Here is a 72,089-nt window from a genome sequence, read left to right as displayed (position 1 = left end):
ACAGAAACAGATAGCAGAGTGGACTAAAAACCAGTATCCTACACTACCTTGTTTAAGAAAAACATATTTGAAACAGAAAGAGACACACACACACAGAGTAAATGTAAGAAGCTGGAGCAGAATCTCTTATGCTTCAGTTGAAGTAAAAAAAAAGTAGGGGTAGCAATTATGGCCTCAGACAAAAGAAAAGAAAAAGCAGATCTAATGAAAGAGATGAGCAAGGAAACTACATCTTGCTAAAAGTTACCATGTACAATGAAGTAATATTAATACTAAACATATAGGCACTAAAAGGTATAGCATCCAAATTTTTAAAAGGAAAAGTTAAGTAAGTTACAGGAGGAAAGAGACAATAAAACTATACTAGTAGGGAACCTCCAATTTCCCCTCTCAGAACTAGATAAATCTAACCAAAAATAAACAAGAAAGAAGTTAAGAAGATGAATAGAGTTTTAGAAAAGTTAAATATGATAGATGTTTGGTGAATACTGAATGGGGAAAAGGAAGGAATATACCTTTTTTCTCATCGATATATGACACCTATAAAACATTGACCATAGACTAAAGCATTTGGACATAAAGAGTGACACCATAAGAAAATCAGTAGAGTGTGGAATAGTTTACCTCTCAGATTTATAGATAACAGAAGATTTTATTACCAAATACATAATAGAAATCATTATTGGGGTGTAAAACGGATAATTTTGACTATATTAAATTATAAAGTATTATCACAAACAAAATCAATGCTGCCAAGATTAGAAGGAAAGCAGAAAACAGGGGAAAATTTTTTACATCAAATTTCTCTGATAAAAGCCTGATCTTTCAACAATAGAAAGAACTGAGTCAAATTAATAATGAGTCATTCCCCAATTGATAAAGGTATGAACAGACAGATTTTAAATGAAGAAATCAAAGGTCTCTCTAGTCTTATGGGAAAAAATTCTCTAAATTACTACTACTACTACTACTAAAGAAATGCAAATTAAAATAAACCTGGGGTAACATCTCATACCTATCAGATTGTCTAATATGATAGAAAAGGAAAATGATCAATGTTGTGGAGGGGATGTGGGAAAATCAGGACACTTGAATCTGTTATTAGTGGAATTGGGAATTGATCAAAACATTCTGGATAGCAATCTACAACTATGCCCAACAAGCTATAAAAAGATGTATACCCCTTTGACTTAGCAATACCACCACTAGGTTTATATTCCAAGGAGATCAAAGGAAAAAGGTAAAGGACCTACAAAAATATTTGTAGCAGTTCCTTTTGGGGGGCAAAAAAATGGAAAATATGTCAATGACCATCAATTGGGAATGGCTGAACCCAATGTGGTATATGATTAGGATGGAATTCTATTGTGTTGTAAGAAATGATGAGAAGGTGGACTTCAGAAAAACCTGGAAAGACTTATACGAACTGATGCTGAGTGAGGGGAGCAGAATCAGGAGAAAAATGTATACAGTTATAGCCACATCATGTGATGACTAACTTTAATAGACTTGGTCCTTCTAAGCATTACAAGGTTCTAAGACAACTACAAAAGGCTCTTGTTGGAAAATGCTATCCACATCCAGAGAAAGAATTACAGAGTCTGAATGCAGATTGATGCATACTATTTGTTCTCTCTCTTTTTGCTTTGTTTTGTTTATTTTTTCTTATGGTTCATTCCATTGGTTATAATTCTTCTTTACAACATGACTAATGTGGGCATATGTTTAATATGAATATCTACATAGAGCCTATATCTGTTTACACACTGTCTTTAGGAGGGGGGAAGGGAGGGGGAGGGAGAAAATTTAAAACTCAAAAGCTTATGGAACTGAATGTTGTAAACTAAGGATAAATAAATACATTTTTAAAAAGAGAAATGATGAGAAGAATGCTTTTTGAAAACCTGGAAAGACTTAAATGAACTGATGCAAAGAGAAGTGAGCAGAATCAGAAGAGCATATACAGTAAGAGCAATATTGTTCAGCATCCAACTGTGAATGACTTAGCTATTCCCAGTAATTGAAAAATCCAAGACAATTATGAAGGACCTATAATGAAAAATGCTATCCATCTGCAGAGAAAGTATTGGTGGAATCTAAAGGCAGAGCAAAGCACACTATCTTTTTCCCCCATCTTTATTTTTCATGAGCTGTCTTTTTGTCTATTTTTTCTCTCACAACTGGCTAATATAGAAATATGTTTTGCATGACTGCATATGTATAACCTTTATCAAATTACATGACTTCTCAATGATGCAGAAATGCAAGGAAGGTGGAAAAGATTTGGGACTGAAAACTGTAAAAAAAAATGAAGGTTAAATTTGGTTTTATATGTAACTGAGAAAAAATAAAATACTAAAATTCAAAAAGAAAACTACATCACAACTAATAATTTCTTTATGGGGAAAAATGCAGATGATTTAAATGGATCATTGTGAGTGGGATAAAAGTGATGACTTCTGAAAGATTTAATAATAGATTGCCTGGACCCCAGACTTAGGTTTCTATTAACTAGGTGTGTGTGAGGTGGAAACTTCTCAGGTAGTATTCAAAAATCTAGACAGATTTGTAGTGTTACCAAAGATTTAGCAGCCTGGTACCCTTGCCTTACTTCCCTGGTCATAAATTGAAGTTTTTTCTCAGCTAATCTAACGTGTAGGAGGGGAAAGGACAGACCCTTCGAAGTTAACCACAAGCCCAGATGTCCCAGACTTGTTTCCACTGACTACCATCTGACCTGCACAAATATAAGATTGGAAATCCTGTTACAAAACTCTGGACAGGTCACCATATCCTAAAATTCCCACGATTCATAAAATATTGTTTGCCTTCAAAGCTATATTGATACTGTTAGATATGTATCTTCTGCTTTCATATCTATTGACATTGCTGATATTTTACCTTCTATGTAAGCAGATTTTTTGTGGTTAAGATTGTGAGCCTATGTTCCTGACTAACAGGAACAAGGGACAGTGAGGAGAGGGGGGAAAGGGGTGTTTTTTTCTATATAACCAAGCTTTACATTCTGCATTTAGGGCCTCTTTCACAAAACTGCTTCTGGAGATGATGACTCCCCCTTCTCACAAGAGAAGTAATAACGATCTTTTTATTTCTCTGGAGAAACCTCTGAGTTATTGAATTTATTCTGGGCAAGGGTCTTTTGTCCCACACAAGCTATTTCATTCCATAAATACCAATAGCACGTTTTCCTTTTTATCTACTAAGACTATTTTTAAATCTTTCAGCTTATGACAATTCAAAGTTTTGAAATGAAGTCAGAGTAATTCACCAGTTCAACTTTTCCTTGTTTTAAACCAAATATTACAAAACATTATTGTTTCTTTTTTGTCATTACCACCTCAATTGAAGGTTCTCCCTTATCCCATGCTTCAAGGAGCTCCCTGCCAAAGTAGTTTTCTTTTGAATATTGCTTTTGTTTATTCTAGTGTTCTATCTCTCTTTCCTTCTTCCTCTCTCTCTATATGTAAATGTATATGTGTATATAAGTATATACAATTATTAAATATGACCAAGTAACATCTGTTACACACACACACAATGAATGTAAGATCTTACCACTAACTGTTAGCTTGAGGCGTCAATAGCAGCCTCTGGATTTTACTTCTCCTTATAAGGTAAATTGTCTCTTCTGGTTGGAGAAGTTTAAAAAGATTCTTTTTGCTGGCATAATTTACAATCTAGGGTGGATATTTGTGGAGAAGGTTTTCAAGAATGCCCCAGCTAGGGTTTTAATAATTTCTAGAAACTCCTGAGTGGCCACACAGCTTGGCTGAACACAGCCTTGCCACATGTTTCCTGTTCAGTTTATGAATCTAATCACAATTCAGAGGTCCCTGACAGGAATCCCTTTCTGACTGTTTTTCTAGAAACTCCTGAGTGGCCACACAGCTTGGCTGAACACAGCCTTGCCACATGTTTCCTGTTCAATTTATGAATCTAATCACAATTCAGAGGACCCTGACAGGAATCCCTTTCTGACTGTTTAAGATGTCAAAAAACTGGATGTCAGTTTTTTCATACCAGAACTGGGGGTCATTTAATGGTGAAGGAAAAACTTGGGGGTTATATCAATTTTTTTGGTACAAAATGAAAGCACCTGGAAGGATGAAAAATTCCCCACTGAGACTTACTTTCTACAGTTGGGTTCATAGTGCCATTTTTGCCAAGTATAGGTGTGGCTGCCAATAGGTTCAGTACTTTCCCAAGGGATCCAGTTTGTAAGCTAACAGCTGGCAATATCAGGGCTAAAACCTGCATACCATCCCTTCCTCTCTCTCCTACTACCTAAATAAACTCAAGAGGCATTGTTACTAAGTGCCACTGCTCAGAACAAAAAAAATAAGCATGTTGTTATTACCACACCACCCAGATTAATCAGACCAGGAGAAGGAAAAGTGACTTGCTCATACACATACACACACTCACTCATACACATAAAAAGAATAATCCCTTGGGGTGGCTACGTGGCACAGTGAATAGAGCATTGGACCTGGAGTCAGGAGGACCTGAGTTCAAATCTAACCTCAGACACTTAACTCTTACTAGCCATGTGACCTTGGGCAACTCACTGTAATAAGAATGTAAATTTTAAAGATCTTCCCTGCCCCTAGGCTAATGTGCACCTGAAGCCTGGGGTGGGAGGCTTGTTTTTCAGTAGATACTTCTTGATTGGCCAGTGAGTCAATAAGGTTGTTACATTCTCTGAGCCAGGAGAAGGCTATATAAGCCCTGATGTGTAGCTTTGTTTTGGGACTCACTTTGAGAAGTGTTCTGTGATTTGATCTGAATTCTGGGAAGCCATTGTTGAGAGTCCCCCGGCTTTGAAAAACCCAGATGTGGAAACCCAGATGTTGACTGGGTATGGATGTAATGATTGGACAGTTTGGAAAGCTGTCTACTTGATCTGTTAATGTCTTGATAATTCTGTCTGTATATTTTGAAGTTTGGGGTGCTGACCTTTTTCCCCTGAACAAGGTAAACGATATATGTCTGACTGATTAAAGTAAGCTTGTTAACCCATTTTGAGTTGCTTTCCTTTAACAAAGCAGATCCAAGAACCTGTGGTAGCTGCGAACCCTGAGGACGCTTGGGGTGCTTGCTGCTACACTCACTTAACTTCAATTGCCTTCCCAAAGCAAAAAAAAAGAAGAATCCCTTTCACGCCAACAGTAGGATAGAAATCAATTTCCTATCCATGTAGTTATTCCCCATCTCAGGTAGGGAAGCAGATGGTAATATTTCAGTAGGCCCCTTCAATTCTCTAAGTTTGGAAGGACAAAGATGGTGATACATGATGCCACATCTTGGATAGAAAAAGAACTTTTCTCAATCCTTCAGTCTTGTAAGAACAACAAAAATGGTTCTAATTACCGGTGAATTGTGGAGGAAGTGGGTTAAAAGTCATCTCCTACTGGTTACTTCCTTATTGGGAGACTGTAGTAATCCTCAACTGATAGGATTAGTCTGCAGCTGGGGATAATAGTTGGCCTTCAGGAGTCATGCTCCTCTCTTATAATTAAGGAATGATAATTTCATGAAGGTCATCAACTGCCTCTAGTAATCTAGCTAGAACAGGGGTGAGGAACCTGAGGCCTGAAGGCCTCATGTGGCCCTCTAGTTCCTCAGGTGCAGCGTTTTGACTGAGTCCAAGTTTTACAGAGCAAATCCTTTTATTAGAGGGATTTCTTCTGTGAAGTTTGGATTCAGTCAAAGAGCCACACTCGAGGACCCAGAGGGCTGCATGTGGCTGCAAGGCCAAAGGTATCCAACCCTGGTACAAAATCAGAACCACCCAAATCATGATCCCCCAACCCCAGATTAGTTCCCCTTCCCAGGAGGGACCCAGCCCAAGGTGGTTCTTGTTTGTCTTCGAATAAAAGCAAGGGTCCCAGGTTAGCAAATAAGTACCCCAGGGGCTAGGAGTGATTATTAAATTATACCTACAATTCAGACAGAGGTTTTGACAAAATTGGAACTAGGATGGATTACACAGTAATATTGTTTATTAAATAATACAGCATAATATTAATTTTCATCATACTTGAGGAAGCAGAATCTTCCCTGGGTCTAAACTTGGCTGAGCAAAGAGTAGAAAATGAAGAACAGGGAATTCTGAACCCTCTAAAAATGGAAGCTGTGAAATAGTTGGGTTTTTTTATTTGTTTGTTTGTTTTGCTCTAATTCTGATTAGCAAATGAGAAAGAAAGAGGCAATTTAGGGCATGTAAAAATTGTTAAGTACCTAAGGTGATGAAATCTCCAGAATGCTGAGATTTCTAGTCATGATTTTATCCTGGAAGAAGCATGATTTTACTGCAGTAGAAACTACTCCCAAGTTTGAGAGTCTAAGGCCACCACAACCAAGCCTTTTTGTATTTTAAAAAATACTTTATTTTAATAATATTTTATTTTTCCCCAATTACATGTAAAAATAATTCTTTATATAAGACCAGGTGTTATTTTGTAAAGGAAATGCAAATTTAAAGATCTTCCCTGAACCTAGGCTAAAGAGCACCTGGAACCTGGGGTGGGAGGCTTGTTTTTCAGTAGATACTTCTTGATTGGCCAGTGAGTCAATAAGGTTGTTACATTCTCTGAGCCAGGAGAAGGCTATATAAGCCCTGATGTGTAGCTTTGTTTTGGGGCTCACTTTGAGAAGTGTTCTGTGATTTGATCAGATGAAACTCTGGGAAGCCGTTGTCTAGGGCCCCCTGGCTTTGAAACCCAGATGTTGATTTGGTGTGGATGTAATGGTTGGACAGTTTGGAAAACTGTCTACTTGATCTGTTTCTCTGTCTTGATAATTCTGTCTGTATATTCTGAAGTTCGGGGTGCTGACCTTTTTTCCTCGGAACTAGGTAAACGATACATATTTGACTGATTAAAGTAAGCTTGTTAACCCATTTTGAGTTGCTTTCCTTTATCAAAGCAGATCCAAGAACCTGTGTTAGCAGCCACCCTGGGGAGGTTTGGGGTGCTTGCTGCTACATATTTATACTAGGAATGTAGAAGAAAAAAAAAACTTATACTTTTGGGTACAAAAAGGATAAAACAATATATAGATCAAATAATCAATATTAGAAAAACTATAAGCATAACTAACTACAACAATAACAAAAACACAAAAATCATATGATCCTTTCAGCAGGTACAGCAAAAGCTTTGGACAAAATAGAGCATCCTTTCTTATTAAAAACAGTAGAAAGTATAGAAATAAGTGTAGTCTTTATTAAAATGAATTATTTATCTAAAACTTAGAGCAAGCATTATATCTAATGGGGAAAAAAGTAGAACCTTTCCCAATAAGATCAGGGATGAAGGAAAGATATCCCATCACCACTATCATTCAATACTGTACTAGACATGATAGCTATAGCAATAAGACAAGAAAAATAAATTGGATAAGAAAAGGCAATGAGAAAACAAAATTATCACTCTTTGTAGAAGATATGATAGTATACTTAGAGAACCCTAGAGAATCAACTCAAAAACAAGTTGAAATGATGAACGACTTTAACAAGGTTTTAGAACATAAAATAAAACCAAATAGTTCATCAGCATTTCTATATTTTATCCCCCCCAACAAAAAAGGAGGAAGAGATATAAAGAGAACTTCCATTTAAAATAACAATTCAAGAGGGGCCTCGGGAGAGTGGATCACCAGCAGCTGTGGTGGTTTCCAGAATTATCAACCCATAAAGGTCAAAGGTGAAGTAAAAGGTTAGTGTGGACTTTGGGAAGAGGGGACTGAGTGTATGGTCAGGTCTCACCCCCTGGAGGAAGAAGCAGCTGAGGCGTGGCGGTCATGCAGCCACTACCACGTGGCTGCTTTGGAGCTCCTGGCCTGCAGATTGTAGGGGCTTAAGCAAACATTCAGAGGGGTAATTGCTCTTGCTTTAACCTGCTTGGATCTGGATCACTGTCTGGGGTGGAGATCCTGGGGTGCATAACCAGTGTGCCAGAGCCTGTGGAGGCTTGTGAAGAGGGCACCCAACTAATAGCTCCAGCAGCTGCAAAAACCCCAGCAATTTAGGACAAAGCTCTCCTCACTGGAAGCAGAATTCTACTGTGGCAAAAAGCTCAAAAGTCAAGTAATTGAGTGGCAACATGAGCAAGGAAAGGAAGCAAGGCAAGCACAGCAATCCAACTTTGGATTCTTTTTTGGGGTATAAAAAGGATCAAAGCATAAACCAGGAGGAAGAAAATGAAGTCAGAAAAATATGAACTGGTTATAGCCCATGGAGGAGCTAAAGAAGTATTTTGAAAACCAAACAAGAGAAGTGGAGGAAAAATTGGGAAGAGAAATAAGAATGTCACAAAAAAATCATGAAAAGAGAGTCAACAACCTGACTGAAGAAAATAACACCTTAAAAATAGATTAATGCAAATGGCAAAAGAGGCTCAAAAAGCCAATGAGGAGAATTCACCTTAAAAAGCTAAATTTGCCAGATGGAAAAAGAATCTCAAAAGCTCACTGAAGAGAATAATTCCTTCAGAATTAGATTGGAGCAAATGGAAGCTAATGATTTATGAGAAATCAAGATACTCTTAATCATATCCAAACAAACGAAAAAATAGAAGGCAATGTGAAATATCTCAGTGGAAAACGCCACTGACCTGGAAAATAGATCCAGGAGAGATAATTTAAAAATTATTGGATTACCTGAAAGCCACAATCAAAAAAGATCCTAGAAATCATCCTTCAAGAAATTCTCAAGGAAAACTGTCCTGATGTTTTAGAACCAGAGATCAAAATAGAGGTTGAAAGAATTCACTGATCAAGAGATCAAAATAGAGGTTGAAAGAATTCACTGATCACCTTTTAACCCCCCCCCAAAAAAAAAACCTCCTAGGAATATTATAGCCAGGTTCTGGAATTCCCAGATCAAGGAGCAACTATTAAAGGAAGCCAAGAAGAAACAATTTGAATATTGTGGGAACACAATGAGGATAACACAGGATCTGACAGCTTCTAATTGAGGGATCTAAGGACTTGGAATATGATGTTCTGACAGTCAAAGGAGCTGAGATTAAAACCAAGAATAACCTACCCAGCAAAACTGAATATCATTTTTTTCAGGGGAAAATATGATCATTCAATGAAATAGAGGACTTTCAAGCATTCTTGGTGAAAAAAAAAACCATAGTAGAATAGAAAATTTGACATTCAGATACAAGAAGCAAGAGAAACATGAGAAGGTAACCAGGGGAAAGAAATCATAAGGAACTTAAAAAAGTTGAACTATTTACATTCCTACATGGAAAAGCAATAATTGTAACTTATGAAACTTTTCTCCATATGAGGATAGGTGAAGGGAATATAAATATGTGTGTATACACATATACATACATACATACATACATATATGTCTATATAGGAGAGTGTGTGGGTATATTAATACATATGTGAGTGTGTGTATATATGTATACAAGTATACATAGAGGGCACAGGATCAATTGAATAGGAAGGGATGATACTTAAAAGGTGAAATTGAGAGGTGAAAGAGGAATATGAGAGGAGATGGGGAGAGTCAGAATGCGGTAAATTATCTCATATACAAGAGGCAAGGGAAAACTTACAATGGAGGAGAACAGGAAAGCAACAGGGAATGGGTCAACCTTACTCTCATTGAATTTGGCTTAGGGAGGGAATGACATGCATACTAAATAGGGTATCTCACCCTACAGGAGAGTAAGGGGGAAGTGGATAAGAGGGGCGATGATGTAGGGGAGGGCAGGTTGCAGGGGAGGGTAGCTACAAGCACACACCTTTGAAAATGGACAAGGTCAAAATAAAGAATAGAACACGTGGGAGGTGGCATAGGATGGAGGGAAATATAGTCAGTCTTTCACAATATATCCACTATGGAAATGTTTTGCATAGCTATAAATGTCCAACCTGTATTGAATTATTTATCTTCCCAGTAAGGTTGGGTGACAAGGGAGGAAGGGAAAGAATATGGATTTCAAAGTTTTAAAATCAAATGTTTAAAAATTTGTTATTATTTTCATTTTGTACATGTAACAGGGAAATAAGATATGCAGACACTGGGGATGGAGATCCATCTTGCCCTACCAGAAAGTTGGAGGGGGAATAGTGGAGGATATAGGAGAGAGCAGATTGGGGGTATTGGAGGTATACAGTGTGATTGCTGTTTTGGGGTGGTGGGTTGGGGAAAGATGTGGAGAAAATTTGTAACTGAAAATCTTGTGGAAATGAATGATGTAAATTAAAACTAAATATAAATTTTAATTTAAAAATCTATAAACACAAAAAAATAACAATTCAATATGAAATTTTTGTTAATCTGTCTGCAAGATAAACCTAGGAACCATATGACCACAATTACAAAACCTTTTTTATATAAATAAAGACATATCTAAACAACGGGAGAAATATTAAGTGCTCAATAGTAGACTGAGACAATATAAAGAAAATGACAATTCTACTTAAAATAATTGACTTATTGAGTATCATACCAAAACATTATTTTATAAAGGTTAAAAAATAACAAAATATGGACAAATGAGATGTCAACAACATCAAGGGAAAAAATGAAAAATTGTGATGGAAGGCTGCCTAGCAGTGCCAGATTTCAAACTGTGTTACTAAGCAGTAATCATCAAAACAATTTGGTACTGTCTAAGAAAGAGTGGTCAATCAGCAAAATAGATTAGGTACACAATGCACAGTAGTAAATGACCATAGTAATCTTGTGTTTGAGAAACCCAAATATCTAAACTTTTAAAGCAAAAACTCAGTATCTGAAAAAAAAATTCCTGAGAAACTTTCTAGAAATTAATTTGGCAGAAACTAGGCAGAGACCGCCAACTCACACTGCATACCAAGATAAGATCAAAATGGGTAAGAGATTTATCCAAATTAGGGGAGCATGGAATAATTTACCTGTCAGACCTATAGATAAGGAAACTTAAGCAAACTGATAAAAATAAAAAACTATTCCCCAATTGATATGAGCAAGTAGTATTCAGAAGAAATCAAAGCTATCAATAGTCACATAAAAATGCATTGAATCACTCTTGATCACTGAGAGAGGCGGGGAGGAAGGGAAAGAGAGAGCTGATCAATTCTGAGTACAGATTGAAGCACATTTTTTCATTTTCTTTATTTTTCTTGCTTCTTATTTTATTACATGGCTAATATGGAAATATGTATCATGGATATCATATTGTTTGCCTTATCAGTGAGTAGGGGAGGAAATGGAGGAAGCGAAAGTATGTAGAACTCAAAATGAAAAATGAATGTTAAATGTTTTTAATTCAGCAAAAAAAAAATCCTGAATACCCCAAATATTTAAACAACAATAAATTCCAATACTACATAAACTGTTTGAAAAAAAGAAGTAAAGATTAGATCCTGACATTCTTTCTATGTCCCAAATATGGTCTTGCTCACAAAACACAGGGAGTCAAATAAAGAAAGAAAACTATACACTGATTTTGGTAATGATTATTGATACAAAAACTTTCGATAATATATTAGCAAGGAGGCAACAATAATATATGCTATGATCAGGCTGCATTTATGCCAGGAATGGAGGTCTAGTTTAATATAAGGAAAGCTGGAAATATACTTGACCACATTAATAGCAAAACTCACAAAATCATATAATTATTCCAATAGATGCAGAAAATGATTTTGATGAAATACCAATTCCTGTTTTGAAAAAAAAACTGAAAAGCATAGGAATAATTGGAGATTTTCTTAAAATGATAAGAAGTATATCTAAAACTAAGAGCAAGCAGTATGTTTAATGGCGATTAGCTAGAAGACTTTCTAATATGATCAGGGTGAAACAAGGGTGTCCATCATCACCATTACATTCAAAGCAGAGAAATTAGACAACACAAAGATTTTGAAGAAACAAACATTGACAAAGAAAAACAATCACTTTATGTAGATGATAATCATGATGGCTTATTTTAAAAATCAACTAAAAAATTAATCAAAAAACTGAACAACTTCAGTAGTGTAGCACAGTTAATAAACCAGACAACTACTCAGAATTTCTGAATATTATCAATAATTCATCAAGCACACTGTCTTTCTGAGGAAGGTACAACTATCTTTTACCATTCTTTTTCAACTGTTCTATCTAAGAGCCTGAGGGTATTCTTGGGAATTATATCATTCACAAAATAAAAAGACAGAGGGTACAATAGAGGAATTCACTTCATGTAATTTCTACCAGGTTGCTGGATTCACTCTGTCCACTAGGTACAAATCTGAGTATACTACAATGAGTATAGTATCATGGGATGAATTTATGGCTTAGAACTCCCTAGAGATTCTGAGGTTGAGGTAAATGTCCTCATCTGTCTTTACAGGAATCTCAAGATTTTTAATCCTGGAACTGAGTGGGAAATGCCTTCTTTTTGTTGGCTATCAATAATTATATGCATTTCGTCCCACTAAATTGCAAACCTGTCCATGTGGCAACATCATTCACATTGTGTGACACTTTAAAAAGAGAGTCTGGGGTGTCATTTACTATGGCCAAGAGCACACATTATAAGTTATGGAGAAATTACAGGAACAAGGGAAAAATGACCTATCACATCTACAGAGAAGGGAAGAGGTTGTGAGCAAACAAGCTATACATATAATCACAGGGATAAAAACAATGTTGATTGTAAAAAATTGAAAAAGCTTTTGTACAAACAAATCTAATGCAATTAAAAATAGAAGGGAAACAGATTAATGGGGAAAATTTTGCAGCAAATTTCTCTTTTAAAGGTTTTATATATGTGCATACATACATATATAAACATGCATATATATGGAGTTCATTGAAATGTATAGATTAAAAGCCACGCACCAACAGATAAATGGTCAAAGGCTATGAAGAGGTAGGCTTCAAAGGAAGAAATCCCAGCACTCAACAACCACATTATAAAAACATTCTTAATTACTAATAATTAAAGAAATGCAAATTAAAGCAGCTGTGAGGTTCCACTTCTCACTCATCAGACTTTCTGGTATCACACACACAGAGAAGCTTTTGTGTGTGTGTTATCTTCTTCCATTAATGTAAATTCCTTGAGACAGGGGCTGTCTTTCTTTTTGGAATTTGTATCCCTGGTGTTTAGCACAGTGGCTGGCATATAGTAGGTGCTTAATAATTGTTTCGACTATTCATGAACAAAATGACAAGTGTGGCAGATGCTGCAGGAAAATAGGCACACAGAAATCATTGCTAGGAGAGATGCAAATTGTTCCAGACAGACTGGGGAGCAAGTGATAATTGTGCTCCAAAAGTTACTAAATTGTGTCCCATTTGTACCACCACTGGGCTTAGACCAATTTGGGAGAAAAGGGAAAGGAAAAGGAACCATACATATAAATATATATATAAAGCACTTTTTGAAGTAGCCCCAAGGGGTGGCCATCTATGGTGAAATAACTAAATAGTGGTCTTTGAATATAATGGCAGCATAATATTTTATTGTGCCATAAGAACGGTTTCAGAGGAAGCTGGGAAGAATTCTTAAGATCTAATACAGACTGAGGTGAGAAGGACAAAAACAACTTACAAAATTACAACATTATAGAGAGAAAACAAAACCCTTAAAAGCTTTTGGAGCCCTAATTAGTGCAGTCCAGAGGACTGTAGGTGAATCATGTTCCCCACCTCCTGCCACAGAGCTGTTGGCCTGAAAATCCAGAATGACACCTGCCTATTTGGACATGGACAAGATGGGAATTGGTTTTGCTCGAATATTTATTGTGAGGGTTTTGTGGTTGTTATTGTTGTTGTTGGGTGGGGGCACTGGGAGAAAATGATAATAAAGGCTTATAAAAAATAAATAAAAAGATTTAAAATAAAAGAATTGTTCGTCAAAGTCCAATTAAATTGGTTAGATATCCTATAGAGAAACCATCCTTTTGTGTATTGTTAACTATTTAAGATGGGGAGGTGTCCATACCTGCTGCCTCACAAAGCTCTATTAGTTCTGCATCTACCTCAGTGAGCCTAAAAGAGGTGGGGTTTTCCTTTGGGAAAGGCTTCCGAACTCTGATCAATGAAATGACTAATTAAGATTCTGGAAGACTGATTTAGAATCACTGCAGGTGAGGGAATATAGATGCAGAATAAGACATTTTCTGATGAAGATAAAGTAGGAATTTGTTTTGTTTGACTGCCTGTTAGGAAGGCTATCTTTGTCTTTCTTTTTTTTAATGAGATGGACTTTGGGAGTTATAGAAGACAGAGGTGAGGGAAAAGGAAAAACAAGAAAAAAAAAGTCACTAAGGCATCTAAAAACTAAAAACTGTACAGAAGAGAACAGAAGGAAGGCCAAAAAGAAGCACTGGCATCTTTGAAAAATAAGACTGAGTTGAATTTATACACGTACACACACATGTATGTAGATACAGCAACCAATCTATAAATGACAGCGATCAACAGGTGCATGGACAAACCCCTTTTTCTGTTGTATGATGTACAAGGAAATGTTTGTTTGATCGGGCTTTTGTGGAGTCGAGAATAATAATCAATGTCTGCGCCATGCTCAACAGAGGGTCAAGGAGGGTGGGGTGTGGGCGGACATTTTGAAGCAGCGGAGGGGCGGGGGCCGCGAAGGTGGGGGGTTGGAGGGGGCAGAATCACCCGATGGGCTCCCGGAGAACTTCCATCTTTTCCGATGCACACAGGCCTGGACACGTACAGCTGCAGAGCCATCCATGTGTGAAGTCCAAAAGACCCTGGACGGAGGTCTGGGGGTGCGAGTGGGGTGGGGGCACGCACACCTCTTAGGGGTTCTGAGGAGGGAAAGGAGGGAGTAATAGGGGCGCCCCGTGGAACATTACCTCCCACACACAGGCGACTCCCACGGGGGAGGCGGGAGGCGGGGGGCGATGGAGGCGGATGTTGTTTGCGGGGGTGACAGTGACTTTTCACAGAATGCGCAACTCCCAGCCCAAGTGAAAACCGCAGAAAGGAGGAGACATTACGTCACATTTCGAGGAGGAGCTTGATCGAGAGGTGGTCCCCCTCCCCCTCCCTCCTCCTAACCCAACAGAACAAATCAGTCAGGCAGTCAATCAAAATTTGGTAAGCTCCTACTGTGAGTCAGGCACTGTGCCAGAGCTGGAAATCAGAAAGGACACACAGAACTAACCAGAAAAAGAAGAGATCATCTCTTCAAATAAACTGATAGAATGACACAACATACCGAAATTTGAAGGATTCAGGCAAAGCAATACTTAGATACAATTTATCTTTCCAAATGCACTCATGAAGAAAGAAGAAAGGGGAAAGATCAAAAGAAAAAAAAAAACATGGGAAAGAAACAAACAAAAAAAAAAACCAACTGCACATAAAGAAAATTTCTGAATATAAAATACGAAATTACTAAAATTTGGCCAAAAAAAACCCAGCTAATCCATTGTTTTTTAAAGGACAAAACAAATTGCCAGGATTTTTTTAATGGAAAAAATGAATTAAGGTCAGGCAATTAACATGTAACAAGTTACTATGTGTCAGTTACTATGCTAAGCACTGGAGATAGAAAAAGAGGATCGGCTAGGTGGCACAATGAATAGAGCACCGGCCCTGAAGTCAAGAGGACCTGAGTTCAAATCCCGCCTCTGACACTTAACATAAAAAGCACCACAAAAAAGAGGGAAAAGATTGTCGCTGCCCTCAAGGAGCTCACCATCTAATGGGGGAAGAAAATAAGCAAACAAATATGTACAAAGGAAATACTGAACAACAGGGAAGGCATTAGAATTCAGTAGGGTTGAAAAAAGCTTCCTGTAAAAGATGGGATTTTAGGAGCGGCTAGGTGGCGCAGTGAGTAAGAGTGCTGTCCCTGGAGTCCAGAGGAGCCGGGGTCAATTCCAGCCTCAGATACTTAACACACACACACACACACACACACACACACACACACACACACACACACACACATACACACAATGGCCGTGTAACCTTGAGCAAGTTACTTAACCCCGATTGCTTAAAAAAAAAAAAAAGAAGATAGGATTTAGTTAGGACCTGAAGGGAGCCAGGGAAACCAAGAAGCAGAGATGAGGGGGGAGAGAATTCCAGGCAGGGAAGATTGTCAGAGAAAGTGCCCTAAGTCAGAGATGGATAGTCTTGGTGATGGAACAGCCAGGAGGCCATTGTCAGTGGATTGAAGAGTGTATGGAAAGGAGTAAGGTGTAAGAACACTGGCAAGGTAGGGCCAGGTTACTTTAGGAAGAACTTTAAATGCCAAATGGAGGATTTTGTGTTTGATCCTGGAGGCAAAAGGGAGCCATTGGAGTTTATTAATCTTTGTATGTGTATGTAAGTATGCATGTATGGGGGGGAGAGGGATAGTTAGACCTGTGCATTAGGATAATCACTTTGGTGGTTGTATGTAGGATAGATTGGAGTGTGGATAGCCCTAAGGTAGATGAAATAAAGGAAAGTATTAGTAGAAACTCTTTTGCCCAATTTTATGACAACAAAATTGACAAATGGATGAATATTTACAAAAACACAAAGTACCCAGATTAATAGAACAAAAAATAATTAAACAAACCACGAAGGAACTTACAAAGTTTGGGGGAGGGAGAGAAGAAATCCAAGGAGCAAATGGATTTATAAGTGAATTCCAGCAAAACTTGAAAGAAAAAACTAACTTCAATTTTACATAAATTTTCTCTTAAAATAGGAAAACTCTTATGAGAAAAAAATAATTTTAAATACCAAAAATCAATACTCAAAATATCAAAGAGAGAATATGATAGACTATTTTCTTTGATGGATGTCAGTACAAAAATATGAAATGGCAAAGATGCTACCAGACATGTTACAAAGATTTTAGGGTGGCTAGACTTAATTTATGCTAAGAATGCTGGTCTAGTTCAATATTTATAAAAATTACAAATATAATAAGCCACATTAATAACAAAAAGGAAAATACATAATTATATACTATATCTATCTTGATTTTAGATAAATCCCATTTTAATAGTATTTTATTTTTTCCAATTATGTGTAAAGACAACTTTTCAGTCGTTTTTTTATAAAATCATGAGCTCCAAATTTTCCCCCTCCTTCTTTCCCCTTTCCCTTCCCTAAGGCAGTAAGCAATTTGATATAGGTTATATATGTGTAGTCATGTAAATTGTATTTCTTTATTAATCATTAGGGAAAGAAGAAACAAGTGGGAAAAACACAGCAAAAAATGAAATGGAAAAACTATGTTTTAATCTGCATTCAGACTCCAGTTTTTCTCTGGAGGTGGATAACATTTTCCATCATGAGTCTTTTGGAATTGTCTTGGATCACTGTATTGCTGAGAAGAGTTAAGTCAATCATAACTGATCATTCCAAAATGTTGCTGTTACTATGTATGTTTTCCTGGTGCTTCTAACTTCACTTTGTATCAATTTATACAAGCTTTTATAAGTTTTTCTTAGAGCATCCTGCTTATCATTTCTTACAGCACAATAGTATTCCATTACATTCCTACACCATAAATTTGTTTAGGCATTCCCCAATTGATGGGCATCCTCTCAACTTTCAATTCTTTGTTACAACAAAAAGAATTGCTATGAATATTTTTGTATATGGAGGTCCTTTTGTCCTTTTTTAATCTCTTTGTGATAAAGACCTAGTAATGGTATTGCTGCATGAAAGACTTCACACAGTTTGGTTGCCCTTTGGACATTGTTCCAAATTGTTCTCCAAAATTCTTGGATCTGTTCACTATTCCACCGACAATGTGTTAGTGTCCAAATTTTCCCACATCTCTTCCAATATTTGTCATTTTTTCTGTCATATTAGTCAATATTATAAGTGTGAGGTGGTACCTCAGAGTTGTTTTAATTTGCATTTATCTAAACAATAGTAGTCAAGAACATTTTTTTCATGAGAATAGAGATAACTTCAATTTCTTCATCTGAAAATTGCCTGTGTTTATGAAGTATCTGTGTGTGTACATACATATCTCCTGTTATTTTGTAGCACCAAGTAATTAATGTCTGTGCCCACAGTTGTCCAGAACAAAAGAAACCCACCTTTACTCTTGGCCTAGAGATCATAACAAAAGCCTTGTAAAGAATTGCATAAGGGTCAGCAATTCAGGACTGAGAGTATCCTTGGAGACAGACCAGTCACCATGGCAACTAGTGATTGGCTCAGCCTCTAATGAGATTATATTGAAAGGGTTAGTCAACAAAAGCAGGCCAGCTACCTTGATCTGGACCAAGGGTAAGGAACATTTATCCTCAAGGCCACATGTGCCCCTCTAGGTCCTTAAGTGCAGCCCTTTGACTAAATCAAAACTTTGCAGAACAAATCTGCTTAGTAGCAGGATTTATTCTGTAAAACTTGAACTCAGCTAAAAGGCCACATCAGAGGACCTAGAAAGCCATAGTTGGCTTCAAAGTCAAAGTTTCCCCACCCCTCCTCTAGTCCCAGATAGAACTCAATAACTCATCATCAATTGTGAGTAAAAATTATACTGGCTTTTCTGTAGGTGTGTGTGATGGGGGAAGGGTGCAGGGTGGAGTTGTCCCCTACAATCTTTGTTTTCTTGACACTTCATAGTCCAAAAATTTCATAATTTCTGAAAAAGTATTTATACATATATATTTATATATGTACAAACACACACCTTTTTTCTATAAAGGTATTTTAATGGAGTAGAGAGTTATATTTTCCCCTTATCAAAATTAAGTAAAATGTTAAAGTTTCTTTCTAGTTATATATTTATGGTACTGCTCAATATTTCATAATATTTCATTTTTGTATCCTCCATGTACATTATGCTGAAATTGTAACATCATCTTGGGACATGTGATATATTTGGTGTTAATCTATTTTTGACGAATGTTTATGTTTATTAGATCATTTGCATCTGCATATCTTGTTTTTGCCCCAAAGGCATTAGAAAGAAGCTGAATTCTCTCTGCCAACTATGGTCTTTTTGGTATGAGGGACTTAAGTGACAAAAAGTGTAATATTCTATACCCAGGACATTTATTTGAATGGCTCCTACACTATAAAAATGCCTTTTTGTTCATTGTTTTAATATTAACAAAATGATTCTATTAAATATTTTCTCCTGCTATATAACTGAAACTCAATTTCAATGTCTATCTACAACAGTCTGTAGAATATTTTTTTTGAAAGAAACATCCCTATTTGGGGTTAAAATCTTTTTAATAAAAGCAACAAGTCATTCACACAGGCAAAATTTTACAGAGTTTGAATTGTAATGTGAATTATCCACTGAAGTTATTATTCAGTGTTTATATCTGTTCAGAAGGGATCCTGTGGGAAGTGAAATTCTGGAGGAGTGGTGGTTTGTGTGGTTGCTACAGGATGCATTGTTGTTGTTGCTGTTGTTGAATTGTGTCTGATGCTACATGACACAATGGCCTTTGTCCATGAGGTTTTCTTGGAAAAGATACTTGAGTGGTTTGCTATTTCCTTCTCCAGTGTGTGCCCATTGTACAGATGAGAAATGGAGACAAATAAGGGTTAAGTGACTTGCCCAGGTTCATATAGCTAGCAAGTGTCTAAGGCTGCATTTGAACTCAGGTCTCCCTGACTCCAGGCTGAGTGCTCTATCCACTGAATGGCCTAGCTGTTCCTAGAGGGGCCTAATAATAAGAGACCCAGAACTAACACCTGAAAAAGAACAGGACTTAGAACACGACTTGTATAGAATCTGTCTTTTCCTCCTGAGGTAGACTTCCACTAGTGTGTTTCCCAATTGTAATGGGAATGTAAATTTTAAAGATCTTCCCTGCCCCTAGGCTAAAGTGCACCTGGAGCCTGGGGTGGGAGGCTGGTTTTTCAGTAGATACTTCTTGATTGGCCAGTGAGTCAATAAGGTTGTTACATTCTCTGAGCCAGGAGAAGGCTATATAAGCCCTGATGTGAGGCTTTGTTTTGGGGCTCACTTTGAGAAATGTTCTGTGATTTGATCAGATGCAACTCTGGGAAGCTGTTGTCCAGGGCCCACCGGCTTTGAAACCCAGATGTTGATTTGGTATGGATGTAATGGTTGGACAGTTTGGAAAACAGTCTACTTGATCTGTTTCTCTGTCTTGATAATTCTGTCTGTATATTCTGAAGTTCGGGTGCTGACCTTTTTTCCTCAGAACTAGGTAAACGATACATATTTGACTGATTAAAGTAAGGTTGTTAACCCATTTTGAGTTGCTTTCCTTTATCAAAGCAGATCCAAGAACCTGTGTTGGCACCCACCCTGAGGACGCTTGGGGTGCTTGCTGCTATACCCATGAACATCAGTTCATATCACTCAGATAAGCTGACCTTCTTAGTGTTCAGAAAGTGCAGTTAATGCAGTGGTGGGATTGGCACAAAGCTGACTCCAACCCCAGGGCCATCCATCCTCTAGTATACTCAGAGTCCAGGAGACAGTGGGCTCCAGAGCAGAGAACCCAGGTGGCAAAGGGTTAACAGCCAGTTCCCTGAAGTCCTTTTGCTGGATCCTCAAGACATTCTCCTTCCTTAGGGTGTAGCTTTTCTGCTGGGCTCCTTGTAAAGCCTTCCTCTGCTTGTCCTCATGCTGTGGAATCTGCCCTCTCCTCCTGATGCAGACTCTCCCTGCTGCCTGCTGGGACACTGATGAAAATTCCAAATCCTCTGCTCTTGTAGAGTTCATAAGGTCCTACTTTGCTTGAGAGGAGGAGGGAGAGGATACTGAGAGGATGGGCCTCCTTACCCCCTCCCCAAGCGATCCCTGCTGAAGGACTTGGCTGGAGGCTTCTACCAGTGAACTGCTAGAAACTGAAATGCCCTGAGCCCAAACTGGCTCTGGGTTTCTCAGACCTGCCAGGAACCTGACAACATTCCTCACCCCATCTGAGGCCATTTTACAGGTCAGAAGGGGGAGAGATCAAGCGACTTCTGAGGTGTACTGGTAAATGTTTATCAACTGACTCTCTGGAAGGGGGGAACCTACCAAGTGTGTTTAAGTTTAATATTTATTAACATTTCTACACCACTTTCTCAATTCTAGACAATTAACAAAGCAATGAAGGGAGCCCAGAGTTTTAGCATTTCCTCTGGGTACTTAGGTGGCAGAGAAGTATGTAAGGATCTCAGGGAAAGCTCCTAAACTCTGTCTGATATCTTCCCAGGGAAGATGGCAAAGTCAGGGCTTGGTTGTCTTCCTGGAGAGCAAGGGAAGCATGGCTTGGCATGGGGCTGGCTAAATACAGTGGACTGGGGGACTTTGTGCTTATAAGTGAAACTCTTATTAGCTGTGTGACTTAACCCCACCCCCATGGCCATCCCCACACCCACTCCCTTACAAGGCAGGTCATTTCCCTTCTCTGGGCCTCTTTTCCTCCATCTGGGCAATGGGCATCATAAGAGTTGCACTTTCCACTTTAGAATTAGAGTGAGAGCCCTTACAGTGGTCTGGTGAAGATCAAAATGGGCATGTGAAAGTTTCTTTATAATCCTTAAAACACATGGGATCTGCAGAGTATGCCTTAATCTTAGAGATTCTCTTGGGAAATTCAAGGTTTCAGTCATGTATCTGGCCTTGAAATGATGAATTGAAATTGCATGAAATGATGGATTCCATGTTTGTTCCTTCTCCTGGCTCAATTCTTTTAGGTACAGCTGGTTTGTATATCTTCTTTTATATACTGTTCTGCAGTGAGCTTCTCTCTCTCTCTCTCTCTCTCTCTTTCTATCTCTCTCTTTCACAACTCGTGTATATAGATCTAAATATATCTATATATATATATATATATATATATATATATATATATATACACATATCTGTGTGTTTATATGTACATATATATATACATGTATACATACATATGCAGACACACAGACTCATGGACCCAGACACACACACATATACACATATATAAACATATTGGTGTATCAGATGAAGTGACCACCAGAAATCACACAGATTTGTGATATGTTTGTTATCTCCCATTAGACAGTACCTGGGGATTTAGGTCTGTGACCAGTTGGATGCTCAGAGCAAAGAGGGAGATAAACCCCCTCCTCTTCTTGGCTGATATATTGTCATTGTACCAGGCTAATAAGGAGCTATTATCAGAGCCAGCAACTCAGGATAAGATTTCCTTGGTAACAGACAAATCACCATGACAACCAGACATAGGGCCCCACTGGTACAGCTTTCAATAACACAATTCTTCCTCAGCAGAGCCTCACTCCTGAAAGGTGGGGCTGCAGCCTAGAGCCCATATTGGAATCCTATCCTCCTCCAGAGACTCAGACAGCCCTGCCCTGTCCCCCATACCCACAGGACAAAGAAAAAAGAACTAGGATATAGTAAAAATCCTCATGAATTAAAATAAGAGTACATTAATCCTTAAAGCACTCGCTCAGCACTCCTCCCCCATCAGCCTCCATATTCCCAGGAGGGAGGGATGGACCATCTGACACGTCAGTAACAGACTGAGGACTATGTTGACTTTTTCCCTTCTTTTTTCCCCTTTGTCACATCTCCCTTCAATTAGCAGCAGATGTAGCTTCTGCACAGTTTCCTCATAAGGAAGAAAGTGGGAGGGGGCATTGAAAACAAGCTATTTTCTGTCTGGGGCCAGTCCTAGGTTACAGAACCCCATGAATGCAGAAGCTCTGCTCAGGTTATACTGTAGAACTTTTCAATTCTGAATCTTCAGTGAACAAACCTACTATGGTTGATACTAATTCAACCAAGACATAGAAGGAAAATGGTACTAAGGAAGGATGTGGGTAGGAGGACCTGCTTGTTGCTTCCCTGTCCCAGTACTTAGAACAGTGCCTGGTACCTAGTAGGTGATTAATTAATGTTTATTGATTGATTGACTTAAGTCCAAAACCAGAGACCTTTCAGCTATGACACAGTAAATGAGTTGAAATTGCAGGCAGAGAGGAAGAGATTCATGGCTTGGTAAGGGGCTGGCAACATAGAGTGATGCAAGTGAATTTCTGTTTACTCACCAAGGAGGGCAGCTGCAGGTGAAAAGGTAGGAGGAAGAATTCAAAAACTGAAAGGATTAAGTCCCTGACAGCATAGTTTCTACAGATGGGGGGGGGGAAGTGCTAAAATAGGTGAGTAATGAAGAATCTACTAGCTGTGTGACCTAACCTTAGCCCCATTGCCATCCTAAAAGCAACATCCTTTCCAGGCAGGACATTTCCCTTTTCTGGGCCTCTATTCCTTCACATGGGCAGTGAACATCTTAATACTTTCATTGTCTACCTTAGACTTAGGATGAGAACCTGCCCTGGAGGCTTGTGAAGATTGAATGTGAAGGTGAAAGGAGAATTGTAATCTCGAAACAATTGTGATCTGCAGAACATTCCTTAATATTCAGAGATTCTCTTGGAAAATTCAAGAATTCAGGAAAAAATTCAGGACTATGGACAGCCTCATGTTTATGTGGTTTTGATTTTATTGATAAAATTATTCCAAAAAAATATTTTTTATGATTCTGTGGATTCCAATATACCCCAAGTAACCATTCAGTTTGTAATCAAGGAGAAGTAGATGTTTCTTTTGCCTTAGACAGGCCATTCTAACCCAGAAATTCCTGAGCCTTCCAGAAGGGAAACCTGCTCAGAATGAGGAAATGAAATGGAGATAAAGGTGGGAGTTTTATGAACCCTACCACCCCCTTCCTTTAAGATGATGATGATACCAGGTTTCCATGGTGGTTCTGATAGCCAGCAGCATTTCTGGGGCCAAAGTGATAGGACTTGTTTCTACTGATGCCAGCTATCAGGAGAAATAGAGGTAAGCTGACTAGGAGGTTGTGGGCCTGCCCTTACCAGTGTTTTTGTTCTTCCTCAGGGCCAGATGCCCCAGCAGTGGGGCTGACAATAACCTCTTTGGCAACCTCCTGTTCTCAGTCCTGGTGAAAAGTTGTTGTTGTTCTCCTTTTTCTCTTCCTCCTCCTTCTTCATCTTCATCATCATCATCATCATCATCATCATCATCATCATCTTTTCTTCTTCTTGTTCTTCTTCTTTTTCTTCACATTGCCTTAAACATAACTGAAATAAATACTTCAGGTAAATGCAAAGTGAGCCTATACAAGACCACCTTCCCTTCAGGTGCTCTTACTCTTTGGAAATGTACCTTCTTCCCATAGCACATAGAGAGGGCACTCCAATATTTGCTCACTGAGGCAAACTATGTATGGAGACCTATTCCACCACTCCCTTACAAAAGGAAGGGAGAAATGCATGTTTGCCATTTTGAGAAGGATGGCCTATAGGCATCTCACACTCTCCATGTTCACAAGAGAAGCCATTATCTTCCCTCTCAAACACATTTATCTTCTGAATTTCTCTATTTTTGTCAGGGACAGCATAATCCTTCAAGCCAGCCAGGGCTGAAACCTCAAAGTCCTCTAATAGGTGACCTTACAGTGTATCTTTCTTGGAACCAAGACTGCAACTCATTTTCCAGTCACCATTCACTTTCCTTCTCTTTCCAATTCCAGGTCAATTATTTGTGATAATATGTAACTTACATTTTCTTCTATTTTTTAAAGTCTTTTTATGAACTGATTGACTGCTTTCTCTGTCTCCTTCACTTGGACATGTCCTTAGCACAATCACTTTACTTTTTGGGAGACCCTGTTTGCTCATATTTAAAGATAGGAAAATGGCATTTGCACTGATGACTTGCAGAATTATTTTGAGACCAGAGCTTTAGAAATGTGAAAGGGCTATGACAAAGGGAATTGTCATAATTATGGATGTGCTTGAATCAGAGCTATGGTTTCTATTAAGGCAGTTTGACTCCTTCTCTGAAACCTGTAGCCTTACAGAGCTGCTTGAGGCATTGGGGTATGGGCAGGAATAGCTATGACTTCTGTCATTACGAACATTAGAAAAGGAAAGCAAAGACCCATTTCAGAGTAGAAAATGTTAAGGCATTCAAGGAAGGTCTGCTTTGGGTTTTCTGTGTCCCTGAGGTTAGTGAGCTTCCCTTCCAGTACACAGCACAAGACTGTTGATTGGCTGCTTAGAGGGATCTCTGAATAACTGCCATGTGCAAAGCATTGCCACATCCCATAGAAGGGCAGTCTGTGTTTTGAGATATTTCTGTAAACTTCTTCATTTACAGTGCCCACTTGGTGGGGAGGAGGCAAAAGAAACAGAAGGTTCTCTGAGTCTCAGATGAGCACACCTTTAGCAGGATCTAGCAAGCCCAAAAGGCTTCCAGGGAAGTCCCAGTGATGAATGGGGTGTCTGAAGTCTGAGCACTAGTCTAGCCAGTCTCCAAGAAGATCATCACCACAACCTTCACAATCATGTTACCCTTCAGGGTTTGCAGGGGAATGGCTTTTATGGTCAAAGTAACTCTTGAACACCACTGGTTAATCTGTGGAAGATTTTGATCTGAAGAAGTGTATGTCAACACATCCCCAGATAAAATACAGATCCTGGATGTGTTGGTGAAGCTCAGGATTACAAAATGCCCTCCTAGGACCACAGACTTATTTCCTCATAATAGGAATTTTCATCTGGTGATACAAGACCTTTCAAAGCTTTTAAAGAAGAACCTCCTTGAGGGTTCTAGAAAGAGCACTAGCTAAAGAACCAGGAAAGATGGGGTCTAGTGAACCCTCTGCCACTCACCAGCTGTGTGACCTTGGACTAGTCCCTTCCCCTGTCTAGGTCTTCCTGTCTTCATTAGTTATATGAAGAGGTTAATGGAGGTGTTTTATTTCCCAGGACATTTTCAGCTGTGACATTGCATTCTAGTAAATGGTGAACAGTTAGCTTTCCAAAAAATGTATGCATGATATACTTTTAAGATTAATCTGAACTATTAACACTTTTCCCATAGCTTTCTCAAGTCTAACACACAACAAAATAATAAATCACCTCCGATTGCCATTTTCTGTGGTATAAATTCTCACACTGAAAATTTCTCTCTCCAGCTGGGATGAGTTGGCTCCACCAACTCCCCACACAGAATGAAACTTGCCAAGATTTCCAAAAGCAAAAATCCCAGTTGTAATGGGAATATAAATTTTTAAGAACTTCCCTGCCCCTAGGCTACAGTGCACCTGGAGCCTAGGGTGGGAGGCTTGTTTTTCAATAGATACTTTTTGACTGGCCAGTGGGTCCAGAAAGTTGTTACATTCTCTGAGCCAGGAGAAGGCTATATAAACCCTGATTTGAGGCTTTGCTTTGGGGCTCACTTTGAGAAGTGTTCCATGAGTTGATCAGATGAGACTCTGGGAAGCCATTGTTGAGAACCCTCAGCTGTGAAAAACCCAGATGTTAATTTGGTATTTATGTAATGGTTGGACGGTTTGGAAATTTGTCTACTTGATCTGTTTCTCTGCCTTGATAATTCTGTCAGTATACTCTGAAGTTCAGGGTGCTGACCTTTTTCCCCTGAAATAGGTAAATGATACATATTTGACTGATTAAAGTAAGCTTGTTAATCCATTTTGAGTTGCTTTCCTTTAACAAAGCAGATCTAAGAACCTGTGTTGGCAGCCACCCTGGAGATGTTTGGGGTGCTTGCTGCTACACCAGTTAACAGATTTTAGTAATTTATTCCCCTTTAGTAATGTTTACATTTTATTTTGTTTTATTCTGAACTTCACATCCAGAAAAAAAGATTATTTCCACATACAAAATAGAACAAAAAAAAAGAAAACATTGGTAGGGTTTTTTGTCATATAAAAATTCATTCAATGCACCATTCCAGAGCAAGTGTTTCATTTGGTTTGCTTTTTGTGAAAAAACTTAATGGGATTGTACTCAAGAGTCTCCAAGCTTTTCTCTAGTCTCTGATATCCTAAAATTCTCATACTGGCACCCCCTCCTCCCTCCATGCATTGCAGTTGGGGAATGTTTCCTTCAGATTTTTTTGTGAAGAATTCCATGCACCCAGGATGGGGAAGACCTCTAGGACAGGGAGCTAGAGAATTTTGTTTGGGATTCTGAGAGGCTGAGGAGGCAGATAACCTGGACTACAGCAGGAGTGAGCTTAGAAAAGGAGAATTAGGCTCTCAGAGCCTGAGACAGCATAGGCATCTAGCGGTGTAATGGGAAGAGCCCTGGTCTGGAAGTCAAAAGACCTGGCTCCTACTTCTTGGGGTGGGATACCTGGATGAGCTTGAGCAAATAAGGCTCCCTTCCTAGGCCTCCCTTTTCTCCTCTATACAATTAAAGGAGGCTGTCCCAGATCAATCTAGGCCTGCACAACATATAGTCTGTAGACCACTTGTGGATTTCAGGAGGCTGGCCACTTCACACTCTCCAATTTCTCACCGGACGCTCTGTAACCAACCATCTTCATTCCGTCTCTAGTTACCTTTACTTGGAAAGTGAAAACTTATCTGAACCCCAACAAAGTTTGGCCTATGTTGATTTTGGCCCCTACCTACTACCAAGTTGTGTAGATCTATCCTAGATGATCTCTGAGACCCCTTCCAACTGTGGAGCCTATGGTCTCCACCTCCAACCCAAACATGTCAAGTCAATTAAACAAGCATTCACTGAGTCCCTACTGGGTGCTGACTGGGCTCTTGGTGCTTCCTGCTGTAATACTATAAAGATGAAGATAGCATAGTCTTGGAGTATGGGAAGGTGGCTGAGATACTGGGAAGCGACAGAGATGGAAAAAAAGGGGAGAAAAAGTCAATATGAAATAAAAATAAACAAGAAAAGACAAATAGTTCAGAAGAGGGCACGGAAACAAATTGGATGATTTAGTCAAAACTTCTTTAATAAATACTTTAAACCTACATGTAACAGAAGTTTTGTGTGTCACACATGATCCCCATTTTCTTCTTTCTCTGAGTGTGTTGATGATTGCTAAACTCATAATCCAAACGTAAAACACTGAATTGTTGTTAATTCCCTGACTTTAATGACATTGGTCTGCTTGGGGTTGGAGGGGGTGGGGTGGAGTGAGAACAGGGATGGTCCAAGGTAAATCTCAAATGATTATGCAAATAAAATTATTCCAAGTTTCAAAGCCCTACAGAAAAAGTAATTGTCATTGGCCTGTAAGAGTAGCAAATGGGAGATCCAGCGTGTCAAGGGAAATTTGAGGAGGGAGAAGACATTTACAAGACTTTAGGGAAGCCTTCTGTAGCAACAAGCACCCCAGCATCCCCAGGTGGCTGCCAACACAGGTTCTTAGATCTGCTTTTCTAAAGGAAAGCAACTCAAAATGGGTTAACAATCTTGCTTTAATCAATCAAACATATCAATCAAACCTAGTTCAGGGGAAAAAGGTCAGCACCCCGAACTTCAAAGTATACAAACAGAAACATTTCAAGCAGACAGACCTCCAGCTGTCCAACCATTACATCCATACCAAATCACAAGTACCAGAGAGGTCCCCTTGCTGTCATGACATTTTATATCCTAATGATGGGGGTAATGCAATAGGTTATACAGGAACTCTGATCATTATCAATGACCAGAATCCCTGCGATTCAGTCTGGAAAGAATTCAGTAGGCCCAAGCAGACTTGGAGTCAGAATTGTAAAAGTTTATTGTTATGCTTTACAGAGGGCAGGGGTTCTTAGGGAACCTGCAAGTTTATTACCATGCTGTACATCGGTCAAGAGATCTCAGGGAACCTGAAAGCTTAAAGAAGTCACAGGTATAGTTTTAAGGGTTCAGGAAGTAAATCAGGTGTCAATTATGCTAACTAGGTGAGTAAGGGTGGGATTAAGGAGGAGATAAAGAGTGGTCAGTGCTTAAAGGAACATGCACTTTTAATGTCAACTTCCAAGGCATATTGCCCACAATTCACTGGGAAATAGCCCAAGGAGGGGCTACCTGGAGGTGTGGGTTTTGGTCTGAAACATCACTAAGTCAGCTAGTGGTCAAGGGCTGACTGAGAAGTGCCTGGTCTGCCACCCATCAGTGTCATGTTTGACAAGATGGATGTTGGGAACCAAGGCTAACGGAGACTCAGTGTGTGGATAATTGGCTAAGGAGTTAAACTATAGATAGTGCTTTGAAGGATTTATAGATGCAGCTGGACATTATACTAAGGGGAGATAACATTTGCCTAAGCTAAAATGTTTATAGATGGTTTAGTGAAGGATTCATAGTTATAGCTTGTTATTGTTCCAAGCAGAAATAAACAGTTCATGAGTTGTTGCTGGGCAGAGTGCTGGTAGGGGGAAGGGGCAGAGTTAATACTCTGAGGTTGGTGTCGGGGGGAGGGGGATGTGGGGGTGGGAATATGATTTTACAAACTGGTTTTACAAATTGATTTTCCAAACTGATGTTACAAATTGATATTACAAATTGAGTTTACAAATTGATTTTACAGACATAGATCCCAAGCACCCCATCACTAATGTCCCTTCCACCTCTAACTTACACTGTATGAATATTGCCTACCTCTATACCCACCCCCAAAAAAGGACAGCTGAGAGGGCGGAGCTAAGTAACAATGGACACTTTATCCTGCTGCTGAGCTGCTGCATTTGACAATGACCTCTCCTGTCTGCAGGGGACTTTGTTCTTGTAAGGCCTGCACCATTTTGCCCCTAATAGTTTTCACCAAGCATCATGCCAAGCTTTGGTCCAGGACTAGGTGCCCACTTCTCTTCCTTTGGGCTGCGTGCTGTGTGCATATCCACTAGTGAGGGCTGGGAGGGTGAAGGTTCATGTAGCAGAAATCCAAAAGAAATGAGCAGCACTTTCTCTCTGGGGCTCCCTCCTTGGCTCACTGCTGCTCTGACTGCAAGGCTACTTAAGCTGCCTACTATTGACTGAACTGGTTTTGGCTGGGGATTTTGGGAGCAACTGTCAATGTCAAATTAGGCATAGAACCCAACCTTAGCCTGAATGTGAGAAATTTCCTAACCAGGCCTAAAGACTGTGATTGAACTCAGCTACTTGTCTAAGATAAACTCTCTAAGTAAGTGTAGCGGCAAGCACCCCAGCGTTCCCAGGGTGGCTGCTAGCACAGGTTCTTGGATCTGCTTGGATAAAGGAAAGCAACTCAAAATGGGTTAACAAGCTTACTTTAATCAGTCAGACCATATATCGTTTACCTTGTTCAGGGGGAAAAGGTCAGCACCCCGAACTTCAAAGTATACAGGCAGAATTATCAAGACAGAAACAGATCAAGTAGACAGCTTTCCAAACTGTCCAGCCATTACATCCATACCCAGTCAACATCTGGGTTTCAACATCTGGGTTTTTCAAAGCCAGAGGGGGGGGAGCGGCTCTGGACAGCGGCTTCCCAGAATCCAGATCAAATCACAGAACACTTCTCAAAGTGAGCCCCCAAAACAAAGCCTCACATCAGGGCTTATATAGCCTTCTCCTGGCTCAGAGAATGTAACAACCTTATTGACCCACTGGCCAATCAAAAAGTATCTACTGAAAAACAAGCCTCCCACCCCAGGCTTCAGGTGCACTTTAACCTAGGGGCAGGGAAGATCTTCCAAATTTGCATTCCCATTACAGTAAGAGAGGTGGTAAACCTATGGATCTCAGCCACCATTAACCAGGCTTCCAAAGAGCTGAATATTGTATCTGGGTTTTACACTTGGAAAAGAAATCACAGAGTATCAGCTCTGGGATTGTGTTTAGATCATAGAATATCAAAGCTGGGAGGGCCCTTAGATCCCAGAACTTAGAGGGACACAGATGGAAAGGACATGGTAATACTGGATGTCACAGCTGGGAGGGCCATAGGTCATAGAATGGGACAGTTGGGAAGGAACTTGGCCAAGCTTTCAGAGCTTGTGATGGGGATAGAGGTTTCTCTTTGTTTAGTGCATGAGCCCCCTGGAAGTGGAACTCTGACCAAGGATAAAGATGTACATTCCTGATGATCCATGGTTTTTGAAGCTAATTAATGCCACCCTCTTCCCCACAGAATCTCCAATGTGTTTGGTGAAAATGTAGTCTAATTCTGGAATAAGGTCCTCCCAGGAATTATTAGTAATAAATTAATAAATAAAGTAAAAATTAGCCCCCTGGCATAGTAAAGTTGGCTGCTTTAAGTCTCTGTAACAGACTAAAGATTTATATCATGCAATGGATGTACAAAGGAATGGCTACCCAGGCACATTGGCCAGAGAGCCACCACTGAGTGCCAAGATTCTTATCCCTGGGGTAAAATGCATACTTGTTCAACCAGTGTGGAGTGAGACATGGGTCTCACATCCTTTGGAGTGTGGAAGGTCCATATCAAGGTAGCTTGCCCACCTTTGTTAACCAACCCTTTCATTATAACCTCACTACAGGCTGTCACTAGTTGCCATGGTGACTGATCTGTTTCCAAGGATACTCTCAATCCTGAGCTGCTGACCTTCCTGCCAGTTCTTTACAAGGCTTGTGTTATGATCTCTAGACCAAGAGCAGAGGAGGGCTTCTTTTGTTCTGGACATCAGGGTGGGAATAGTAATTATTTACTTTGTACTACAAACAACAGGAGATATGCGTGAGCACACATAGATACTTCATAAACACATATACTGAGAGAAACAGAAAAAGTCAGGGCTAGAGGCAGAAATAGATGAATATAGAAGCTAATTTCAGAAGCCTTTGCCAAAGAAGATATGTAAAACAGCCTTGGCTACAGGACTTGAGGAAGGAAAAGTAACAACCGTGCCAATCATGGTTCCAGTTAAAAATCCACTGGGCATCTCCTAGCCAGGTGCCAGTAAATCTGCCAATGATGAGGATACAAATAGTGCCCTAAGGGTTGGTTAAGAGTTGCTTTTCCAGTACTTTGTGAAATCCCTACTTTATTCTCCAACCTAAAGGCATCTTAAAGTCTTTTCCCCTTATCTTGGAATAAAACTTCCCCCTTATCCTGGACCATAAAATTCCTTGTCTTCCCCCATCCTGGGTCATAAAATTTCCTGTCTCCCTTAACTTGTGGCATCCATTTTCTTTATATCTCATCCTGTCCCTAATATTTTAACCCCTATAAAAACCTCTAAAACTGCATCGTCATTCTGAAACCTCTATATAAGCATGACTCACCCAAATATCAGGGTTTGACTTAGCTTTCTCGCTAGGATATCTGTACTGTTTTTGCATCATTAAAGCTCCCAATGGCTACAGAGAAGGTCTAAGTGAATTCTTTTACACCTGAACCAGCTCTACCAACTCTAAACCTCCTCACCCAGTCTAAATCCATGACTAAACTCTTAGCTTACACTCTGAACTCTTAATGGCAAACTACGCAAATCACAAGTGCTTTAATGATTACAAAGCACTTTTCACCCATCTAATTTAATCCTAAGAAGACCTTGGGAAGTAGAAAATTTGAGTATTATTTTCAATTTTTCAGATGAAATCAAGTCACAAAGAACAAGATTCTTACTATGTGGTAGGCACAGTGCTAAGCTATGAGAATACAAATAGAAGCCAAAAGAAAAACAGCCCCTGCTCTCCAGGAGCTTACATTGTAATAGGGAAGCTCAGCACCCCAGAAGAAGGTGTGAAGTAGAACACAAGGAGAGGGGTGGGTCAGGGACAAGGTATGTAGGGACATGGTGAAAAAGGAAGACCTGAGATACAGGAGCAGAGCCCAGAGCAGAATGAAGGAGTAAAAATGGCTGACTTGGGCCCCTCCTTAAAATGGAAACTCAGGCAGGAACTGATCAATCAGAGGAAGGGACTGCAGAGTGAAGGCATGGGCCAAGTGAGAATGTTGCTGGGTGATGGTAGAGAAAGAAGTCCACAGAGGCAGCAGCAGCCCCCAGAGCCTTTAGTCTCCCCATTCTGTACAAAGAGGAATGGAGACCATCCCCATACCGACTTTTAAAGGAATATTAGATTCTAGAATGTACAATTCTAGGATCTGTTGTTTTAAGAGTGAATGTAGTGAAAGAAATTCATCCCTCAGTGGGCAAACTCCCGCCTGTACTGCACAAGGCTTGACAGAGGATCTTAGAGCTAGAGTTTAGGGCCATAGAGTCCAATCCCCTTCTTTCACAAGTAAGGTAAGTGAGGCCCAGAAATCGTAAATGATGTATCCAAGGTCACACAGGTATCAAGCACCAGAGGCATGATTTGTTTGTTCTTCTGTATAATTCTGCCTCCCAGGAGCCTTTTTATCCATATCTATGGTTTTCCCAAGGAATATCAGAAGTTGACATCTCTTTGGGTCTCCACAAAAAAGGATAAAAGACTTCTACTTTCTAGTCAGTGTAGCAGCACAGACAATATAGGACAGGCTTTATTTCACGTGATGGAAAATGTAAAATTTAAAGGATCTGTGTTTAAGCATGGTGCCTGGTACAGAGTTGGCTCTTAATCAGTGCCTATTTGACTGACTGGGCTTATAAATAGTCAAGACAGCTCTTCTTCCCTTTCTCTGCCTTGCCAAGGGTGAGGTTCCCCAATTACCAAAGGGAAAGCATTTGGGGTAGAGTCCATCTTATTACCTCTTGTGGGCCCCACCTTCCCAGGGCGTTCTGTCTCTAGACTGATGGTATTCATCCCTCCCATTCAATCCACAATAATCCTTTGTATTATCTACCCCACAGAATTGTAAGGAAAAGAGATTTATAAACCTGAAAGTCTAGAGAGATGAGAGCTACTATTAATTCTATTATTTTCCTTAGGCCTTTGTTTTCACATGGTCATTCTCTGAAGTGTTTGGCTCATTAATGGAAAGGCAGTTTCTGATTTCCACTCTTCCACCAGAGAGCGTGGGCTGACTTCTGCTGAGTGAGGCTATACTGTCATCTGGTGGCCAGAAGGCTGATAAATTTTTAAGATAAAGTGTGCTAACCAGCAGAAAATATTTTCTCTCTATGTTCTCTAAAATACAAAGAATGCAGCAATCCCTACCCACATGAGCCATGAAATATTTCATAAGTACTTCACAGAGTTGGTAGTCTGACCTGCAGCTCTGACAAACCATCTCAGAGAGGAAGACCATTGATCTGAAGTAGGGACTGGGAATGGCTCAGGGCAGCTGGTGCCCACGGGTGAATTGTCTGCCTCGGGTCTCTCTCCACTCCAATCCATCCTCCATTCAGCCACCAAAGTGATTATCCTAAAGCACAGGTCTGACTATACCACCACCACCCCTCTCCATCCTCTCCCTCCCCCAAACCAGTGGTTCCCTATTGCCTCTAGGATCAAACACAAAATCCCCTCTTTGGCATTCAAAGCTCTTCCTCAACTTGCCCTCTCCCACCTTCCCAGTTTTCTTTAGCACCTTATTCTCTTCCATATGTTCTTCAATCCAGTGACCCTGGCCTCCTGGCTGTTCCACCACCAAGACCCTCCATCTTCATCGCCATTTTCTCTGACTCTCCTCCCTGTCTGGAATGCTCTCCCCACTCATCTCTGCTTCTTGGTTTCCTTGTCCCAACTAAAATCCCATCTTTTACAGGAAACTTTCCCAGACCTTCTGAATTTTAATACCTTTTAATTTTTTTTTCCTATTTATCCTGTAGGCAGCTCGTTTGTACATATTTGTTTGCTTGCGAGCTCTGACGGCAGGGACTGTCTTTTGCCTCTTTTTCTATCTATCCCCAGTGCTTAGCATAATACCTGGCACATAGTAGGGTTAGGGTTAGGGTTAGGGTTAGTAAATAGTAATTGATTAACTGATATTCATCCTTTTTTCAAAAAAAAAAAAAGAAAAGAAAATCCGGGCAATTTAGTTGTCCTTAAAAAAAAAAAATCAATTATCTGTTTTTTTTTTTTTTGCCCAGAGATTTTGTTCGTTTCTTCACTCCATTGGCTGAATCAATCCCCGCCTCCCAGAGTGACGTCACCAGTCTCCTCCTTTCTGCGGTTTTCACCTGGGCTGGGTTGTTGCGCATTCTGCAAAAAGGGACTGCGGACAGCACCAGCTCTGTCTGCCTCCTGCCCCACCAGCTCCGTCTGCCTCCTGCCGGAAGACTCCAGGCCTGGTTGATCGATCCTCGGTGTGAGTCCCCTGTGCTTGGGAGGTAAGTAAGGGCCCGCGGCTCTTCCCTACTACTGTCTCCCCAGACGCCTAAGAGCGTGTACACACCCCGCACCCAACTCGTGCCCCCAGACCTCCATCCTGGGCCTTTTGGATTTCACCCATGGGTAGATCTGCCGCTAGATATGCCCAGGCCTCTCCCTGTCGTGAGGGATGGAGGTCCCCTGGGAACGCATTCGGTGATTCCTCCCGCTTCCACCTTCCGCGGCCCCCTCCCCACCACTACTTTGCCTGTCTTCCCCCCCCCCCCCCCCCTGGGCCCCCCCCCCTGGAAGCGATTCTCGCCCTTCCCCCCCCTTGGGGCTCCCCCCCCCCCCCCCCAACCCCCCCCCCCCCCAGCTCCTCCTCAGACAGCGGCCCAGAAGGTGGGACTGCTGGGTGGTGCGGGGGAAAGCAAATTCAGTCTACGAAATACGTCTTATTTTTCTGTCTTTTCATCATTCATTCATTCATTCATTCATTCATCCATTCATTGATTTATTTATTATTTTTCTGTGCTGAAACGCCCGATCAAATAAACATTTCCATGTACGTCATAAAATAGAAAAATGGGATTGTGCGTGCACTTGTTGATCTCTGTTGTGTAAAGCTTACTTATTTGTTTGTTGTTTTTAATATTTAATAAGTTCAATCTGTATTTTTCAAAGTTTCCAATGTTTTTTTTTTCGGCCTTCATTTTGTTCTGTTCCGTTTTTCTTCTTCTTTGTTTTAAAAGATGCTTTAGTGACTGTCTTGTTTTTTTTCTCCCTTTTCTCCATTTCTATTTTCTCTACCTTCCACACCCCACCTCATTAAAAAAAAAAGGTAAAAAGAAAAAAAAAATAGCCTTTGCAACAAATACGTTATAGTCAAGCAAAACAAATCTTCATTTTGACTGTGTCTGAAAATGTGTCTTCTTCTACATCTAGATTACCTCACCTGTCAGAGGGTCCGGTGATTCACCATCAGTCTTCTAGGATCCTCATTGGTCCTTGCATTGATCAGAGTTCTGAAGCCTTTCCCAAAGGAAAACCCCACCTCTTTTAGGCTCACTGAACTGGATAACAGAGCTAATAGAGCTTTGTGAGGCCAGCAGGTATGGACACCTCCCCACCTTAAATACTTAAAAATGCACAAAAGGATGGTTCATATATAGGACATTTAACCAATTTAATTGGGCTGGGAAGAGTAATTATCTTATTTTAAAATTGTTTACATTTATTTTTACAAGCATTTATTATCTCTTCCTCCCAGTGGCACCCCCCCCCCGTCCCCACAACCACAATGACAACACAACCCTCACAAAAACATGCATATTCTAGCAAAACCAGTTCCCATCTTGACTATGTCCAAATTGGCAGTTGTCTTTCTGGATTTTCAGCCCATTACCTCCGTGGCAGGAGGTGATTCACCTAAAGTCCTCTGGACTGCATTAATTAGGGCTCTAAAAGCCTTTAAATATTTTTTTTTCCTCTGTAATGTTGTCATTGTGTAAGTTGTTCCAGTCCTGCTCACTTCAGTCTGTATCAGATCTTAAGAGTTCCTCCCAAATAAGATATACAGATAATGGTGTATAGAAATTCATCTTTCAGTACAAAAAAGTAATGGGGGGCTGAGGGGATATAAAAGGGGGCAGATTGGGGGAAGGGGTATTCAGTATAATTGCCATCTTGGGGTGGGGGATAAGGGAGAGACAGGGAGAAAATTTGTAACTCAAAATCTTGTGGAAATTAATGTTAAAAACTAAAAAATAAATAAATTAAAAAATAACTTTAAGAAAATAAATTTTAAAAGTAGATCTTCCCAGTTTCCCCTGACACTTGGCCACAGTGGATGACACCTCAGACTCGCTTTTTTAAAATGCCACACAATGTGAATGATGTTGTCACATGGACAGGGCTGTATTTTAATGGGACAAAATGTGTATATTTATAATTATATATATAATTATTTAATGAGACAAAATGTGTATAATTATTGATAGAAAAACAAACAAACAAACAAAAGTACTCAGTTCCAGTATTAAAAATCTCAAGATTTTTATAACGACAGATGAGGACACTTACCTCAACCTCAGAATCACTAGGGGGCTCCACACCATACATTCATCCCATGATGCTATACTCATTATAGCATCAAATTTGTACTTAGTGGACAGGTGGCACCCTGATAGAAATTAGATGAAGCAAATGCCTCTATTGTACCCTGTGTCTCTTTTTATCTAAAAATCGTATAGTCCCTAAGAATACCCTCAACCTCTTGAATAGAACAGCTGAAAAGAAAGTTGTATCTTCTTCAAAGAGCCAGCCTGCCTGATGGATTATTGGTAACATACAGAAGATGTGAATATTTGTTTGGGTTCATTTTATATTATGCTACACTACTTAAGTAGTTCATTGTTCTGATTAATTTTTAATTGGTTTCTTAAATAAACCATCATATCATCCACATAAAGGGATAATTTGGCTTTCTCTTTGCCAATGTTTATTTCTTCAGAATGTTTTTACTGTCTTATTTCTCTGCCTTGAATTTGCAGCAACATATCGAATACCTATGGTAATAATGGACATCCTTGTTTCACCTCTTATTATATTGGAAGTGGTCCTAGCTAATTGTCATTAAAGATATTGCTTGCTCTTAGTTTTAGATATACTTCTTATCATTTTAAGGAAATCTCCAATTATTTCTTTGCTTTTCAGGTTGTTTTTTTTTCAACAGGAATTGGTATTGTATTTTATCAAAACATTTTTTTTCTGCATCTGCTGAAATAATCATGTGATCTTGTGAGTTTTGTTATTAATCTGGTCAATTATGTATATAGCTTGCCTCATATTGAGATAGACCTCCATTCCTGGCATAAATGCAGGCTGATCAAAGCATATATTACTGTAGCCCCCTTGCTAATATTTTATTTAAAGTTTTCTTATCAATAATCATTATTAAATTGAACTATAGTTTCTTTCTCTTTTTGACTCCCTGTATTTTGTTACCAAGACCCTATTTGTATCAGAGAAGGGATTTTGTGGGGGGTGGCTAGGTGGCACAGTAAATAGAGCACCGGCCCTGGAGTCAGGAGGACCTGAGTTCAAATCTGGTCTCAGATACTTAACACAAAAACTAGCCATGTGACCTTGAGCAAGTCACTTAACCCCAATTTCCCTAACCTTCCACACTCCAAAAAGCAAAAAAAATTGAAAAAGGGGTTTTGTAGGAATTTATCTTTATCTCTTTTTTTCAAACAGTTTATGTAGTAATGAAATTAATTAATTAAATGTTTGGGAGAATTCAGAATTTTTTTGCCAAACAAACATTTTTAACATTAACATGTAACATCATTTTAACAATTTTAAGAAACATCTTTTATTTTTAGTCCCAAATACTCTCCCTCCCTCCTCTTTGAGAAGAGAAGTGATATGATATGCATCATACATAACATTTTTTCGTATTATCCATGTTGCAAAATAAAAAGCAATAACAATAAAGAAAATAAAACATATGCTTCAATCTTCACTCAGAGTTGATCAGCTCTCTCTCTTTAGAAGTGATCAAGAGTGATTTCAAGCATGTTTTTTCATATACCTATTGATAGCTTCAATTTCTTCTGAATGCTACATGTTTATGTCAGTTGGGGACTGGTTTGTATTTTTATCAGTTTGCCTCAGTTTCCTTATCTACAGGTCTGACAGGTAAAGTTTTCCATGCTCCCCTAATTTTTTCTAAATCCTTTACCCATTTTGATCTTATTTTGGTATGAGTTGTTGGTTTCTGCCTAATTTCTGCCAAATTGTTTTTTTTTTTTTAGTTTTCCCAGAAATTTTTGTCAGATATTGAATTTTTGCCCCTAAAGTTTAGATTTTTGGGTTTGTCAAACACTAGATTACTATGGTTATTAACTACTGTGTATTGTGTACCTAATTTATTCTTCTAATCAACTACTCTATTTCTTAGATAGTACCAGATTGTTTTGATGCTTACTGCTGTATAACACAGTTTGAAATTTGGCACTGCTAGGCAGCCTTTATTCACTTTTTTTCCCTTTGTTTTCCTTGATATTCTTGACCTCTTATTCTTCAGATGAATATCATTATTATTTTTTTGACCCCTACAAAATAATACTTTGGTAGTTTGGTATGTCCCTGAATAAGTAAATTATTTTAGGCATAACTGACATTTTCATTGTATTGGCTCAGGATACTCTTGAGCAATTAATATTTAACCAATTAATTGTTTTTATGTGAAATGTTTTATAATTGTGTTCATATAGTTCCTAGGTTTCTCTTGCAGATAGACTCCTAAATATTTTATATTGAATTGTTATTTTAAATTATAGTTTTTTTCTATTTCTTACTGCTAATTTTGGGCGGTAAAATATACAAATGTTGATGATTTGTGGGTTTTTATTTTATATTCTAAAACCTTGCTAAAGTTGTTCATTGTTTCAAGTAGTTTTTTAGTTGACTTTCTAGGGTCCTACCCTAGATATTATATCTTCTACAAAGAGTTAGTTTTGTTTTCTCATTGCCTACTCACATTCAATTTCTTTTTCTTATCATATCACTATAATTAGCATTTCCAGTACAATACTGAATGATACTGGTGATAATGTATATCTTTGCTTCACCTCTGAGCATTTTGGGAGAGGTTCTACTTTTTCCCCATTAGAGATAATGCTCACTCTAAGTTTTAAAGAAATAATTCATTTTATGCAAGTAAATGAGCAAAGTAATTTATAACCATATGAAAAAAAATGCTCCAAATCACTACTAAGAGAAATGCAAATCAAAACAACTCTAAGGTTCCACTTCATATCCTGAAAATTGACAAAATGAGAAAAGATGGGAATAATCAGTTTTGGAGGGGTTATGGGAAGTTAGACACACTGATGAACTGGTGATGGATTTATTTCTACATTTCTATACTTTCTAGTGCTTTTAATTAAAATCGGTGTTGTATTTTGTCAAAAGCACTTATTTCTATAATTTCTAGTGTTTTTAATAAGAATAGGTATTGCAAGGGGTGGCTAGAATAGAGCTAGAATAGACCCTGGAGTCAGGAGAACCTGAGTTCAAATCCAGTCTCAGGTGCTTAACACAAAAACTAGCCGTGTGACCTTGGGCAAGTCACTTAACTGCAATTGCCCTCCCCAAAAAGAGCAAAAAAAATAAAAATGGGTATTGTATTTTGTCAAAAGGTTTTTATTGTACCTGTTGATATAATCATATGATTTTTGTTGTTTTTGTTATTAATATGACCAAATGTGCTTATAGTTTTCCCAATATTGAATCAGCCTTACCTTCCTGGCATAAATAGCACCTGGTCTTATTGTATGGTCTTTGTGATATATTGCTGTTATATCCTTGCAAATATGTTGTTTAAAATTTTTCATTAATATTAATTAGGGAAATAAGTCTATAGTTTTCTTTCTTTGCTTTTGTTCTCCCTGATTTAAGTATCAAAACCATATTTGAGTCATAGAAGGAGTCTGGTAGGACTCCTTTATCTAATTTATTAAATAGATAAATGTTTGATAGAATTCATTGCAAATTCATCTGGTCCTGGAAATTTTTCTTCGGGAACTAATTTGTTGTTAACTCAATTTCTTTTTCTCAGATACAAGATATAGATTCAAGGATTCTCTTGACTCTTTGGTAAATCTGGGCACTTTCATATTTTTTTAAAACTTTCATCCATTTAGCTTATATTGTCAGTTTTCCTGGCATACAATTGGGCAAAATATCTCCCTATAATTATTCTAATTTCATCTTCATTGGTGGTACATTCCCCTTTTTCATGTTTGATTTGGGTAATCTGATTTTCTTTTAATTTTAATAGAATTAACCAATGATTTGTTTGTTTTATAGGGTTTTTTTTTTCATAAAACCAGCTTCCAGTTTTATTTATTAAGTCAGTGTTTTGTTTAAATTTCACTATTATTAATCTCTTCTTTGATTGTTTAGGACTTTTATTTTGGTGTTTAATTGGAAATTGTTCATTTGTTTTGGTTTTAAGTTGTTTGCCCAGTTCATTAATCTGCTCTTTATCTTGTTTATTAATGTAAGTGTTTAGAGGTATAAAATTTCCCCTATGCACTGCTTTGTTTGCATCTCACACATTTTGGTGTGTTGTCTCATTTTTTTCATTGTCTTCTCCCCCTTCCCCAATCCACCCCCAATTTGTAAAGTATTTACTGGACTAGAGATCTGCAAACCTTTACCTTTTACAGCATTTTCATGCCAACCTCTTATATCTTTCTTCAACAAAGGTGATAACAATGCAAAATAAAGAAAAAAAAGAACAAAAAGCACAACCAACCAATAGATTGAAAAAATTTGAAAATATTGTAGTATACAACACCTCTAGACATCCCACTTCTACTAAGGGGTGGGTTATGAGCATGTTCTAATACCTCTTCATTCAACATATTTTTTCTTAATAATTTTGCAACATATACATATACACACACATACATATACAAATTAAATATACAGAGAGATAATACAATAAAAACATCAGAAGAGAACAGATCATTATACCTCTCACAGTTATGGACAAGGGATGTATTTTTAACCAAACAAGAAAGAGAGACAATTACAAAAGATAAAATAAATACTTTAGATTATATAAAATGGAAAATTTTCTGCATATAAAAATGAATATACCTTGGGTAAGCAAGAAAGTGGTTGAATAAGAAAAAATCATTGTATAAAATTTTATCAAATTTAATTTTTTTTGCATGTGTGGTTGTTGTTTTTTTTTTTAAAGCAATTGGGGTTAAGTAACTTGTTCAAGGTTACACGGCCAGGTGTTTCTGGGTGGGTGCTAAGTGTCTGAGCCCGGGATTCGATCTCCAGGTCTTCTCAACACTGGAGCCGGTGCTCTTACTTGCTGTGCTACCTGGCCGCCCCATTTTTTTTTTAAAGCAATCAGGGTTAAGTAACTTGCTCAAGGTTACACAGCCAGTTATTTCTGGGTGTGGTGCTGAGTGTCTGAGCCCGGGATTCGATCTCCAGGTCGTCCCAACACTGGAGCCGGTGCTCTTACTCGCTGTGCTACCTGGCCACCCCGTGTGGTTATTTTTTTCCATTTACCTTATTGAAATCTTTGTGTATATTACTTTCTTGGCTGTCTTTCCTTACCTGAATCTGCATCAGTTCATATAGATCTTTCCATAGTTCTCTTCATTCATGTTCATCCTTTCTTATAGCACAGTAGTATTCCATTACATTAATACACCAGAATTTGTTTAGCCATCCCCCAATTGGTGGTAATCTACTTTGTTTTTAATTTTTTGATAACTCTACAAGTGATACTAAAAAATTGTTTTTTCTGTGTGGACTTTTCTTCTTGTCAGTGACCTCCTTGAGGAATAAACCCAGTAATAGACTTTCTGGGTAAAAGAATATGGACATTTTAGTCATTTTCTTTGCATATTTCCAAATTTCTTTACAAAATGGTTGCACCAGTTCACAACTCCATCACCAGTTCATCATTGTGTCTAACTTCCCACAACTCTCCAACACTGATAATTCCTGTCTTTTCTCATTTTGCCAATTTTTAAGGTATGAGGTGGAACCTCAGAGTTGTTTTGATTTGCATTTCCCTTAGTAGTGATTTGGAGCATTTTTTCATATGGTTATAAATTACTTTGCATTTCCTCTTTATAGAATTTTTTTGCTCATATTCTTTTACTACTTATCTAAAGGTGAATCTCTTGTTCTCTTATGTATCTGTTAATTGATTATCTTAGATACACCTTGTAAGAGCAATTTGATATGAAGATTTTTTTTTCATTCAACTACTTCCTTGCTTATCCAAGGTGCCTTTATTTTATCTATGCAGAAGCATTTCCATTTTATGTAATCTGAGGTATTTATTTTATCTTTTGTAATTGTCTCTATCCCTTGTTGGTTAAGAGTACAGCTCCTACCCATAAATGTGAGAGGTACATGATCTGCTTGTTTTCTAATACTTTTATTGTATGAGCTTTAATAGTAATAAAATCTATCTATTTAAAGTGAATTCAGGAGTAAGGTGCAAACTTAGCCTAATATCTACAAGATTGCTTTCCAGTTTCCCAGCAATTTTTTTTTATAAAATTGGGAGTTCTTGGGGCAGCTAGGTGGTGCAGTGAATAGAGAACCAGCCTTGGATTCAGGAGGACCTGAATTCAAATCTGGCCTCAGACACTTACTTACTAGATGTGTGACCTTGGGCAAGTCACTGAACCCCAATTGCCCTGCCTTCCCCCCTCCAAAAAAGAAAAACAAAAAATAACAAATTGGGAGTTCTTTCCTAAGAGTAACATGTATTTTCCATGTTGTTGCATACTGGATTATTAAATTCCATTGTTGTTGATTTTCCCTTGTCTAGTTTTTTTCCCCCATCATTCTACCTCTATCTACCTATATCCAGTCCAAGATATTTCTGATGACTGCTGATTTATAATATATTTTGAAGTCTTGAGGTGTTCATTCTTTAGTCCAGCCTCATTTAATCATTACATTTTATATTTTTGATTTTTTGGATCTTTGATTTTTCCAGATGAATTTTGCTATTATTTTATAAAATTCTATTAAGTATCCCTCAGATCCCTGGCATGATATGAAAAGGCTAAATAACTTTGGTAGTTCTGTCATTTTTATCACATTGACACAGCCTAGCTAAGAGCACTGGTGTTTAAGTTGTTCTTTATTTCTTGAAGGTACATTTTGTAAATGAATCACGAGTTAGTTGGAATGAAATTTTCCTATCATTGCCTTTTTATTTTCTCATTGTTACATAGAAATGCAGTTAATTTTTGAGGGTTTATTTTGTGGTTTGTTGTCTTAGATTGAAATGAACCTATGTAGAGTCAATCCTTGAAATAATAAAGAGTTTATTGAAAAGAGGAAAATAGGAGCACCCAGAGTATGTGCATGTAGGTAGCCTTTGAGAGACTATCAGAGAAACACACAAAAGCAGTCTTTTCTATACAGATAACAGAATAGGAAGTTCTCTAGGTATCTAGAAATAACTCACATGTAGTACATCTATTTCTCAGAACTTATTTCAATACAACTATCTTTCAGAATTTTCATCCAGGTATTTTTTCACTGGCTTGTTTATCATGACCTACCCACCTTGATAATGTTTGCATAACATTGGCAGAACAATCTTTTTAAGTCTGGTTCCATTATTTGCACCTGGTCTTGGTAGGAGGTAAGGAATTATACAGGACTACTCCCTAAAATTAAGCTTTGTTACTATTTAACCTCCCTGGGACATTTCTGTGTTTGAATTTAACTCTCACCTTTATAGTCCCTCTTTTGATACTATTTTATAGTATCACCCACTTAGATATTTCAGATCTTTTAAAGAACCATACTGTAGACTTATGAGTATACAGTTTTGGGGTCTTTATATAAGTTTCATATAACTATTATAACAAACAAATCTAATAATATTATAATAAGATGAATCAGAAACTTTAGATAAATATTTCCTTTCAGGAAATATATCTTTAAAATAAACTTTTCACTAACTCCCCACTGTGTTTTAGATGCTAGATAATATTAAGGCTTTGGGCAATCACTTGTGTGCAACATTCTGTTAATGTTCATTTAGGGTAGGGACTCTTGAACCCTGATTAGATTCATAAATTGAGCATTATACCTGTGGCAAGACTGTTCAGCCAAGCTGTGTGGCCCCTCAGGAGCATTTCCTGAAATGATTAAAACGTTAGCCAGGACATTCTTGAAGACCGTATCTACAAATATCTTTTGTAGATTGCATATTGGGCCAGTAAACAATCTTTTTAACTTCTTCAATGAGAAGAATCGATGAAGAGAAATAAAATCCAGAGTCTGTTACTGAAACCTCAAGCCTCAAGCTAGACCTCATATTTATTATCTTTGTGTGTGTATGTCTCACAGGTTTTCCCAGGTCATATTTAAGAAATATATATATATGTATATATATATATACACATATATAGAGAGATATACACATGCACATACATATACATTTACAGAGAAAGAGAGAGAATGAAAGAGAGAATAAACATACTAGAATAAACATAAAATAATGTGCCAGAGAAAACTCCTTTGAGGGGAAGCTCTTTGATGCATGGGATAAGGGAGAACTCCCAACTGAGGCAGGAATAAAAAAAGAAACAATTTGGTTTTGTAACATCTGATTTAAAACAGGGGAAAATTTAGCTGGTGAATTACTCTGGCCTCAGTTCAAAACTTTGGATTATCATAAGATGAAAAATTTTAAAATAGTGTTAGCAGATTAAAACCAAAACAGACTATTGGTATTTATAGAATGAATTAACTGATCCATTAAATGAATTTAAATCATGTGATGTCATGTCTTCCCTCAAGAATCTTAGTCATAATTTAAAAGGGTGATGTAGGTTTTCAAAAAGAATAATATTTTATTTCTTCTCAATTATATGTAAAACCCATTTTAACCTTCATACTTTTACAGTTTTGAGTTCCAAATTCTCTTCCACCTTCCTTGCCCTGCCACATCATTGAACATTTTCATATGAATCATGTTGTGAAAGAAAACACAGACAAAAAAAAAACCAAGAAAAGTAATGTGGTTAATAAAATACTATGCTTTGATCTGCATTCAGATTCCATCAGTTCTTTCTTTGGGGGTAAATAGCATTTTTCATTATGGGTTCTTCTGAATTGTCTTGGATTTTTCTATTGCTGGGAATAGCTAAGTCATTCACATTGATTGCTGCACAATATTGGTCTTACTGTGTACATTTTTTTTAAGTTCTGCTTACTCCACTTTGCATCAGATCATGTAAGTCTTTCCAGTTTTTTTCTGATAGCATCCTGCTCATCACTTATAGCACAATAGCATTACACCACAATCATATATCACAATTTGTTCAGCCATTTCCAAATTGATGGGCATCTCCTCAATTTCTTGTTTTTTCCCACAACAAAAAGAGCTGCTGTAAATATTGTTGTACATGTAGGTCCTTTTATTGTTTGCTTTTTGACCTCTTTAGTATATACACCTACTAGTAGTTTAGCCCTTTGGATGTATTTCCAGATTGCTCTCCAGAATGTTTGGATCATTCCCATTTCTAACAACAAAGTATTCAAGTGTCCCAATTTTCCCACATCCTTTCTAGCACTGGCATTTTCCTTTTATATCATGTTAGCTAATCTGATTTATTTTAATTTGCATTTCTTTAGTAAGTAGTGATTTAAAGTATATTTTCATATGACTAGATATAGCTTTGATTTCTTCATCTAAAATATCCTTTGACCATTTATCAGAAACTCATATTATTATTAATTTGACTCAGTTCTTTCTGTTTTTGAAAGATGAAAAATTTCATGTAAAAATATCCCCTCCCCAGTTTTCTGCTTTCTTTCTAATCTTGGCAGCTTTGGTTTTGTTTGTGCCAAAACTATTTAATTTAATGTAATTAAAATTATCCATTTTATACCCTGTAATGCTTTCTATCTCTTACTTAGTGATAAATTCTTCTAGCTATAGATTTGAGAGGTAAGCTATTCCATGCTCCCCTTATTTATTTATGGTGTCACCCTTTATATCTAAATGCCCTGATAGATGGTCAATTTTTATAGGTGTCATATTTTTTATAAGCAATTGGTTTAAGTAACTTGCTCAAGGTTACATGGCCAGTTATTTCTGGGTGTGGTGCTAATTATCAGAGCCCGGATTCGATCCCAGGTCATCCCGACTCTGGGGCCGGTGCTCTTACTCGCTGTGCTACCTGGCCGCCCCCAGGTGTCATATTTCTGAGAAAAAAAGGTTATTCCTTCTTTTCCATTCAGTTTTTTTCCAGTTAGTTTCCAAAAAAATAACTTTTCTAAAATTCTATTCACTTTCTTAACTTCTTTCTTGTTTATTTTTTTCATTAGATTTATCTAGTTCTGAGAAGGGAAAGTGGAGATCCCTCACTAATATGATTTTATTGTTTCTTTCCTCCTGTAACATTTAATTTTTCCTTTGAAAAACCTAAATGCTATACTATTTAGCACCTATAAGTTTAATATTGATATTACGTCATTGTATATGCTATCTTTTAGTAAGATGTAGTTTCCTTGATTATCTTTTATTACACCTTTTCCTTTGCTTTTTCCAAGATCATTATTGCTACCCTGTTTTTGTTTGTTTGTTTTTTTAATTTCAGCTGAAACATGATAGGTTCTTCTCCACCTCCTTACATTTCTTCTGTGTGTCTCTCTCTGCTTCACATGTTTCTTTTGAACAACATATTATAGGATTCTGGTTTTTAGTCTACTTTGCTCTCTGCTTCTGTTTTATGGGTGAGGTCATCCCATTCACATTCCAGGTTATGAGTGCTAATTGTTTATTTCCTTCTGTACTATTTTCTCCTCTTTGTTCTTCTGTCTCTCTCTCCTTTTACCTTATCCCCCTTCAAAAGTATTTTGGTTCTGACTACCTCCTCCCCAATCTGCCCTCCTTTTCATTATACCCGCCTTCTCTTACCTCTGTCCTCTCCTACTTCTCAGATTTCTATACCACCTGAATATGTAGATTATTCCCTCTTTGAGCCAATTCTGATGAGAACAAGGTTCAAGCATTGCCCCCCACCTCCACATTCCCCTTAATTATAAAAGCTTTCATACATCTTATATATCAGATAATTTGCCCCCATTCCACCTCTACCTTCTTCCTTCTCCCAGTGCATCTCTCTTTCTTACTCCTTAATTTTTTTTAATATTATGCCATCATAGGCAGTTCACACTTTCCCTGTCTATATTTTTTTTCTAACTGACCTAATAACGATAATGTTCTTAGGAGTTACAAGTATCATCTTCCCTTGTAGGAATGTAAATGTTTTAACCTTATTGAATTGCGTATGATTTCCCTGTCCTGTTTTACTTTTTATACTTCTTTTGAGTCTTCTGTTTTAAAATCAAATTTTCTATTTGGTTCTGATCTTTTCATCAGGAATGCTTGAAAAATCCTTTATTTCATTAAATGCCCATTTTTCCACATGAAGGATAGTTTTGCCAGGTAGGTGATTCTTGGTTTTCATATTAGCTCTTTTGCACTATATAATATCACATACCAAGCCCTACTATCCTATAATGTAGAAACTGCTAAATCTTGTGTTATCCTAACTATAGCTCCACGATGTTTGAATTTTTTCTTTCTGTCTGCTTTCAGTATTTTCTCCTTGATCTGGGAACCCATTAATTTGGCTACAAAATTCCTGGGAGTTTTCATTTTGGCATCTCTTTCAGGAGGTGAACAGTGGATTCTTTTTATTTCTTTTACCCTCTGATTCTAGGTTATCATGGCTTTCAGGTAGTCCAGAAATTTTTTAATTATCTCTCCTCTATTTTCCAAGTAAATTGTTTTTTTTTCCAAAGAAAAATTTATCATTGTCTTCTATTTTTCGTTCTCTTTGATCTGTTTTATTGTTCTTTGATGTCTCATGGAATCATTAGCTTTCATTGTCCAATTTTGATTTTTAAGTAATTATTTTTTTCAGTGAGCTGCTGTACCTCCTTTTCCATTTGATTAATATTAGTTTTTAAGGTGTTTTCTTCTGTCAATGTGTTTTTCAGTTTCTGAAATTGTGCTTTTTAGAGTGCTTCACTTCAGTGGATTTTTGTGTCTCTTCTATCCTGTAACCTAGTGATGTAGTTCCTATTAGGCAACACCAGTCTTTTAGTCCCTTGGATTTATCCACTTAGAAAAGTAGCAATCTTAGATTTGGTGAGGACTCCATGGTAGTGATAGATAACTTTTCAAGACATATTTAACAGTTCCAAACTACTTGGGAAGATGTAACTAATTTAACAGTGACTCTGCTCTCCACAGGAGAGAGACAAATTGTCCTAGAAGAAACAAATAGGTTACCTCATCTTGGTGTAGAGTATGCTCTATGCCTAGTTTCTGCCAAGTTACTTGTTTGCCAGTTTTCCCAGAAGTTTTGATCAGATGTTAATTTCTTGCCCCAACAGCTAGGGTTTGTGGGTTGCTCAAATACTACTAGACCATTGTACATATTTGCTTCTGTGTATTGTATATAATTTGTGTACCTCATCTTTTCCATTGATCAAGCCCTTATAATTGAATCTGGTACCAAATTATTCTAATCAATATAGCTTTGTAATATAATTTGAGGTCTGTTACTGCTGGCCTCCATCAGTCACATGTTTTTCCTTGATTCCCTTGATCTTCAGTTTTTATTCCTCCATATGAAGTTGGCTGTGATTTTGTCTAGCTCTGTAAGGAAATCCTTTGGTAGTTTGGTGGACAAAAATAAATAATTTAATTTAGGTAGTGTTGTCATTATTATGCAGTGGCCTACCCAAGAACAATTTAATATTACTCCGGTTGCTTATATCTGTATTTCTGTGAAAAGGATTATGTGATTGTATTCCTATAGTTTCTGTGTATCTCTTGCCAGGTAGATTCCCATGTCTTTCACATGGGCTAGGGTTATTCTGAGTAACTTTTCTCTTTCTTTCTCTTCTTGCTGTGTTTTGTTGGTAATGTAGAGAAATGTTGATGATTTCTGTGGGTTTATTTCATATCATGAAACTTTGCTGAAGTTGTTAATTGTTTCCACTACTTTAGTAGTTGATTCTCTGTAAGTAAATAGTTATAGACTGTTTTATTGTGTTTTGTTTCCTCAGTGCCTGATGCTTAAACCCTTCTACTTCTTTGTCTTGCTTCATTGCTATAGCTAGCATTTCTAATACACTATTGAGCAAAAATGGTGATAAAGGACATCCTTGCTTCATCCTTGATCTTATTGGGAAGGCTTCTTCCAGTTTATCTTCATTACAGAAAATGCTTACTCTAGCAGCTTTTTATACAGACAGCAATGAGATATTACTTGTCAGTTTAAAAGAAGTTCCATTTCCTCCTATGCTTTCTACTGTTTCTAATAGGAACAAATGACATCCAAAGCTTTCTCTTAATTTATTGAAAATAATCATGTAATTGTGGATATCATCAATTCTGATTATACTTTTCCTAATTTTGAACCCACCTTGACATGACTCCCACCTAGTATCCATCCCACATGTCAATTCCTGGGTTAAATATCACCTGGTCTTACTGGATGATTTTATGTGATACATTGTTGTACTCTTCTTGCTAATGTTTAATTTACAATATTTTCCATCAGTATTCATTGGATCAATTGGTCTATAATTTTCCTTCTTTTCTAGAGTTTTCTTTTACTAATTTTCAATTTCCCACTCTTACTGTACCACCTCTTTCTCTGCTTGGTTTCCATATTAGGAATATCATTCTTCTTTGCAGATATCCTCATCTCCAGAAATCTTATCATCATGGAGAATTGGTCTTCAGCAGTTCCCAAGTACCCTAAGTTGCTCCTTTCTTTCTTGGGTGCTAATCAGAACTAGAGGGCTGTAGGGTAAAGAAAAACAACTTTTGCCAAAGGGCTCAGAAGTCTGACCTGCTCATTTCCTATAACCTCTGCTGCTTGGCTTCCTCTCCAAGAATCTCCATCGTTTTTCTTCTTTGTTATATTAGCCATCATAAATCTCATGATCTTGAGTTTTGATTTAGCTTTCATACTCAATTTCCCCCCACTCCAACCTTCTGACTCTGTTACTTCTCTTTTTTGATTGATGGCCTCCATGGTAGGTTGGAAACTGTCTTGCTTCTTACCCATGCAAGAGGGTCTTATTTAAGAAAGCAGTATGAAGGGGCAGCTAGGTGGTGCAGTGAGTAGAGCACTGGTCCTGGAGTCAGGAGAACCTGATTTGAAATCCAGCCTCAGACACTTAACACTTACTAGCTGTGTGACTTTGGGCAAATCACTTAACCCCAATTGCCCTGCCTTCCTCCTCCAAAAAGCAAAATGTAAAAAGCAGCATGAAAATGAGTTATGCTCCCTTTGTGAATTACATTCAATTGGTATAGATCAATCTATTAAAGTTTTGCAATAGCTAAAAACCATTTAATGACTTTTTGGTGCCTCTATCATTTAAGGAATACCTGGATTGTAACAAATCAAGAAAAAATTATAGTGTAATAGGTAAATTAGTGAAAAAGGTAACTTGCACTTAAATTAACTGTACAGCTGGAAAGTAATGTTTCATTAAGTCATTGGGTTTGTGTAACAACAATATGTGCTAAAATTATAAAAGGAAACATTCGATGGAGCAAATACAGTTTGGGATATAGGATTTGAATAAAGTTGTGTCATCTGAATAAATTATTTGGAAGATGTGGAAAAAAGAATAAAGTCTGGAGGGAAAATATGGAAGGTTGACAAGAAATTTTAGGAAAAATCCTGTCCTTGCACAGTTGTTCTTGGTGCCCTTGTGCCAGCTTTAGATTTAAGATTTAAGCATGTTGAAAAGATTTTGAGTATGTTCATGGAAAAGGATTGAAAAAGTTTTGGCTTTACTTAACTGAGAAGGTTGTGTGAAACTTCATATGGTTTTCTTTTTGGGAACTATAGTAATAAAAATCTTACTATTTGATATGAAAGTTTATATAGAAAGACTTGTATAGGGCTAGGAATAAATGGATAAGCAGTGGATTCTTTCTGAGATTGTAGAACCCATATTTGAATTAAATTAAAAAGTTCTTCTAAGTATGATAATTATGATAGATGAAAATCTAATATCATACTGACACTTTTACAATCTTTGGTCATTGATTGGCTGGAAGTAGAAGACTCTATAATATGAAATTCTTGGAATAACTAGCACTTGTGTAATATATAATATGACATAATTAAAATTATGGATTGAAATTCATTACCACTTAGAAAATGGATCTTCATGTGATCAAATGTATTCTGGTCTTAAATTAAGTGAAATTTTCTTTACTAATATGATATTTATGATACATCAGAATTTATTATACTATTTGGCATTCACACAAATTGGTTAACTGAAATTTTGTTAACTGAGTGATCTTTAGTAAGGGACCTGATGTTTGTTTACCTCAGTTTACTAATCTGTAAAGGGATAATAATAGAATCCACCTACTACAATTGTTGTGATCACATGTTTCTAAAGCACTTGACACAATTCCTGGCATAGGGTAAGCACTATTTGAATGTTAACCGTTATTATTATTTCTTTAGTCAGATGTAATTGCCTCATACATGATGACTTTATACAGGTTTTAGATATGATCAGCATAAAATGACAGTGGTGATGAAATGATTTTCTATGTAAGATAATTTGGAAATGCAGTCAACTGAATTGAAGTCAACTGGGTGGTAACAGGTTTGGTTGAAGTCTCAAATACATGTTATTGTTTATGGTATGGTTATATTGCTAAATTTTCTTATTTTGCTAAATTGGTAACCTATTGTATCAATTATGTCATTAGAACATATTTTCATAACTTGAATATTATTAGAATATGAACTGAACAACTAAAAGGTGGAAAAATTGTTTGAAAATGTTATCTTATTGTATTAGCCTTGCTAACCCTGTTTTATAATGTTTTGTAATTGCTAGTTAGGCAATTGGAAATTTCCATCTTTGTCTAGAGTCAAGATGAAGTTACAACTAAAACTACTTGGCTATCACTTATGAAAATTGTAAGATTGTTAACTAAATTATTTGGTATTGTTGTCATAATGTTAAAAAAACCTTTCAAGTATTTATATGGGTATTTTAAAAAGGAAAAATTAGTAATTTATTATTGTGTTAGAAAAGGTACAAAGAAAAGACCTTGTAGACCCTTATTTTGTAAAATTGCCATGTTCCTGGAAATGATCTGTGCAGGCAATGTCATCAGCCCTGGGAAAAGAGCTTGTTATGGGTTATGGAGTTACTAAACAATGAGATTTGCTAACTGAGAACTTACAAGTTTGCATATAACATAGAAGTGATTTCTAATATATTGATCCCTACTTCAGGATGATTCTTAGCTCAAGGAGAAGAAGAAAAGAAAAACAAGTAAAGAATGTTAAGGGACATCTCTCTTGTTGTGAGTCTTGATTAACTTTTATTGCATGTTGCAATTACATGAGCATAAAAATAATTGTATCTAGCCCTAAGCTGTGATTAGTGAAACTTGCCATTTGAGGCAAAAGTTTGTAGGACTGTAATTGCTATTGTTTTGAGTTTTGAATTCAGGTATAATCGTCTGATGGATCATTAAGTCAGTAAACCCCCATTCAAGAGAAATGCCACAAACCACTCAGAAGGAATGTGATCTTGAACTCTTACAGGTGGAGGTCTGTATCTGGTAAATAGCAAAGAGAAGGAGCTTGGCATAGCATAAGGTAGGATCCTTCTGGCTCAGTTTCCCCATTATATTACTTCCTTTTAAACAGGAATATTTTCCACATGGCTATTCCTGAGTCTGGCTATGAGGTTGAATTATTTATGCATGATTGGTTGTCAACTTTGACTCTTACCTGAAGTGAAACAGAGCTAAGGATGCTTTATTCTGTTGTATATGTATTGAGTCATTAAGGACCAGTTTTGATGCCCTTGGAATAATATCTATGCTTTTTCCTTTTATAGCAAATTCCTATAATCAGAGCAAGTGGTCAGTAGAAGGAAGCAGCAAAACACAAGTATGATTTTACTGTTTTCAGTCTAACTGTGTAGTCCAGGGGTTGGAACCTGTGGCCTCAAGGAAACATGTGGCCTTCTAGGTCCTTGGGTGTAGCCTTTTGACTGATTCCAAGTTTTACAGACTAAATCCTTTTATTTAGGGGATTTGTTCTATGAAGTATGGATTCAGTCAAAAAGGACCTAAGGACCTAGAAGGCCACATGTGGCCTCGAGGCCACAGGTTCCCCACCCCTGGTCAATGCATATCCCAAAGAGCTAAGTAGCAGTACTTGGACTTGCCATCTGCCTGCTAATACTTATATAGTCATATGTAAGATTAAGTCCCTGGAATAGCTCATTCTTTCTGAATGCTATGGGAATACTTAGACAAAGGTAAAAAAAAAGCTTGTGAAACAGATATGCAAACACAATGTTAAATCATTATCCCATAGACTATGGATGAATACATCTGAGCTACTATAATAAAATGCATTTATATAAGATATGAGCTATTCAGTCAAGAATTATAGTCTTTTCTATATCCTAAACAACTTAGTAAATACGTATTTGGCTTAATCATCTGTGCCTGTTTACATATGTACATACATACACATATGCATGTGTGTAAAGATATCTATAGATATAGATACATATCTGTATTAAAAAAGCGCCTTAAATATTTCCAAACAATGTGAGAATAATTGGGTGTTGATTCCACAGTTTATCAGTCCAAGCTGCTGTTATTCTATTGATAATTAAAACAAAATCATAAACATCTTTGGTTTATACTGTTTTGAACTTGATTACTTAAGTGTATCTACATGTCCCATCCCAAGTGTTTTGCTACAATTGTAGTTAACTTGGTAATTTTTATGCAATTTCAGTAGTGTATCATATGTCATCTTATAAAAAGGGTTCTATAAGGTTTGTTTTAATGTAAGGAGTAGATCCTTATCTGTCTCTGTTCCTCCTAAGGAGAGAATTGAATAATTTAGTTCAATTAAATTGGAATTAAATTAAATAGTATTTAATTTTGGAGTTCCAAAATAACTCACAGTTAAAATAAAAATTATAAAATAAAAAATTTAGTAAAAGTGTTGTGAAAACAATGAGATTAAATAAATATGTGTGTAATTTAGAAAGTTTTAAAAATTCTGCTTTCATTGGTATCTAAAATATTTTATTTATATTTTAATGGAACAATAACCCTTTAGCTTGTTGTTAACAATGTTTGTGTCAGGCAAGACTTCAGATAAAAATATAAACAGCATGGAGTATTCATAGCCAAAATTCTTGAAGTTTCAGGTGAACTATGGTCTCCTAATTTGATGTTCCTCTTATAGCTCTGTTATTTAATAGATAAGAATCACAAGTGTCCATCTGGTTTCCACAACATGTACTAGTTGCTAAGGAAGTAAATTTTGTGACTAGTATGGGAATCTTATATTGAGATCTGTTTTTTTTTTTTTATTTTTAGTTTTCAACATTCACTTCCATAAGATTTTGAGTCCCAAATTTTCTCCCCATCTTTCCCCCCCACACCCCAAGATGATGTGCAATTTGATATAGGCTCTACATATGCATACATATTAAACCTATTTTCACATTAGTCATGTTGCAAAGAAGAGTTAGGACCAATGAGAGAAACCATGAGAAAGAAGAAACAAAAAAAGAGAGAAAGAGATCAAATAATATGCTTTAATCTGAATTCAGACTCCATAGTTCTTTCTCTTGATGTGGACAGCACTTTACATCATGAGTCCTTTAGAGTTGTTTTAGATCCTTGCATTGCTAAGAAGAGATAAGTCTATCAAAGTTAGTCATTGCATAATATGTCTATTTCTATATACAATGTTCTCCTGGTTCTGTTCACTCAGCATCAGTTCATATAAGTTTTTCCAGGTTTTTCTGAAGTCTGCCTGCTCATCATTTCTTATAGCACAATAGTATTCCATTACACTCATATACCACAACTTTTTCAGCCATTCCCCAGTTGATGGGCATCCCTTCAATTTCCAATTCTTTGCCACCACAAAAAGAGCTGCTATAAATATTTTTGTATATGTGGATCTTTTTCCCATTCATATGATCACTGTGGGATAATTGAGATCTGTTTTGTAGCAGATTATAGCAGAAATATCTAAGGAGTTTTTACAAGTGACTTGGAATCAGAAAGGAAGGCCACTAAAGTGGTGCCCTGAGGACAAAGTATTTTCCAGACTGCCCCAAAAAGAAATGTGCCAGGGACAGGATGACTGCATGGGATGTCTGAGATGCAAGATGAAATGTATTGATTGAATGGATATTGGGAAGGGTTATTGCAAGGAGAATTAATGTTTGTTAATGTTTATGCCCATTATTGTGCTCATTTGGCTTTTATTTTCTGTATCTGTATACTAAGTTCTCTCAGGTTTTTTTCACATATGATTTTCCCCTCTGCATTAATCCCTGATTTTTAATGTTCTTACTATGTGCTTTTTTATGGTTTGGGATCCCTCTTTGTAACTGGAACTATCCTGTATCAGCTACAAGATGTAAAAGTGCTCAAGGTCTCTTGTTATATTTCTGTATATTGACCTTTCTCCTTGTGAAGTGTTTATTTCTTTTATCTCCATAGGCCTGAGTAGTATCCACAGGAATGTTTTACCAAATGCGCTTTCTGTGGTCATTAGCATACGTAGGGGTTGCTTTTCACCAAGAAGGGGTGGGGAGTGAATGTTAAGGGGTCTCCTGAACTTGTCTTTTTGAGTTTCCATATTTTGCTGAAACACTGGACCTGGAGTATTCAAGAGGCCCTGACCCTGTCAAGGACAAAGCCCTCACCCACCCAAAGATGACATAATTTGTTGTTTGTACCCCAAGTTTGACTTCCTGTGTGTTCCTGCAAGTCAAGACAGGTGCCAATTAGTCTGCACTAGACTGAGAAACTGTTTCTGTACTTATAGATGATCAGATAGACCATCATATATGTTCATGGTCTAGCAGCTCCCAAGGGAAAAGAATGCTGCTTTTGACATTTTTCTTATTCATGATTTCTCCTCCCCTTTGGGAGGAGATTATTCCTTTTCCCCTACCACATTACTTCTCCTTTTAGTTATAACTTAAATATCAAGGTTTTCCCTACACTGCTGGGATCCTTGGTATTGGGAATCCGCACATGTATCTGCCTCTCTCCTATAATAATTTCAGTTGCAATACATGGCTCATGGACTTGGGATACTGTTTTTGTTTAACACTGTATATAATATGCTGATTATTTTCTTTTCTTCTGGTTCTGTTGATATTTCACTTGTTCATTAACTATTTCATTTATTTGATTTTCTCCCCTCTTCTTTTTAATCTGATTAGCTAAAAGTTTATTAATTTCATTAGTCTTTTCAAAGAACCAGCCTTAATTTTAGATGTCATTTCCTTAGAGTATTTTTGTTTTTAATTTATGTTTCTCCTCTATTTTTAATATCTTGTGCTTATTTTAAATTTGCTAATTTTTTGGATTTTTATTTTTTCAATGAATATTCACTTCACTATTCCTGTTGTTTTCTACGTTGTTAATATGTTTGTAAGGATATATATATATATATATATGTATATATGTGTGTGTGCATGTGTGTATATATATGTATGTGTGTGTTTATAACTATATCTATATTTCCATCTTTAGGACTGCTTTATCTGCATCCTGGAAATTTTTGTATATTGTTTCTTCATTAGCATTACAATCATCTTCCTCCTCAATTTTCAAATAATTAATAGGTTTTTTTTTTAATTTATTCTTTGAAATACTCATTATTTAGGATTTCATTGCTAACTTGCCATTTAGTTCTCTGTGTTATGTTTGTGTTGTCTGAACCAATACTATTTTTATTAAGTTATGGTCTGGGCAGAAAGGTGGAGGTAGGGAGCTGACAGCACTTTTTTTTGTCTCCCCTCTTTGCTTCCCAGTTTCCCTATCCAGAGCCCAGCAAAGCAACATTGCAACCCCAGCTCTCTGACTCACAAGTCCCTTCTCTGCCCTGATGGCCACTGAAAGCGCTGCCGATAGCCCACCATACCGGATCCTAATCCGGGTGTCTGAACTCTGCCTTGGAATAGAGAAGAAGCTGCAAAAGTATTTCCAGAACACATCAAAGTCTGGGGGAGGCAAATGCAAGGTCAGAGTCGGTCCAACTGATTCCACCTTCTGGGTAGAGTTTAATCGAAAACAAGCCAAGGATGGCGTGTTAGCAAAGAAAAATCACTCTGTGGCAGTCAGTGATAAATTACGTGTGAACATCTTCCTAGAAACAAATGAAGAACCAGAAGAGAACAAGACCAATGTTCTGGAGATAAGCCAGTTTTCCTCTCAGACTCTGGCACTCCCAACACCATTTCTAGATGACAAGACCCCAGATGATGTACGTGCTCTTATCCCCTCTAATTTCTTCCTTCAAAAGATATTTCTCCATGTTGAGGCCCAGCTGACCTTCAAGCTTTCCAGAGACCAGAAAGAGATCATTTTTACCCTCTGCCCAGAGATCAAAATAGAGGGAGGTGAAGATGGACCTGAGAGGGTGATTGGTGACTTTGAAGATATTGAAAAAATTTACCGCTACTTAACTGACACCATGCTGGGAAATGACCAGAAAGAGGATTTTTCCTACTCAGCTTCAGCAAGTGAAGTTGAGGAAGTTATGCCAAATGACGGCAACAGTCTTGTTCTTTACTCAAACCCCAAGATGAGAGGAGATGAAGACTTGGACCTTTTGTCAGTTCCTGCACATTTGTATGAATATTTCAAATATTTCTTTGCTGAAACTCTGGACAGAATAGAAGTTGAGCACGAAGTACGTATCAAAAGTGCTTTGGTATATCCTACAGGCAATGTGAGTTTAGACTTCGAGACCAATAAGGAATGGGACAAAGAAGCAGCTCGAGAAGCTTTTACCAGAACCTTTCAGAGGGAAATACAGAATATGGGCCATAAGGAAGTTCGTCCCACAGAAAATAAGCTGGTGCTTGACATGCAGAAAACCCTGACCGACATGTTTCAAAACCTCCACATTAAAGCTGAAGAAAGAGACTTAGTCCTCTGGGGAAACCAAAAGGAAGTTTTAGAAGCACAAAAATTCATTGAAAAAAACTACTCCAAGAAACGACCTGCAGAAGCAGCAGGTTCTGAAAACGCAAACACTGGAATTGAGGTTGATACTGCTCACTGGCGTGTTCTGGGTCAAGAAATCAGGGAAATAGAGAAGACATACTACACCGTGATGGAGTTAGTGCACAAAACCAAAACTCAGAAGACCCTCATTGTCTTTAGACCAAAAGACAAAGACTTAGACCTCTCTGCACATGCTTATGAAGATTTCATTGACATCTTTCAGATGCTCTTACCTCAGGTTGTCACAGAGGTAGTGATCCTGAAACCAATAGATCAGAAGAGAAAGTCCTGGCTTGAGACGACCTTCTATGAAAACTTGGAAAAAAAGCACCCCCATGTAATCCTGGAGGGGAATATACAAGAAATGACCATAACTGGCTTACCCAAGTACGTTGAAAAAGCAATGAAATACATTAAGAAATACTTCAGCGTTGAAATTGTTGAGCATAAAGAAGGGTCTCTCTCCATTGGAGAGAATTAGAGAACCCAAATGCCTCCAGGACAAATATGGTAATGATTTCAAGATGGCTTTACCTCTCTCCAAAAGACTGTCTAACTGTGAAGACTTAGGAAAAGAGGAGAAGGAGGAAGAGGAGGAGTGTACCATCCATCTAGAAATCATCCACCACGAAGAAGTCCTCCCAAAGTGCAAGCATGGGTTCTCTGGCCCCAGAGAGGCCATGAAACAAAAACCATTGTGCCCGACTTCCTATCATATCATGAAAGAGAATCAGTCAGATGGAAGAATGACAACCTCTTATAGAACTTCTTTGTTTCCAGGTTATAATTCATGTGACACTATTGTGATTCATTACAACATGTGTGGAGGCATACAGATGGAAGATCATCCCAACCAAGGAAAACACTATGAAAGAACAAGACAGGTGGCAAACTTTTGACCAAAGACTGATTTTCACAGTAAGACAGTCTCAGACATCAGGAGTCAAGGATGTGATCACTTGGAAAGATATTCACCACAAAATTCTCTACTTTGGTGGACCAGAAAACTTTGGTTACCCTGATCCCAGCTATCTGCCGTGAGTCAAGTTTGAAATGAAGGCAAAAGGAACTGAGTAAGAGTGCTACCTGCAGAGCTGGGCTTGCAAAAGCTGTAACTGTGGAAAGGAATCAAAAGCAATCATTAAAATACATGTGTGTGTAGGCACCATTAAGCGAAAAATAAAAGAACTTGACAAGAACTTAGTTTGCTAGTTTAGGGTGAGTGGGATGAACTGCTATCTGTTAACCTGTCTAATTTCTTGGAGGTTTTTTTTTTTCATTCAAACTGAAAGCCTGGTAGGAATGTCAAAGTTGCTCTAGAGACAACCCAAAGCATATCCCTCAGTACTTTCCTATCTGTCTCCATTTTTCTGTCACCAGAGATGCTGAAGTTAAGGAACCTTCCATTATACCATTTGCACAAGATGAAGATTGACCCTCGGGTCCATTCACATTTTTTGTCATAAGCTACTCATGGCCTCAGAACTCAGCAAAACTTGCTCCCTTTTAACCAGGAACATTAAAAAGATTGGAAGACATCTTGAAGAAAATTCATATCCAAATACTTGCATGAGTCCTTCACTTCAGAAAAATAAAAACACCAACAACTATCCATCCTTGGGGCTTTGGCAAATTTGATGTAAATTGAGTAGTATGGAAAGATATTTTTATCATCAGTCAAGTCCAGTGACTTCCAGTCACTTTCAGGGACAAATAGAAAAGCCTCTGGTTGGCATTCAAAGCCCTTCATAACTCTGCCCCTCCCTTTACTACCCCACTCTGTACTCTGTGATCCAGTGATAATGACCACCTTGATGTTCTCTTTACAAGAAACTTCATCTCTATGGATTGTGATGTTCACCATGCCTGGACTTCTTTTCCTCTTCATTTCCACTGACCACCTTCCCTGACTTTTTTCAAATCCTACCTAAAATCCCACCTTCTATGTGAAACCTTTACCAAACCCCTTAATACTAGTGATTTTCCTGTGCAGTTTATCTCTAACTTGTCCTGTATATAGCTTGTTTGTACATAGTTGTTTGCATATTGTCTTCATTATACTATGAGATATTTGAGAGCAGAGACAGTCTTTTGCCTTCTTTTGTATCCCCAACACTTAGCACAGTGCCTAGAGTATAGAGGGCACTTAATTCTTGTTGACTAACTGTATGACTTTGGGCAGGTTCATTGACCTGGGAATCAGTTTCTACATTAACAGGAAACTAGCGTTGGCATGTGTGCTGCCCTGGTTCTCTGCATTCTTAGCTCACCTTTTGGGGTACAACTTGTGGTAATTGCTCTGTTTGTCCAGTGTTAGTGAGATCATATTCATATCCAAATATTTTCTGACTTTTAACCTTCACAAAATTGTCTGTTCAATTTACCATTGTTCTAGGTGCCCCCTCAGAAGCATACTTGAAGGGCATCAGATGAAATGCCCATTCATCTCTGAATGAGTGTACTTTTTGTATTTGCTACAGAAATTAAGCAGAAATATTCATTAGGAGCTGAAATACTGGATCCTGTGGCATTGCTTGGAGAATGAAAGAGAACCTGTGATACAGAAAGGTTCCTTTCCTAGTTACAAATAGATTATTGGTTGTAATGCCACACCCTATTGTCCCAGTGCAGAAGGTTAAGTGTTGTAGTTTAAATGATATCTATTTGGTTCTTTTCTAAATAATTGAATCATCTGATGTGGCTCTATGCTTGTGTTTGAAGAGACATGATTTAATGGCTGTGTGTTATGCTTCTAATAAAGTCATAATTGTTATCAGAAAAAAAAGTTATGGTCTATAAAGTATTTATTAACTATTTCTGTGTTTTTCCATTAGTTTTTGATATCTCGGTTCCCTAAAGTGACATGGTCAGTTTTTGTAAGAGTCCCATGTGCTACTGTGGAAATGTGTATACCGTGTTTCCCTGATAATAAGACACTGTCTTATTATTTTTTTGGACAGAAAAGCACCAGAGGGCTTATTTTCAGGGGAGGGCTTATTTTAATGAACATTGACAGCAATTTTAATAAACAGGTAAATGTGAACAAAAAAATGTACCTTTATTCAATAATGATCATGTCATCTTCTTCAACAACGTCATAAGTGTCCATACCCTGAATTCCATCCTGGATGTCTTGCGCCTCCATTTCCTTCAGAAGAAGTGGACCCAATCTGTCATGTCCAGCAATATAGCTCTCTTTAAATGAGTATGTCTTGTCCAGGTAACCTGCTCGTAGTGCCTTGGCGACACAGCTGTCAGTAATTTTATCCCATGACTTCTTCACCCAAGTCACGACTTCTTGCAGACAGGGCTTCACAAAGTTTCCACGCTGATTTCTTTCCATTCTATTTTCATTGTAGTCATTGACTTCCATGTGCAAATGGTCCTTGAATGGCTTCTTTATTGCAATATCAAGGGTCTGGAGATAGGCAGTCATTCCTGCAGGAATCATTACTTGATCTATTCTTCTCTCTGCAAGGAAGTTCTTCATTTCTTTAGCGCGGTGAGTGCTGGCTGAATCCCAGACTATCACACCTCTTTGGTTACCTCGCATAACAAGTGGCAGCATTAAATCAACCCACTTTCTTATAACGGCTTGTGTACACCAGGCTTTTTAGGTTTCAAGAACGTAAATGCCAGATACATGTTCAATCTTATCTTTCTTGCCTTTACTGATGATTAGAGGTGTGGCCTTCTTTCCATCCAAACGAATTGCCAAAACACAGGTGACCCGTGCACTTACATAACCAGTGGTGGGAATGTAGATTGATGTTGCACCCCTGTGATGAATTGTTGTTTGAGATCCTTGTCCCATAAACACTGCAGTTTCATCCATAGCAATCATATTGCAGGTTTGGTACTTGGAAATGTCGATCCTATCAATAAAGGACTTGAATGCAAGTGCACGTTTAATAACTTCAGCATCTTCCAGCTTAAACAGTGTTGTTGATCTTCTTAGGGACAGTTCATACCTTTGAAGGACACTGTCCAACCAGTGTTGTGATGCTTTGAATCCTTCTGAGACCATTTCAAACTCTGGTACCATTGAAAGGGCAAATGCTTGAATATCAGCCCTGCACACAACCAAGGCCTTTGCTCTCCTGTCAGCAATCCATTCACCAATGAGGATCTCCAAGTCAGGATATAAGGGCTGCTGACCTGATCCAGAACTGCGCTTTTTCCCTTTTCCCTCATCCACCTGTTGATTGAGGTTATTATAATCTACTCTCCATTTTCTGACCATTCGAAAGTCCAAAAGTTTTTCTTTACAGAAAACTGCAAGATTCTTGCCATGTGACTCCTCTACAATTGCTTTCTTATACTCAACAGTATAGCTCTTCCTTTTTGTACTCATGTCTGGGGGTCAAAACAGACAGAATAATAAAATTATGACCATCAGTCCTTCTTTTCACTCCACCATGCCCCCTGAGTTCTTTTTTCCTCCATCATGCCCTTTTTATCCTCCCATCATGCCCCCTCACTCCCGCTTACATACCAGGTTTTTATGTTGTCCTGCCTCAGCTCTCCTCCGCGGCACTGCACTCAATGGCGCCAGCAAGCAAATCACTGGGGAAGAACAGGATGACACGCTCACTTCTGCAGCTCTGATTGGATGCAGCTCGGAGCGCGGCGTGCGTTTCACCCGGGGGGGGGGGCGGTGCATACAGAGGGTACCGTAATGTAGCATGTAGCACAGGGGATCACCTTCACTACAGTAGCAATCTCAATAGGGCTTATTTTCGGGGGAGGGCTTATTTTAGAGGAATCTTACACAGTAAGGGGAGGGCTTATTTTCGGGATAGGACTTATTATCGGGGAAACACGGTATTCTTTTGCAGTTCCACTTAGAAGGTACCAGATGTTTTCATGATCTATTTCCTCTTGCAATTTGTTCAGTTCCTTATTTTCTTTTTTGTTTTTAATTCTATTAAAATCATCGAAAACTGAGAGATTTTGATGATTTAGTATGCAAAAAATTCATCTATACTCTTATCTTTTCATGAGGTACAAATCAGCAATTCCCTCATGTGAGCCAGGAGGATGCTTGAGTCTCAAGCATGGAGAATTCACAGTCAAAATAACAGGGGACCCAAGCACAGGCTGAAGGCTGGGAAGGTATAATGAATTAAGTTGGATGCTGTAGTGGAATAAACAACTTTAAATTTCCTGCAAATATCTAGGAAAGATAATAGGTGAATAATAGGAATGCTTAAATTTGAATAAACGAATACATAGGTTAACTTCATCAATTTTCCTTCTTTTCTTACTAGTAAAATTGGGTACTATATGGGCACTGCCTTTTTTTTGTTAAGTCCTCACTTCTCTAAATATTCAATTACTGACTATATTCCTTCAATTTGAACTTTAGATGCAGGGTATTGCTTAATGCATGGCCATGGCTTATCCTTGGAATAACTGATTATAATGGATTCAATATCTTTTATCAAAGCCAGAATCATTCCTGAACCAGGCCCACAATACAGATTAAGTTTCCTTCATTTCAGAGTGGTTTTCCAGTCTGGGGTGAAACTGCCACTTTCCCTCATCCCCTCCTTCAGCCTGAAGTCATATGGTACCTAAATCAGCCTTTTCATACTGAAGTTCCAAAAACACTCCCTCTGGGGTACAGGATATATATAATAATTTACATGGATTTTAATTCCCAAGTGATCAAGAATCAAATCAAGTGATAGAAAAAAAGCATGATTTTTCAGGTAAAGGTCCTATTTGTACACTGGGTTTGGAGAGAGTGAGTGAGACTTTTTAACTGTCTTACCTCTTCTTCCATTTTCTTCCAAACTATCCAAACCTTAAATTTGCTGGAGGTATATACTTCAAAGATACCAGTAATCCCTTTGCATTGAATATAGTGTTTCTCAAAATCCCACTGAGTATGCTAACTTACCTACTTCTACTGAACCTTCCTGTAACCACTGCAAACCTGACTTTTCATAAATAGAAGCATTCCACTCATGACAAAAAGATATTAACCTCTTGAGAAAGAGGTCATTGCCAACAATGAACAAAGCTTCCCATGTTTCTCCAACATTTTAGCCAGTGGTGATCCAGACAGGATCTTTTCAGAGTATGCACTATCCATTTTCTTATTTAAAATTCCAAGTCTCTAACTTCTACACAGCTCTTAACTTCCAAGGCATTGGTTGGTGGAGTCCTGGAACAGAGACTTACTAGAAAGTCGGGGTCACTTACCTGCTAGAAAGTGGCCATAAATACCCACAGGAATTTCACTCACAGTGCCTGAGAATTCTGTCCAGTCAACCAAATTTTCAGGTTGAAATGAATTTATGTACAGACAATTCTTGAAATGAAATAAAATGTTTGAAAGGAGGAAAGAAGTATCATCCAGAGTATGTACATATAGGCAGTCTGCTATCAGTAAATCAATACTATGCACCTACTCTGTGCTAAGCACTGGGATAAAATAAGAGGAAAAAGATAATCCTTGCTTTAAAGGAACTTACAATCTAACAGGGGAGACAACATGCACAACAAATATAAACAAACTATATATGGAAGAAATAATAAGACCAAAAGAACCAGAATTAAGAGGGCCAGGAAAGTCTTCCTGTAAAATATAGGATTTCAGTTGAGACCTGAAAGAAATCAGGGAAGTTCATAGGTGGAGTTGAGGAAGCCCTGGCATGAGGGGCAGCCTGAGAAAGTGCCCTCAGATGGCTTGTTCTATTTGTGGAACAAGGAGTCCAGTGTCACTGGATCAAAAAAGACATGGTGGGGAATAAGGTTAAGAATTCTGGAAAAGTAGAAAGTGGCTAGGAAATGAAGGGTTTTGAATGCCAAACAGAACATTTTGTATTTGCTCCTGGAGGAGCTAGGGAGCCACTAGGAGTTACTGGGGGAGTTGGGGCTCAGAGAGTGACATAATAGGATCTGATCTTTAGGAAAATCAATTTAGTGAATGGATTGGAGTGGGGAGAGGCTTGAAATAGCAGACCCTCCAAAAGGCTACTGCAGCAGTCCAGGCTTGGGGTGATGAAGGCCTGCACCAGAATGGTGGCAGTGTCAGAGAAGAGAAGGGGGCATACTCAAGAGATATTACAGAGGTGAAGTTGACAGGTCTTGGCAACATATTGGATATGAGGAGGGGGAGATAGAGGTTGAGAATGTCTCTTAGATTGGGAGCCTGAAGGACTGGGAGGATAATGTTGCCTCCTACTGTAATATGGAAGGTAGGAAAGAGGGGGCAGGCTTAAAAGGAAAGATAATGAGTTCTGTTTTGAACATGTTAAGATCCAGATATCTACAGGACAACCAGTTCAAGATCTCTGAAAGCAGTTGGAGATGCAAGATTGGAGGTCATCAGAGTTTGGAGCAGGAAAGGTAGACTTTAGAATCAACAACTTAGTGATGATAATTAAATCCATGGGAGCTGATGAGATCATAGTATAGAGGGAGAAGAGAAGGGGGTCCAGAATAGAGCCCTAAGGGACCCCTATGGTTAGAGGTTGTGATTTGGAAGAGAATCCAGGAAAGGATACTAAGAAGGGGTGGTCATATTGGTAGGAGGAGAATCTGGAGAGAATGGTGTCTGAAAAACCTAGGGAGAAGAGAGTATCAAGGAGGAGAGGGAGATCATCAGTGCCAAAGGCTGCAGAGAAGCGAAGGAGAATAAGAATTGAGAAAAAGCACATTGAAGTTTGCAATTAAAAGATCATTGGTAGTTTTGGAGAAAGCAGTTTCAGTGGAATGTTAAAGTTTGGGAGTCAGTATATAAGGGGTTAAGAAGAAAGAGAAGAAAAAGCAGAGCCACTCATAGTACAAGACCTTTTCAAGGAGTTTAGTTACAAAATCTAGAAGAGATACAGACAATAGCTAGTGGAGATGAAAAGGTCAAGTGAGTTTTTGAGGATGGGGGAGACGTGGGCCTATTGGTAGACAGTAAACAGGGAGAGACTCCAAATAAGTGACAGAGTAGGGATGACAGAGCAGTCCGTTGGAGGCCACGGGATGGAATGGCATTTCTAGAACAGGTAAAGGGGTAGTTTATCTTGTTAAGGAATAAAGGAGAAGATAGTGGTGGAAGGAGTCTGAGTGATCACAGATAAGTAAGAGGGATCTCAGCTGAGAGGCTGGTGGATGGTGGTACCTTGAAAGGTCTGAGGAGGGATGAAAAAGTTTCCGTGGGGGGGGGGCGGCTAAGTGGAGCAGTGAATAGAGCACTGGTCCTAGAATCAGGAGGACCTGAGTTCAAATCCAGCCTCAGACACTTAACACTTACTAGCTGTGTGACTATGGGCAAGTCACTTAATCCCAATTGCCCCTCCAAAAAGCAAAAAGTTGCCATTAAGGGTGGGATAGTGAGTTTATAGGAGCTATAATAGGATTGCCTAGAAGCAGAGAAGGCTTCTTTGATGTTGTGTAACTTCATGACTGAGTCAGATAAGATGCATGATTTTTTCCTCCTTCATTCAGTAGCACATGTGGAGGAAGTAAGGCAATCCTTGTGTGTGAGTCTTCCAAGGCTGAGACTTGGGTAGGACATAATCAGCAATAGAAGAGGTCTAGGGATTCAAGAGTGGAAAACAGTATAGAGCTGAATTAGTTCCACAAGTGGTCAAGATGGGGGAAGGGGGAGAATGGCTAGTTTAGGAGTGGTGGCCTAGAAGAGAATTGAGGGGTTAAGGGATTGGAGATAAATGCTATGGACAAAGAGTAAAATTCTGTAAGCAAAGGGAGAGGGAGAGGTGAAAAGTCAATAGGTAATGGTTGGATAAGGGGATTTTTCTAATTCTTTAACTTGGAAGTGGTACATTTGTGAGTGATGGTAGGATCAAGGATATGACCATGTTTGTATGTGGCTGATGTGTGGTGGAGTGAGAAGTGAGTAGTTTGAGGAATTAAGTGGTTTGGGTGATAAAAATAGAGTCAATATGTATGTGTATTGAAGTCTTTTAGTATAAGGGCAGGAGTTGAAGAGGAAAGAATAATTATGAGCCATGTACCAGCCTGACTGAGGATGGTAGGAGAGTGACCTGGGAGTCTGTAGACAAAGCTACCAGGATTTTGACTGGGTGGTAGATGTGAATAGCATGAATCTCAAGGGAGAGGGGTTGTTGAGTGTCAGGTAGGGGAGAATCTGGAAGTAGCAATGGGGAGCAAGGAGTACTTTAACTCTGCTTCTACTAGTGAAGTGAGAAGAATGAGAGAAGGTAAAGCTAGTAATGGAAAGGGTAACCATGGAGGGTGCCATCTAGGGATAGTCAGGTTTCATTAATACCTATATATGGAATGAGTGGGAGAGGAAATGATTTAGGATGAAGGGACATTTATTGCCTACATAACAGGTATTCATTCCATGAGGCACAGTGGAAGGGTTGGATGGTGTGAAAATTACTTATAGGTGAAAGGGCTAAGGGGGATGGGAATAAGCAATTGAGTGGTAGATATGGAATGTAGTTTGGATGATGATCTTCAGGGGTTCAGAATCACTGAGATGAGAAGGGTATGTATGACCAGGTCTGAAAATATTCATTGTGTAGGGGGCACCACTCCTCTTCCCAATGGAGGCTGGAGGAAGTACAGTATGAGAAGGGAGGCATACATTCAGACGATCAAATGAGAAACCCTGCTTCCCCAGTTTTCTTCCCTCTAAAGAGTAGAGATTAGGCAGGAAAAGGGTACAGCAAGAGGTGAAAGTCAGACCTCTGCAACAAGAAATATAATCAGAAGTACCATTCCCCACCAACTTTCCTCTTCCCTCAAGAGACAGGCAGAGCAGATGAAAGGCCTGAAATGAAAAGGTAGGTTGCTCCTCTTTGCCCCAGAGATTCTCCAGATCTTAGTGGAGAGATTGGGCTGGCAGTAAAAGGAAGAAGTTCCCTTATGCTTGTACAGTTGGAAGTTGTTGGTACAAATGCAAGACTCTTGACCTGGACCCTTGCCATCTTCCCTCAAAGGACACAATGACCACTCTATTTAATTTTACTCCCACCTGTTTTTCTTGTTCTTTGGGCCTTTTCATTTCCCGCATTCCTGTAGGTGTTGAATGTAAGGAAGAAAAATAGACATTGCAAGTAGCAAAGGATGTTCTAGGTCTGGGTTGGAGTCAAGGGTCAATTTCTCTTATCTTTTTGTCTGTGAATCCCTTAAGGTTAACTGTATGCCTACACTTCTCCAGCTTTTGGAGCACTCCCAGGGAGACCTTAGCTGTCTAACTCCTGTGCACAAATGTCCTATCACAGCCAGCACTGTTACCTTTGATCCTTCAGGTTCTCCATCTTTTTGCCTGTGAATCCCTTAAAGTTAACATGATTTCTCCATTTGCGGTTCCTAGGATTATTCCAGTGAAGAGCTGCACAACCTCCCTTTTCTGGACAAATTTCATTGTGAAAAGCTCATTGTTATTTCAGAAAGGTGGGTTTCCAGGATTGAATTTGCTTAAGAAATTTATAGAGGTTGGGGGTGGGGGCATCAGTCAGGAGAACCCTGGGCTGGTGCCTCCTGATAGGCCAAGGAAATGGTTCCACTGCACTCCTGAACCATATTTCTTCACAAGTGCTCCTACACCTCTGTACCAGTAAAAAGAATAACACTTGTATAAAGGAAGCTGTACATTTTGGGTCTCTTTTGAGCCTCTGAGCAAACTGCAAGATTAGTAATTTTCTTATCCCAATGTTGCAGGGAAAAGACCAGAGGATAACACAGGTTAAGTGACTTGGTTACCTTGACAAGTCTGGTAAGTGGATGAGTTCGGAGGCAAAGTCCAGGCCTCCTCACCCTACAGTCAAGTTGTGACAGAATGCTGCCTGTCAAGCATTGTTTTCTCTACCCTGCCACAAATATATTCATTCTTGCAATTCCTTACTTCCCTAAGAATTCATGGTCTACACAGCTAGATTTACAGGTCTTTTCAAAGGCTTTATATTTAGAAGCCCCTTATCAGATACTGAGAAAAGTGAGAACACCAGGTTTTCCATTGCCTAACTGAAAGACTGTGTCTGATGTATGCATTAAGTCCCCTGCTTGGCTGACTCACTGGAAACTACCTTGAGTGTTCCTCAACCTCAGTCAGCTTTGGTTCTTCCTTGTCCTTTCCCTTCTCTTGATTCTATCAAATGTAGGACACAGGAAAATAAATTGCAAATAGTTGGGATGTCACCAAGTTGGGACAATGTGCAGGGCCACCCACATGGTGAGTCTTGCCTTCTCTTTTCCTCTAAAGCCTGGAGGTTTCACTTCATTTCTGGACTTGCCATTCCTAGGACTGTGTTAATGTGGAAGATTTCAGAAATAACCCTCGTGTTCCCTGTTGCAACCATCCCACTTCCATTTCAAATGTAAGTCACTCAATTCCTTTTTCTTTTGGGGAAATTTTTGGGGTGGAATTCAGCCCAGCCTCTGAGCTCTGTGTTAGTGTAATGGACAAATGGCATTATTGCACTCTAGGCATACCACATCTTTTACTTTCTGTTCACAATAAATCAAAATGACATATGCAACAGAAACAACAATAATAATGCCTCTAAATACAAAAACAGAAGCAACCATGTAATGGAAATGCAAATTTAAAGATCTTCCCTGCCCTTAGGCCCTTTGATAGGCTTAAGAGACTCTGAGAACCTTCCTTGATTTGAAAATATACTCTGCCTCCTAATAGGCTGAATGTGGTCACATGGAGCCTGTGGCAGGAGGCTGGTTTTCAGGAATGCCCACACCTTGATGCTGTGTGATTGGGCAGTGGGTCAAGAGGGTGGTTACATTCTCTGACACAGGAGAAGGCTATATAATCCCTGATGTGAGGCTTTGCTTTGGGGCTTACTTTGAGAAGTGTTCTGTGATTTTATCAGATGAGACTCTGGGAAGCTGTTGTTGAGAGCCCCCCGGCTTTGAAAAACCCAGATGTTGATTTGGTATAGATATAATGGTTGGACAGTTTGGAAACCTGTCTATTTGACCTGCTTCTGTCTTGATAATTCTGTCTGTATACTCTGAAGTTCAGGGTGCTGACCTTTTTCCCCTGAACTAGGTAAATGATACATATTTGACTGATTAAAGTAAGCTTGTTAACCAATTTTGAGTTGCTTTCCTTTAACAAAGCAGATCTAAGAACCTGTGTTGGCAGCCACCCTGGGGATGCTGGAGTGCTTGCTAATACAAAGCACCATGAATTTATTTCATTGAATACAATGTATGCATCCTTTGAGCCAGCAATAGACCTCTGATTCCCATAGTTAAGTTGATGGAAAAATTAAATTATGCTAAGTGATGAACTTGAGTATATATATTTCCTCCTCCCTGATGCCATTTCATTTTTCTTCATTCTACTTGTATTCAAAGGTGTCAAAATATGTGCCCATTTCCAAGGATAAAAGTTCTGGTAGACTCAGATCATATTCTGGGACCTCCCCCAAATATCCCATTCACCTTCTTTTGGCCCCTCAGTGCCTTAAGGTTAATGTCATTTCTCTATTGGTTGGTTCTAGGATTGTTTCCAGGAAGAAAATCTTCCCCTTATAGAAAAATTTTCATTTTGACAAGGTCACTGTTTCTTTTCAAAGATGATTTCCAGATTTGTATTTGTTTCTGAAATTCGAATAGGTCAGGTCTGGGGGCAAAACTCAGGGAAAACCAGAGTGTTTACCTTCCAATGGACCTCTGAAATAGTTCCCTTGAACTCCTGACATATCTTTCTTTGGAAGTGCTCATGCACATCATTTGCTGTTGTTGTCCTTCATCCTCCAAAAGGACTAATGGCATCAGAGAGGTGATGTCTTGACTTGCAAGTGAATTGGATTAAGTGAGGCAGGCCTGAACAAAGTCACTAGCCTCACTCTCTCCTCCTCAGTCATCTGGATCCAGTGGCAAGATATAGATCAGGATGGCTAGAGATGGCCCCAGATGCAGGGGAGATCATGCCTTTTTTAAGCTTCAGGTCTCACCCAGGTCTCAATTTCTGAAGCAACACCCATTCAGTGATTAATTCCAGGTAAAAAATGAGATAAAAGGTGGTCTAATTTGCCTGCTCAAAAAAATCAATCTAAGAGGGAAACTCCATCAGCTTTTCTGGCTAGAACAGAAATATTTGCTATTTACACTCACTATGAAGCCATGAAAACCTAAAGAGTGACCAACTGAGGCTTGGACTGTGACCTATCTTGCACATCATTAATAAGAAAAAGAAGCACTGCCTTGTTTGCATCAAGGTCTACATTTTGTGTGCCTTTTGAATCTCAGAGAAAATTGTGAGGTTGGTGGTGTTCTTGCTATGATTTTTTAGGTCAGAGAACTGAGGAGGAGTAAGATCACATGTCTTGGCCCTCTTGACAAGTCTGGTAAGTAGATGAGTTGAGATGTGAAGTCCAGATGATTTCAGTCTCTGTTGGTGAGCTGGTAGTTTTTGCTCCCCTGCTACATATGTATCCATTCTCGTCACCCTTCATTTCCCTAAAAATTCAGGGTGCACATAGGCTGACACATATGCCATTTCAGGGATCATTTGCTTAAAAGCTCCTTATCTGG

At 38.3% G+C, this 72,089-nt stretch overlaps 1 pseudogene; it reads left to right on the top strand.

Moving 5' to 3' along the window:
- The first annotated feature begins 34,748 nt into the window (after window positions 1-34,748).
- Window positions 34,749-61,377, top strand: LOC138173615 (E3 ubiquitin-protein ligase DTX3L-like; annotated as a pseudogene).
- Window positions 61,378-72,089: the final 10,712 nt, after the last annotated feature.

This window comes from Petaurus breviceps, unplaced genomic scaffold (assembly GCF_028583685.1).
Source record: "Petaurus breviceps papuanus isolate PSGF00001 unplaced genomic scaffold, PetGlider_PUasm1.0 611, whole genome shotgun sequence".
Lineage (NCBI taxonomy): Eukaryota > Metazoa > Chordata > Mammalia > Diprotodontia > Petauridae > Petaurus > Petaurus breviceps.
Note: the sequence above shows the minus strand (reverse complement) of the source record. Positions and strands in the feature narration are given on the sequence as shown.